General features: G+C 40.9%; 3 protein-coding genes across 3 annotated transcripts; all 3 read left to right on the forward strand.

Annotated features, from left to right (window-relative positions):
- Positions 1–9,546: 9,546 nt before the first annotated feature.
- Positions 9,547–15,646, forward strand: skor1b (SKI family transcriptional corepressor 1b; the record flags this gene model as incomplete). The annotated part of the gene is made up of 7 exons (XM_083915982.1): positions 9,547–11,280; positions 11,634–11,727; positions 11,850–11,954; positions 12,075–12,134; positions 12,551–12,625; positions 14,817–14,891; positions 15,549–15,646. Exons 1-7 carry the CDS (start codon positions 9,556–9,558, stop codon positions 15,644–15,646), a joined length of 2,232 nt encoding a protein of 743 aa, XP_083772108.1. The 5' UTR covers positions 9,547–9,555.
- A 1,528-nt stretch (positions 15,647–17,174) lies between these two features.
- pias1b (protein inhibitor of activated STAT, 1b) lies at positions 17,175–26,411 on the forward strand. The gene is made up of 14 exons (XM_083916919.1): positions 17,175–17,201; positions 19,192–19,624; positions 19,734–19,818; positions 20,026–20,073; positions 20,856–20,946; positions 21,049–21,183; positions 21,269–21,374; positions 22,242–22,315; positions 22,630–22,790; positions 23,127–23,260; positions 23,348–23,525; positions 23,620–23,759; positions 24,372–24,409; positions 24,509–26,411. The coding sequence occupies exons 1-14, from the start codon at positions 17,178–17,180 to the stop codon at positions 24,854–24,856; spliced, it is 1,995 nt and encodes a 664-aa protein (XP_083773045.1). The 5' UTR covers positions 17,175–17,177; the 3' UTR covers positions 24,857–26,411.
- A 2,868-nt stretch (positions 26,412–29,279) lies between these two features.
- Positions 29,280–35,373, forward strand: morf4l1 (mortality factor 4 like 1). Its single transcript, XM_083917128.1, has 12 exons — positions 29,280–29,400; positions 31,188–31,234; positions 31,340–31,407; positions 31,498–31,584; positions 31,883–31,960; positions 32,096–32,121; positions 32,280–32,371; positions 32,637–32,738; positions 32,824–32,912; positions 33,041–33,213; positions 34,808–34,892; positions 34,981–35,373. The coding sequence occupies exons 1-12, from the start codon at positions 29,361–29,363 to the stop codon at positions 35,063–35,065; spliced, it is 972 nt and encodes a 323-aa protein (XP_083773254.1). The 5' UTR covers positions 29,280–29,360; the 3' UTR covers positions 35,066–35,373.
- Positions 35,374–72,089: the final 36,716 nt, after the last annotated feature.

Genomic DNA, 72,089 nt, shown 5'->3' on the forward strand with positions numbered 1-72,089 from the left:
CAGGGAACATAGGTACGCTCCCCATTATTGCTAATAATTAACTGAGAGGAAGAATATCAATTTCACTATCACTCTGTCTATATAATAAATATGAAGCTACAGCTATTAGTTTGTTAGCTTAGCTTAAAGACTGGAAACAAGGGGGGAAAGCTAGCCTGTCTTAATTTTTTTATCCATAACCGCTGCCCTGCACCTCTAAACTTATTATCTTGGTTTATCTTGGTTTTTTGATCTGTACAAAGACTGAAGTGGGAAAAGGACAAGTTGCAGTCTTGATTTCAGACAGAGCCAAGCTGTTTTCATTCTCTATGCTTAGCTTAACTGGCTGCTGGCTGTAGCTTCAAATTCAGAAAACCAATGACAGTGGTATCAATCTTAGCATATTTCCCAAAATATCAGGTTATAACTTCCATCAAGTAGAAGCTGCCAGATAAAGGAAGTGGAGTAAAGTAGAAGTAGGCCTACTCAAGTAAGTATCTGTCAAGCACAGTAAATAAGAAAAGGTACTTTTCACCTCTGAAGAAAGCCAGCACCTGTAGTTTTTCTTCTGCCAGTATAAACAATCCAGCAGCACTCGTTTCCACAGCACATCCAACTATTAAAAACTGTCTCTGTAGCTATAACCGATCTTACTATATCACAGTATCATAGTGCTGTATTCCGCCTAAAATTATAAGCTTTTAATCATTACAAAATGTGAGAAATCTTAAAGCTATACCAGAACCTGAAGTGGCAGGTCTGTGCACCAAAAGTCCATGGAAAGCTATCTGAGCTATTCTGAGCTGAGGTTTCACAGCAAGGTCACTTTTAAAACAAAATGCCTCCTCAGCTATCTAGGTCACAGCACATTCTGTTACTTTCTCCGAAACTTCCTTCTTTCTTTTCTTCCTGCCACAGCTTATAATTAAACACACACAATTATCCCAAATTTAATGGGATTTCAGAACCAGGCTTTTATTTAAGAGGTAATGAATAATATTTTAATTGCATATGTAACTGTGAGATCGAAATGGGCTTCTCTCATCACATGTAATTACTACACCACATTTTTCTACTGTGAGAATGCGATCAATAGCTGATGAGTGTCTTTTTTTCTGTATTTTTAGGTCACCGTGTGACCGTTATTAATTGTGAAATCATCCAGCGGGGAAGAGAGGAGGCATAAGCGCCCTTAAAACATATGGACAGTGTCGTATTGTTTATTGATGTCTGTAATTAATGATATAATGCATGCCACTGAAGTAGTTTGACCTCTGAACCGATCATTATTCAGAGTGTTGCAGCATCAATCAAACTGTGCTTTTCTCAGATCTATTTCTGTACACCCCCTCAGGGACAGACGGGGCACCCACTGTATCCTCATTTGTATTCAGCTGACCAAGGCCTTAGTATGAATGATTTAGAAGTCTGTATCAGTCATAGACTAGATGAGTGCAGTAATATGAGATTTTATAAGCTGCTACTGAAGTTCATAAACACTGCAGCTTCTGCTTCGCTGCCTCAAACTCCCCCCCAAAAAATAAGTCGTTTTCTTTATAGGACTTTGGTGTATTTACTGATTCTTTTTCTCTCAATTCCTCCACAGAAAGGACATGTACTTACTCGTCTTTGGAAGATGTCGTTTTCGGGGTCCAGTAATGCCTGGCTCAGTGGTGTTATTCACCCTCTCCGCATCATAATGACCATATGAATGTCTGCCTTTTGGATGGAGTGCTGGCCAGATTGTTTGGGCTATCTGAAAGGAGCGACATGCATCGCTGCCCAGCCTGAGGTTTAGAGGTGCTGTTGATGTCCCACTCCACCAAGCATCCCAGGCTCTCCTCAGGACTGGCGTATTAGAATAAGTCATTTCATTGTTAATTTAAATGGCTTAATACATCACTCCAAGGTAACAGAGAGTATGAGAAAGAGAGGGAGAGAGATGCCAAGGGGTGTTTCTTTAATATCAAATGAAATTGAATCCTGCATTACCACACTTGTGCCGTTTCTCAAGCAGCTCCCAGGCTTTTAATGGGAAGCTGTAACAGGATTGGTTCAGTCTTTTGGTTCTTTAATTTCACCACAGCTCCCAGAGGTTAGGTCTTTGTCTCATTGCTGATCCCTGGCTGATCTATGGTGTTGTCTTTATCCCGCCTCCAGTCCGTTGTAGCTGTGTGTTGTGTTATTGGGTCAGGTGAATCTATCAAGGACGGAGAGTTGGGCAGTTCACACACCGGGGGGATAATTACAGGGTGATTGGTTTCCTCACGCTCTCTGCTCTCACTATCTTTGTCTCCTCTCTGTTAGCCTCGCCCTTACATAAATGCACACAGCATGCCTGGCACTGGAAGTCGACCAAAAAAGAAAATGCTCTGTCCCGGGATCCCGGCCCTCTTACCTGTTCGATCTCCGGGGCCCCGCTTTAAGCAGCTGTGTTTGCTTAATGGAAAACATTTGCACCATTGTTTACAGATGTTTGTGGATTTATTTACACCAGCGGATTGACTGGAACTCAGGAGACAGCACACTTAAATTCTCCACCACTACATCTACTGCTATTATTAACCTCATCTCCCATAGATCATTTATCAAAGCTACCTTTTAATCTCACACTTTTTCTGTCTCACTCAGTCATGAATCCTCTCATCTACGTGTCCTTTCTGGGTCATAATGACACACTCACACAAGCTGCTGTTCAAGTTCACATAGAGGGAACACCAGTTTAAATTAATTACCTATGTAGAAGCAGTTCCAGTTTTGATGCTTTAAAGGAATAGTTTAACATTTATGGGAAATACTCACATTTGCTTTCTTGCTGAAAGTTAGCTTAGAGGAGTGATACCACTCTCGTCTGTCCTTTTTAGATAGGAAGGTACAGCCAGGACACAGTTAGCTTAGCTTGGCATATGTGCAAACTATTTCATGGTCGAGCGCAATGTCTTGTTTTTAGGTCTAATGACAATAAAGGCATTTTAAGGGTTTTAAAAAGTCTTGAAGATGTCAGTCCAAGCAGCGCTCCTACCCAGTTTTTTTTTTATATTTCTTTTAAGTTTCAGACAGAGCCAGATGATTGTTAGCTTGTCTAGGCCTATTTGCACAATAATTCGTGAAGAAACACATCCTTGAATAATTAAATAACTCTACAGCAAAGGGGATACTTTTGCAAAGTCTGTTAATCAACCTGCCACATCTCTTTATTCATTTACCTCTATTTTTTGTTAAAACATCCTCTTATCACCATGTTCTCCCAGCAGAATACTTTCACAAACTCTATTCAGACATTCTGGCTAAAAAAAAAACATCAGGTAATGAAGAGGGAACACCTCACGTTCATTTTCAAATATCAATTCCAACTGAAATATCGTATATATTTTTGTAACATAAAAAGATACATGTACTCTCATACATGTCGGATACAAGTTGTTTGTGTGTGCTTTTGAAAGTTTTCAACCTTGAAAGGGCACATTTTTTTATTGAAAGAGAATTTTACTTGTTTGAATTTTACACGCAATCCCTGGTGCTGACAAGTATGTTGCACACCCTCTCACCTGCATGTGATCTTGATGGAAATCTCTGGTCCTCTATTCATACACACACACACACACGCACACACACACACACACACACACACACACACACACACACACACACACACACACACACACACACACACACACACACACACACACACACACACACACACACACACACACACACACACACACACACACACACACACACACACACACACACACACACACAGAAAGAAAGTCCAAGCTGTTTGCACTTCCTGACTTTGAAAGCTGTCAGCAGAGCAACAGGGCTGTTTCAGTACTCTGGACAGTTCCTCCACAGAGACCTGCAGAGTGTTCAAACCGGAGGCTCTCACCTTACCCCAAAGTCCACGGTGAGATTTGCCACTTGCAGACTATGGTGTGTGTGTGTGTGCGTGTGTGTGATGAGTCCACTGAGTCACCCAGCCCTTCCCCCCACACACGCATATCATCCACCCAGAGCCATTCTATCTGTATGGAAATTTGGGCTCCACAGCTGGAATCCCACAAAGCACTGTCATCTACTAATAGTTATTATCTCTTTGGCCTGCTCCCTCACACAAACCCTCAAATCAGGTAATGAAGAGGGAACACCTCACGTTCATTTTCAAATATCAATTCCAACTGAAATATCGTATATATTTTTGTAACATAAAAAGATACATGTACTCTCATACATGTCGGATACAAGTTGTTTGTGTGTGCTTTTGAAAGTTTTCAACCTTGAAAGGGCACATTTTTTTATTGAAAGAGAATTTTACTTGTTTGAATTTTACACGCAATCCCTGGTGCTGACAAGTATGTTGCACACCCTCTCACCTGCATGTGATCTTGATGGAAATCTCTGGTCCTCTATTCATACACACACACACACACGCACACACACACACACACACACACACACACACACACACACACACACACACACACACACACACACACACACACACACACACACACACACACACACACACACACACACACACACACACACACACACACACACACACACACACACACACACACACACACACAGAAAGAAAGTCCAAGCTGTTTGCACTTCCTGACTTTGAAAGCTGTCAGCAGAGCAACAGGGCTGTTTCAGTACTCTGGACAGTTCCTCCACAGAGACCTGCAGAGTGTTCAAACCGGAGGCTCTCACCTTACCCCAAAGTCCACGGTGAGATTTGCCACTTGCAGACTATGGTGTGTGTGTGTGTGCGTGTGTGTGATGAGTCCACTGAGTCACCCAGCCCTTCCCCCCACACACGCATATCATCCACCCAGAGCCATTCTATCTGTATGGAAATTTGGGCTCCACAGCTGGAATCCCACAAAGCACTGTCATCTACTAATAGTTATTATCTCTTTGGCCTGCTCCCTCACACAAACCCTGCAATACAAGCACATCGCATCTTTATGGTAATGCCCTACAATATAGCCCCAAGCTATGGTGCATAGACCTTTGTTATCATTACGATAATTCCCATTCTCACTTGACTCCTCATTACACCATTGAAACTGCTCGGGGTTGGATATAGACAAATTCCTGCATCTTTTTTATTATACTGTAACATAGAGTGTTAATACAAAAAACTTAAACTCTCTAAATAAACATAGTGAGGCAGTCAGTATGACAATTAAGCCTGAGAGTTTTTCATTGTAAATTAGCAGTATAGAGGCCTTTTTTCTGCTGTATTTGTCCTTATTTGTTGTAGATATGGTTAAATATGACAATATCATTATATCATGTTTTATTGTTTTTGTGGTTTTGTTTTGTTTTTTCCAAAACGCTGTTGTCCTAATTAATAATTCAAAGAAAACTGATGTTAAAACTTAACAAAATTGGTTGACTATGGACCTTGTGGTGAGGTTTTTTTTAACCACTTTATCCAGGGTCAAAAATGAACTCAAAATCTTGACAAAATTTGTCTTTATTTCACACATGTGAAGAGTTTTTTTTCCTGATCAAAAAGTGTGAAAAAAAAAGTTTGCTGCATTTAAAACAAATTAGATTATTTCAAATGTAATTTTGTGTACATTTGACGTTTTACGATATACTATATCGCCTATATTAATATAGTGTTAAACATTATAAAATATACCAGATATCAGATTAAAGTAAAATACTTTTACTTATGTTTAATACAGTGAGATTAAGAAAAAACATCTTCGCTCAGGTCATCAGGATGGGGAAATCTGACTTCTGCCTTAACTTCACCACATCCTTTGCGTTTTGCACACGGTATATTTACACTTGTAACATTTGACCTTTTTTATTTATTTTTATAATTTTTTTCTTGAAGTTTTATCCTTTTATGTATTTTTTTTCTAATATGTATATATTGTTTGTCTGCCACATTGCCTTTCACTCCACAAAACTTGAATCCTTCCAGTGTAAAATGTCGTCTTGAGCAGGTGATTTACATGTATGCCGTGATGAGTTTAGGGTCAGCTCTATGTGAGATGCAAAGTGCAGAGATAGACGGTCCTCGCCGTGGCTGCTCCTGTCCTTGCTTCTCCTCATGAATGCCCACACAAGGCCTCTGGATTGACACAAAAAAGTAATTGCGGAGTGATTGGCACAGCTTGTCCCGTGCAGCCTGCGTCCCACACTTGAAGGCTCTCCTCGGAGCGCCCTCATTGTCACACAGCCTTTTAGCACCTTTGTTCCTTCCTTCCCCTAGGACCTCACAGCTCACCAGTGGCAGATGAGTCCCTGTCTGTGACAAAAGGGTCCCTGCGCTCAGCCTCATTTGATGCAGTGATGAACTCCCCCCCCTCACTCACACACACATATATTGCACACCACCTCCTGTGAGAAGAAATGTTGCGTTTAGCGGTGGAGGATGTGGGGGTCAGGACCCAGGGGTGGGCTTTTAGGAGACAAATAAACATCAGAGCAGGAGAGGAGTGATGTCTTGTTTACACATTAGCAACCATTTAGCAAGTCTCACTGTTTACGTGCGTCTCTCCTTGGGCCTCTCAAACAGCTGATCTTTCTCTTTTATAGTCTTTGCAGCTCAGAATCCAGTCAGCATCAACACTGGCAATGGTGAATGATTGGAACAGTCTGAGTTGATCTGGATGAGGATTAGGATCTGTGCTGCTATAACCGACAATAAGTCCGTTAAAATAAATCATGTATCACATCAAGTTCCTTCTAAATGAATGTGACTCGTCCAGCAGGTTAGAAATATCCAGAACAATTAGCCAGCATCACTTATCCATGTGATTGTCATCAAACAATCTCTCCACTTTTTGCTGATACCCAATCAGGCAAACTCTCTCACACACACACACACACACACACACACACACACACACACACACACACACACACACACACACACACACACACACACACACACACACGCTCCCAAACTGCATCTTTCTAATACCATCTAATGAGGTGATGACCAACCACTTGTTATAATTGCTTCAGTCTCCTTTTAATTTTCAAGCTTATTAATCATATGTAGAGTTATTTAAGAATGCATAAATTAATCTTAGATTAAAAAGCCTATCACAGCCTCAAAACAATTAAAGAGTAAGGTAAGATTTCCCCTGGGCTGGCACTTTTATTTTAATAGAGTGTTCAGGTGATTATCATACTTTGATGCAGCACTGTGATTAATGCAGCCACTTTTAAACGAGCTGCTCTCTCTTGCACAGAAATGTAGCCTGATTATGACCTATACAGACTTTTTTGGGTTACTTTTCTCATTTCCTAGCTGATTTTACACCACTTCCTACAGCGAATGAGTCTGTGAATGCTGCATGTCGTTTGAAAAAATATTAATTTTATAAACATCTGTTGAATTGTAAGGGTTTATTTACAGTCTCTGTAGCTGAACAGGCATTTAGGTCATTTCATTCCGGTAGGAGTTGTTCACACTGTCATTAAGCTTTGAATAGATCTGATAGCAACAATGACTTTTAATTAAGATGTTTGTGTTGATGACAATCGATGTGTAACATGCCATACACGTTCAATAATCGATAAATAAGCAGATGGAGGAGACAACCCCTTGATTTGAATTATTTTGACGTGAGGCGACGCTTCACGTCGTCTGTTCACTTGGATGGACTTTGGCTCCCAACCAAAATGCATTTTCATACAAGATCTTTTATACATTGATCTCAGTTATGAAACTCGTTTTAATCCCAAAGGTCAGTCTTGTTTCCCTTATTCATTTTTGAATACGTGACAAAGAATGTTATAACTAAAACGATAATAACGTTCATTAGCATTTTGATTTGCATTTGTAACTGTTTTATGATCAAATGACTGTTTTTAATAGACCAGTTATCACTATTTCGGAATAACTCGCCAGATATTTACACTGTCTGTATTCAAATTAACAATGCATCTGAAATCAGTGATTGTGGACAAATTGTTATTATTTCTGTGCAGCTCTGTCCCACTGAAGGCAATAGGACCAACAGGAACGTGTCCTGTTTCCTTCATTAATATTACATCAGTGCTCGGCGCCGCGCGTGTGCCAGATGAAAAATTATTCGAAGCTTTATTGACTTTAAAAAGTTAAACGCCCGTCGCTTATGGGGCGTCGCGAGGCTGTCCGCATTGTCACTCTGTCTGATCTTTTTCTTTCAGCTCGGAGGGAAAAACAACACAAAGCGCAGATCACAGAGAGTGACCTTTCTGAGCAGCTGGTTATTGTCAAAACGCGTGTAGGCGAAGTGTATAGCATGTAAACGATGAATCCGTGGGAACCCAGCACATGTTGAAGGCCTGTTCGTCAGCGGGCCTGTAGCTGGCTCCATGATGCACACAACAATGTGTCAGTGGGTCCCTGCTGTGTGTGTGTGTGTGTGTGTGTGTGTGTGTGTGTGTGTGTGTGTGTGTGTGTGTGTGTGTGTGTGTGTGCGTGTTAGCGGAATGCCAAATCCCACTGCAGCCTCCTCCGTGCATAACCTAATGTCAATAACATGGCGTTTTTTACAACAGGATAGTGCAAAAGAATAAATTAAATGCATTATGTTGGACACAATAGGCGACAGATTAATGAAAGATTCATTTATTTAATTTAGTGTGTATTTAAACACCCATGCTGCATTAAACAACATGTTAAGTGCCTGTGTTTGTTTGATAATTCTAGACTTTATTCTGTGTTGCCCTGCAGGCTGCTATATGACCAAACCACCTTCATTGGTTATGAATTCATAGTTAATGCAGACTGTCTGTGTGAGTGGGTGTGCCTCGCCATAAGTTTTGCCGTCACTTGATTGCCGTGTGTGTGTCGTAGAGGGGGGGCTGTACTTCAGTCTTTCTGCCATGTGGACGCTGCTGGTGCTGCTGGCGCAACACAAACCTTCCGCACACACCGACAGCGGAGCAGAGAGAGGAGGACAGTGAGCAGGAGGGAGGAGGTGCTGCACGGAAAAACTGCGTCCCACTCCTAAAGCGAACATATTTACATCCTCCAACGCAGACTATTTTCTTCTCGTCGCTCCGACTTGCTTGATCACAGCTTTCTCATTCACGGCGGAGGGGAGCTGCGCGAACATTAAAAGGTGGGTTTGGGAAACTGATCTCGACAGTACAGTCTGTGTTTGTTTGTGTCATCAATTCAATCCATCGGTTACAACGTTTTACGCTCAGTCTGTTGAAATTATTACATGCAAATTCTCCGACTTTTAAACTGCTGTTAACAATAAAAAGGGGCAGAAGTTGCAGGCAAATGCAATTAATTTAAGTGGAGTTTTAAGTGCAAGGAATATATAATTTGCTCAACATGCCACAAGCATATTGCTCATTAAGGAGCTGCTTTTATTCTCAAGGACTGCTCTAAAATATATTAAACAATTGAGTTCATGTAACTTTATGAAAGTGAAGGCCTGTAATGTCCTCTTTGTTTCTGTTTCGGAATACCTGCTATGAAGTAATGAACTTAAAGTCTCCATTAATGGGTTATTATATAAGCTCTACTTGAGGCTGTTATGAGAATCTCACATCTTTATGTCAAACGTCATGTCTGCAGCTTCCAGGCCTCCAAGGATGGACTCCACACCTGCGGGACGAGACTCCAGCTCCTCGCCAAGCTCCAAACAAGAACTTTCTTACACGAGCATTAAGAACCTGAAGCCCAACCAGGTCGGAGAGACGGTGCTGTACGGAATACCGATTGTGTCTTTGGTGATAGATGGCCAGGAGAGACTTTGCCTTGCACAGATATCTAACACGCTGCTGAAGACTTACAGCTATAACGAGATACACAACCGGCGTGTGGCACTGGGGATCACCTGCGTCCAGTGCACTCCTGTTCAGCTGGAGATCCTGCGAAGAGCCGGTGCGATGCCAATCTCCTCCAGGCGCTGCGGGATGATCACTAAACGCGAGGCCGAGAGACTTTGTAAGTCATTCCTAGGAGCTCATGCGCCGCCTAAACTTCCAGAGAATTTTGCATTTGATGTTTCCCACGAATGTGCCTGGGGGAGTCGAGGCAACTTCATCCCGGCCAGATACAACAGCTCCAGGGCCAAGTGCATCAAGTGCTCCTATTGCAACATGTATTTTTCTCCAAATAAATTCATATTTCACTCGCATCGCACGCCAGAGTCCAAGTACACGCAGCCAGATGCAGCCAATTTCAATTCTTGGAGGCGGCATCTGAAATTATCAGATAAAAACGGCCAGACAGATATACAACACGCATGGGAAGACGTGAAGGCCATGTTCAATGGGGGCAGTCGCAAGAGGACGCTGCCAGGCAGCGGGTCAGATTCCGGTTCTTCCCTAAAACAACATGGTCACAGCCGTCCCCGAGACTCGCCCGAGATACCTGCAAAAATCCTCAGCTGCGAGGACAACCGGAGCGGCATGACGAGCACGCGCAGCTACCCGGTCATCCCCGTGCCCAGTAAAGGTTTCGGGATGCTGCAGAAGATCCCACCGCCGCTCTTCCCTCATCCGTACGGGTTCCCAGCTTTCGGCCTGTGCCAGAAGAAAGACGACAGTATGCTGGGAGAGCAAAGCAAAGCGGGCCTCCCGGGTGTCCTGTGGCCTGGTACCAAGGACAGCGCCTATCACTCCTTCCCCATGTTCTGGCCCGCGGCGGGCGCGCTGCCCATGCCCCCGTACCCCCAGACTCAGCACAAACCCCCACCAGAACTGCTGTGTCCTCCTAGACAGACTGACATGGACATTTCAGAGCACAGCGACCGGAGCACCAACACCTCAAAAGACAGCATGGTCGAAAACGACCGGTGCTCCAGCACTCAGTCCACGCGTAACGAAGACGACAAGTCAGGGGATGAGGCGAGGCCACTGGAGGGGATGACCCTCACGCCCCGGAAAATCAGCTACGTCTCCGCATTCAGACCCGTTATTAAAGACGCGGACTGCATCGCAAAGCTGTACGGCAACAGGGGCGCGTACAACGGGTGTCGCACCGGCTATTTATCGCCCGATTTCTTAAGCGAGAGCTCGAGCTATCGGTCAATGTCCCCGTGCGTGGACAGTGAGGAAGAGCCAGACGTGGATGTGGAGACAAATAAAACACCAGAGGAGGAGGAGGACTCCCGGCCTCTGTCCTCGGTGTGTCCTCGGACTCCCCCCGGCTTGGCTCACAGTGTTTCCCCACCCGACTCGGACTCCAAGAGCCTGCAGGAGAGCAGTGTGCTTGACTCCCAGAAAATGAGCCTACACGTGGCCCAGTCCTCTGACAGAGAACTGCACAACAAGCAGTTATCAGAGACCCACATAACTGCGTCTTTTACTGAAGTGAGTGACTTATAACTGAGAAACACTGGCGATAAATACGTGCTTTAGGTGTTTGTTTTTTTGCAAGTGGGTTTCTTTCTTTGGCTTGTGTGTATTTTTTTAAACAGATAAATCTATGTGTTCTTGTGGGGGAATGCGTATTTTATGTTAAAACCGTGTAACAGCAGCAACAAACAGCATGTCCACAATATTTGGGGAAAACACAATTCAATCCTTTAAATAAAAATGTATACACTTCAACTTAGAGTATATTTTTAATTATTAATATTATATATTATTTTAGTTATGACTGATTTTGCCAAACCTCTTGTGATTTTAAGAGTTCAAAGAAGTGGTGATTCTGTCTTCTTTAGGTGTACACACCGGAGAGGGCTGAGCTGCAACAAAGGAGCAGTCCATATCAGTTCAGACCTGCGAATTACAAGACTGGAGTACTTACAACCAATGGTTAGACATTTTTTCCTGCTTTTGTAAAAACATTTCGCTGTAGAAAAAAAATTAAAAAAGAAATAAAGGAAGACAGAAAAAGGAAAAAGGGGTAAAATCATACCAATTTATTTTCTCTTAAGATGAGAGTGCAAGTAAAGAAGAGCCGTCTTCCACAGTGGAGGAGATCGAAACGAAATCTTTTAATGAACAAAGCAGCGAGGAGAACCAGCGAGAGCCGGATGAGGGTAAGTTACACCGAGGTCAGCGAATAGGATTTTTTTTTCTCTGTTATAAGTTTAAAGAGAGACGGGTTTAGTTTTTTTTTTTTCAGCTGGGCGAATATAATTTATTTTCTGTGTATTCAGGCAAGGACGCGCCAGCCAGAGCTCTGCCAACACAAAGAGCCATAGAAAGTCTGGCAAAAGGTAAGACCATGTCTTACTTTTTGATTAAAACATTGACAGACAAAAAGCCTCTTCAAAGACAATGTTATTGTTATTGTCATTATCGTTATCTAGGTCTAAAAAAAGACTGTAACAATTACCACAATTAGCATTTTATTTTTACTGAAAATAAAGAAAAATTTCTTCTCTTATTATTTCTTAGTTTTGCCTTCAGGCTGATTTTTTTGGCATTTGTCCCAAAAAGAAATTAAAAGGGAAGTTTTTTTTTTGTTTGACTGCACGCCCAGGAAGACCTGCTCTGAATAGTCGGTGTAAATGATGAGGGTGTCCTCATCAGTGTCATTAAAAATAGAAAACTGTCCTAGAAGGCAGATGATACAAAAGCCTATACTGTGCATTTGCTCCTCCAACGTCCTCTATTTGTGTCTGCTTTTTAGAGGAACTACAGAAGCAGCTGTTAGAGCAAGTTGAGCTGAGGAAAAAGCTGGAACGTGAATTTCAAAACTTGAAAGGTAAGCTAAATTCTGCCACAGTGCCTTTCCAACTATTTTTGGCTTTCATCACCAAGCAGTGATTTGACAGACAGAGGCTCAAAAGTCTCTCTGGTGCAGCTAAGTGTTGCTTTCCTGACATGTTTGTTATTCAGGCCCAAACATGAACCCATGACCAAATCCACATCAACAGTGACATCCATGTGCTCTTCTCTGGGAGCACAAATCTCTTAAAGGGCGCCACTCTTCCAAAATTGCTAAGTGGTTCAGGGGCAGACTCCGGCTGGGAAGAGGTGCATCTCAAAACCCCTTTGACAATTATTTGAGAGGATTCCAAAAATATCCATGCATCTTCAGAAAGAAATGCTCTGTGGGGAGGAAAGAGCAGATATTTTGGGGAACAAACTAATTTACAGAAACACTGATACCCTGAGTACCACTTCTTTTAAAAAGATATGGACATATAGACATTTTCAAATATGTTAACGTGAAAAAAACAGTTATGGAGCTGCGGAGAATGTCGGTGTTACTAAAGTGACATCTGCATTTATAAACACAGCCGTGGCTACTGTAAAAACTCCACACTGGTGCTGTAAAGCTCTTCATTCTCGATATGAAACTGTATTCACATCCAGAGGAAGCAACTCTCTGTGCAGAGTGCTTCATGTGAATCTCAGGCGAACTGCAGGACAAAACAGCATTCACATTTTGGACTACTGCAGTATTTTTTTAACTGACAATAACTGCTAAACACCTTTTCTGCAAAATGCTTGAAAACATCTCACCCACTCAATTCTTTTCACACTTTGTTTTGGGAGAAAGCAGAATCTCATTCGAATGGAGAATAGATGAGCTGCACAGAACGGATCTATAAGAGCAGTGGGAGAAAAGTCAAATGCCAAAGATGTATAGTTTTAAATATTATTCAATTATTCAAACTTTCAGATCAGACCGGACAAACACAAAGGACTCTGTCATGTCCAAAGTAAAGAGTCTTTATCAGAATGGTTACATTACTAAACACATATAATCCACATCCGTCTTCATCAGATTTGTGTGTAAATAAACATCAAACAGTACACATCAGTATACAGGATATTTATCATTATCATATCTCAGATATGACCTGTTGTGTATTGTTGTGAATTGTTTGAAATTATATTGATTTTGTCCCACATTTGTGCAGCATCACACATGTCAAAGTTATAGGAAGTCTTAGATATTAATTCACAACTGAACTCAATGTAAATTGGAGTCTCCATGTATTCCCTTCATTTAGGTATTTTTTGATTTCAGTACCAGTGATGCTTCTTCCTTAAAGCTCAATTTAAAGCGTGTGGACTTTACTGGAATGCATGCATTCATTTTTTTAATGTATTTATTCATAGTAAATGCAGCTATTTGGAGTTTGATGAATACAAAGTAGAATATTATCAAGACAGCACAACGGGTCTGTCTGTAGCATTACACACTTGGTGCAAATACCTCCATTCTACATTTATTCCACAATTTTATTCCATCTGAACCTCTTAATTGCCAATAAAGTGGATTGTTATAGCATCAAGTCTAATCTAAGTCTGCAAACAAGACACAATTAAAATACAGAGGAAGCCATTGTTGATTACAACCACAACACAAACGTCTAAAAAGGTTCTGACTAAGGACATATTTAGATTTTCTAGGCAGTTTAGTTTAAATAAAAAAGAGATTAGATTACTTTTGCAAACCGTTTTCCATTTACACTTTATCATTTAACCTCATTGCTGCCTTCATCCACATATTCTGAACCCCAGCAATGATATTAAAAGTATGTTTTTTCAAAAATGCTCACACTGTAAAACATACATTTAAGTATACTGAGACCATAGTATGACAAAGTTAGTCGCTTATCTTGAGAACAGCGCCCTGTAGAGGCTGCTGAAGGTCCACTTTAATGTATTTAAATCTCCTAAAGCAACCATTTACGGGGAAGACTTCATCCAACTGACTGTCTACTTTTTATTCTACCGTTTATTTTTTTATGCTCACATGAATATTTATTATTAATACCAGGACAAACAAACTTATATAAGTATTTATTTAAGGGGTGAGACAGGCTAAATGAACGCCCTTTGTGGGGTTTAAGTTTTCATTGATTGTTGTTGTGTTTGTTTATCTAAATCGAGGCTTACCTACGACTTCACTGACTCAGATTTTTCCGTTTGTTCCTCAGATAATTTCCAGGATCAAATGAAAAGGGAACTTTCCTACAGAGAAGAGATGGTTCAGCAGCTTCACATCGTCAGAGGTGAGAGAAATAAAGCAGAGGGAGCGGATACAGGATTGAAAGATTTATTCTGGCATGTTTTACCGACGTGATTGATGAAAGCTTATCAAAATGTGTGTTTAAGCTACAGGATATCAAGAATTTGCGTGTGTTGTCTATCGGCTTTCGTTTGCTTCTGTTAAATGCACCGGAATCTCTTGCACTCGGGAACCACTTCCGATCTTTGTCATACTTTAGGTATACCTGGGACCAATTTACTTAATTCCTCACTTATGTATTTATGTATTAATTCTTTTATTTATTTATTACATATACGGACTTATAACCTAGTAAATTACAAATAAACATATCTATTCCTCAGTGTGCGTCTTGGTTATCCGGTCTCCAGGCGCAGCGAGTTTGACCAAGAAAGAGGAACTCGTTATGATATTCAGCAGGAGTTAAAACTGTTAAATCAGCCAGGATGATGTTTCTGCACCCGGAGGCTCACAATTACCAGACCCGATCCAAACATTAGTGGAGCATGGTCTTGAATCAGTTGATCACATTATTTTAACTGTTTAACTCAAACGATGCGAATACTTCTATTGTGTGTTGTACTTTAATATAATGTTCAATAAGTCCGATTTACCCTCGCATGCAAGTGCACTATTGATTGTCTTATCTCCTTCTTCATAGAAGCTCACGACGCTTTACACCATTTCTCGTGTAAGATGTTGACTCCTCGTCACTGCAGTGGATCCTGCTCCTTCAAACCTCCTCTGCTGCCACCCTGAACCAGATTACTATACATTTATATGAAAGAGAAACAAAAGACACGTCTACAGAGTCCGTCAAACCACGGAAAACCTCTGACGAATCAAGTTGAAGGAAGACTAACTTGTAATTAATTGTAATATATTAAAATGATGTATCTCCACCCTCAGTATTTATGTAACCATCTTACATACATTGTAATTTGTTTTTACTAAAATGATACCATTGATGATATTTATTATTTGTGGCAAAGTGCAATGACAATGTATGTATCTTGTAATAGTTATAGGTTGTTATTTCGTTGTTTTTTTTTGTTGTTTTTTTTTTTGGTCAATAATAGCAACACTGACGTGTTAATTCATTGCTCCTTATCCTCTCAATATTGTGAATTATAGCCTACTTTTCTGTGTTCTTTGCAGGCCGATAGCTTCCTTTGGATATTATGCACTTTAAACAAATGATGGGAATACATTAAAAAGCTTGTGCATTGAAATAGGCCTACAATAGAATTAATGATAATATAATCTGTAGCGGTCAAACCATGCCATTTGTTTCTGAAGACTTACAAAAACAGAAGTTTTAGGCGAAATTTGAACACCCGCGAAGTATAAGTGTAAGTAAAACATATTCTATTAAGAGTAGCCTTTTGTTCATGTAGCCAATTGTTTTTCATCGCTAATGAATACATGATTTTATTAAAATAAATATGTATTCATGCACAATTCCCTTCCTGTGAATTGGATTCATAGGATATATAACTCTTAATTTATATCTTAGCAGAAGCAAATCATTTGCTCTGCCTTTGAAGTTATGTGCAACTTTCCCCTTTGTGTGTTGGATTTCCCCCTGGGGATCAATAAAGTGTTTATGAATTTGAGACTATCGACTAGCGCCAGAAAAAAATTATATCCATAAGAAAACACCTGTGTTTGAGTTGCACCATACGGATACAACTAGCCTAACGATTAGCTTACCTGTAAATGTTTATTAGATAAGCTGATTGATGTTAAGCTGTCAGGAATAGTAGAGAATAGTCCAACACAAGTTCCCAGAGCCCGTTGGGTCTGACACTTGCTTAGGCCTATAGGCTTAGCCCTATATATTATTGAATATCCCTTGATAGAAAACAGAGAAAAGGGAAAATATCCTAATATTTATGCATTTTTTTTGCCATGTGTAGTTGGTAAATAACTTAAACGGTTAATTGATTAACAAAATGGTTGGCAAATGGCCATTAATGGTGTGTCAATCCCAAGTAATAGGCTAGTATAGCTGGAGATAAACTAGATTATAGGTTAAATGAAAAATAATACACACGATTTTGCTTTCACGAGGCGACCTAACCAGTCCGTTTTATCTTTTGTTCATTTTATACTCAACATAACAACAGTCCTCAAACTCATGAAATGGTATTTCAGTGATACAGGCACAATACTGTTCTGTGTTGCGGCAGCGCCCCCTGTCGTCTGCGGGGAAGAAGCGTCACAATTTTTTGAATTTGCGCTTCTCCCTTGAGGATGGCTGTTGCGCTTGCGCACCTAATGTAACAAGATGGCGGAGAGTGCGGAACTGAAGGTAAAGCGAGCCCCTTGCATTAGCTTTGACAAATTTACGTTTCACACAGTGAAATTTGAATTTCCAATCATTGCGCCATTATTACTCGACAGTAGAGAGCCGATGAATGTTGTTATCTAAGCATTTAATACCAAAACAGCAGAGCAGTGGAGACCGGACAAACTGTTAGCTGGCCGGCTAGCTCGTTAGCATTAGCTTTGTTATTGTTGCCGAGGTTCCGTTATGCTGCCTCTGCTCACCTGCAGATAAGGCCAGATATCGCTCTTTAGTCAAATATGAAAGCTGCATTCATGTCAACGTGTTATACCCAACGGCCTTGTAGCGTCATCCACCTGACAGTATCCGTACTTAAACAGGTGGACCGAAATGTCTGTTTAAAAGTGGGCTCTGTCTATTCCCTGGATGACAAACGCACTTTAGCTTCCATTGGCGTTATTTCTGATTGGATGTGGCGGTAATCCACGAAATATAACTGTCGCGTTAGCTATGATGTAACTTATGTTGGCGATTATTGTTGAAACGCACACCATAAAGTACATACATTATGTTTTGTTTCAGTACACCGGCTTCATAAAGGCGCTGTTAGCTGGTTTATGCTAAATGTCTCCTTCCACCCTCTTCTCTCACAATGTTAGTAACGTTAATTAATTACTCTTGACAGAAAACCCCCATTGTGAAACGTTTTGATCTGCTCCCTTCCTAAACGACCTTCTGCACGGTTGACACCATCTGTCTCATATGAACCGTGTTATTTCTATACAGTATAAAAGGCATTTATTTATTTATTTAACATTTATTCAACCAGGTTACACCCCATTAATGTTAAGGCCAAGAAAGGCAGCAGCAACAGTTAAAAATTAGAACAGAAATACATTACATTACAGCAATCATAACGAACAACAGATGTAGTCTAAATAAAGTAATATATCTAAAAATCAGTGTCAAGTCAACATTTCTGATTCTAGATATTTAAAAATGGATTTTAAATGATTCACGGACACCAGTTCCAGTTCTTTAACCAATATATAGCCATACAATTCATCTTTTTTTATTGAATATACGTAAATGTATCCCTGACAGGCCAGACATCAAGCGTCACCAGGGTTCTTGCAGTTACTGAAATATTTACCTTTTGCAATCCCACATTGAGTGGTAATTCGGCTCCACAATTAACAGGCGGTTGACCCTACTTGATAAAGGAGATTGCGGTTATATTTGCATATGTGTTATTCACAAGAGATTATAACTACATACGGCAGTTATAGGAACATGAATATGATATTATATAATACAATGAAATGTTGGAAACTACATTTGTGGAGTTAAATAGGTTTTGTTTTCATTGCCACTATGTCACAGAGTTGTTGGTCCAATTATACTGGATCTATAAGGTTTGTGTTATTGCTTTATGTGACTGCATTACATTGTAATATGTTATTTGTTGAGAGCAGCATCATTGGATTTACCACTCTGCCACTGTCTAAAGAAAAAGTTTATTGTATTGGATTCCATGATTTTGTACAGTCAGATATTTATGTTAACTTCTCCGCACCCTGTATTATCACTTTTAGGAAGTGATAATGCTTTATTGATTTGTTTTTATTAGATTCATTATAAGTTATCTGCAGTTTCTGCCTCTAACCAAAGGGCCATATCTGCCAAAGTAATCTCAATGTGACCGTGTTTGTTAAATACACTGTATGATTGAGCTATTAATTTGTGTCTTATAGTGAGATATTATGCGGATAAAGGCTAAAGAAACTGTATGAATCTTCCTGATCCTCCACAAGAATGAAAATATTTCGGGTGTGTGCAATTTGAAAGCTAGTGAATGGTTTTTAGTGATCTAAAGAAGTGAATCTAAAATGCTGTAATGTTTTAAAGGATAGTCTGATAAAAGAAAAGGTTGTTTATTTACATTACAATTAGAAAATATGTTTTCCAGGCTGTTCTAATTGACCATTTTCCCCCACTCTACATTTCTCACCAGCAAATGGTAATGAGCCTTCGAGTTTCGGAGCTCCAAGTGTTGTTGGGGTATGCAGGGCGGAATAAGCACGGACGCAAACATGAACTTTTGACCAAAGCTCTCCACCTACTCAAGGCTGGTTGCAGTCCTGCAGTGCAGATGAAGATCAAAGAGCTCTACAGACGGCGCTTCCCAACCAAAATGGTTTCGCCAGTGGATCTAGCTCTGCCTGGTGTTCATTCTGCCTCCAGTCTGCCCGCTGGCCTTGCCCAGCTGGGATTTGACAGCCACGGTTCCCCATCGCCTCTGCTGCCTGTTTCTTTACTAGGGCCTAAGCATGAGCTGAGTCTGCCTCACCTCCCCTCCGCCCTGCACCCTGTACACCCTGATGTCAAGCTCCAGAGATTGCCATTCTACGACGTTCTGGACAAGCTCATTAAGCCAACCAGTCTGGGTGAGTCCGCCACTTCCTGCTCAGCTTTGTGTGTAGTGACAACACAAGTTGATATTAGTGCCTAGTGATTTCTGATTGTCATGTTATGTTCCTGGTTTCCTTTTTATAGCCTCAGACAACAGTCAGCGATTCCAGGAAGCATGTTATGCCTTTGCATTAACACCACAGCAAGTTCAACAGATCAGCAGCTCCATGTAAGTGAGAAAGTGCTCTGGTAAGAGATGAGAGGGGAAAAAGAAGTAATACTGTGAAAGCATTGTAACTACCAAACCATTTTTCAATGTGCTGTTTTGGATGTAATGAAATAGAAAGCAGATTTGATCTGACTCAGCAAGAAATAGCGTAAAGATTGAGTAATTTGTTTTGACCAGCCTGATCTGACTTCAATTCCAATTCTTTAGGGACATATCTGGGACCAAATGTGACTTTGCTGTTCAAGTCCAGTTAAGGTATGTCTAACGTACAATTCTTCAGTGCACAAAAATGTTCTCTTTAACCAAGAAGTATATTTGCATTAGGTGAATAATGGTTGTGTGTTTTGAAGCAACTAGAAATAGTTGTCACTTGTATAGTTTTTGTCATTTCAGTCATTATTCTTAGCTGGTAAACTAAATTTCTAACTTTAAGAAAAGTTATTTTTATTTGCTTACATTCATAAGTGAATGACAAATTAATTACCACGGAAATAGGTTCTGAATTGTGTCGCGAAGAATGTAGTGGATGCTTGTCTCCTGGATAAACACACTCCAATTTCTTATTCACAATAAGGTTGAGCCACATTTAAAAATAGAAAAAACAATGGAAAAATATGTTGAATTTTTATTATACAAAGTGCAGTATTTTCACCAAAATGATTCACAGTTTGTTTGCCATTCAATTCCAGGAGTTTTTTTGATAGCTTGCAGGCTCGCATAAACCGTACATGAAACAATTCAACTGGCATACTTTGTTAGCATTGCTTTACTTGAGAAAGAATTTCAAATGACAGAAAAACCTAAGATTTTTTCTTAGTTGCATAACTAAATATTCACTGTATGGATGAATGCCATCCTTTAAGAAGTGCTCTCCTATATCATAGATGGAGATGGCTCTACTTCACACAACTGAAATGGTAAAATAAGCAAGCAAGCTAACCTTTTGTGGAAGTGGCAACTTTAAACAAATTGCTTTTGACATTTGTCTCTGAAATTTTGAGCTTACCGCTTCTGTAATTTATTGTCTTCATTTTCAGATTTTGTTTATCGGAGACAAGCTGTCCCCAGGAGGATCATTTCCCCGCTAATCTGTGTGTGAAGGTGAACGGCAAACCCTGTAATCTCCCGGTGAGTCCAGACAGTTTGTTGTCAGTATATCTTATCACATTTTCTGTGTATGGCACCAGCTACGGAGGATCAAGGTCACTGATGTTGAATGTTTTTCTGCAGGGTTATCTTCCTCCAACCAAAAATGGAGTTGAACCAAAAAGGCCCAGTCGCCCCATCAACATAACTTCTCTAGTCCGCCTGTCCACCACAGTCCCCAACACAATTGTGGTGTCGTGGACTTCAGAGATTGGGCGGGTAAGAAGACCCAGGCAAAGCTATAGGAATCGAGTGTCATTAAAGACGTAACTTGTTGGGCTCATTTTTCTCTTTGTTTTGTCAGAGTTTTTCCATGGCTGTTTATCTGGTAATACAGCAGTCGTCTGCAGTGTTGTTGCAAAGACTACGGGCCAAAGGAATTAGGAACCCTGACCACTCAAGAGCTCTGAGTAAGTTACCTATTGATTTTGTAGTAAAAACATGTTTTGCCACTACATCTGATCTGTAAGTAAAATACACGTACATTAACATCTTTCATAAACACTGGAGATCAAAATTAGAGAACAAGTTGTTGATTTATTCTAAAATACTGTTATCCTCAGTGGCTATACCTCTGCTGTACTAGCATGTTTTTTAAAAACCAAGGCACTTCAACAAAAACCTTTTATTTTGTGAAAAAAAAGCAGTGAGCAAAATTGGAGAACAGTAACCACTGTGTCAAAGAGAAGATTTAAACAATGTTTTCTCAGGGCTATGGGATTCAAAAGTCAATAGGAAGTGTAGAGGTCCTTGCTTTGAATGACTGTGCATCACTAGTTTCAAAATGGTTACTGTTCTCTAATTTTGTGCACTGTTTTTTTTTTCACAAAATAAAGTTTTTTGTTGAAGTGCCTTGGATATTTAAAAATACACATGCTAGTACAGAGGTGGTACAGCCACAGTGGATATTATATCAAATTCTGAAAATCTAAAAATAACAGTATTTCAGAATAATTCAAGAAATTACACTTAAATACTCTAATTTTCCTCTCCAGTGTTGCTCCTGTGCACTGTTGTGGCTTGTGTGATCACGTAGTCACAACAACTTGGAAGTCCAGGAGTTAAATTTAGGACCCAAAAAAGGAACTAAGTTCTGCAAAGTTCCTCAGTGCCTAAAAGCTTCATCCTCCTTTGTTGTTCCACTATAGTTTTTGCACACACATCGACCTTTCATTTTCCCTCCAGCATACAGGTTTATACAGAGGTAAACCAAATGTGATGTAAACAGTCATAATAATTGTATTGCGTCTTTGTGTCTTTCTTTTTCTTTCTCTCAGTCAAAGAGAAATTAACAGCTGATCCAGAGAGTGAGATCGCCACAACCAGTCTACGAGTCTCTCTCCTGTGTCCTGTAAATACCCCACTATACTATTTTTGTTTAAATTTCATTGTAGTTAATTGTATAGTATACCTGGTAGCCTTCAGAATATAAGTTGAACCAGTTAGTCCATTAGCCCATTGATAAATCAACAAGAAAGTCATTGAAGTCGCCAAGCATTGTATTTTATTAAGGCAAAGTTATTTTTGTATATAATGTATACTTCATAAGAGCACTGTTGCTTTGTCCTTCAATATTCTGCCATTGTAAAACTAAATGTTGCCATATTTAATGTAGAACTGAGGAGTGACATTTATTTTGTATTTATCTCTTTTTTTGATTTAAAGCTGGGGAAGATGAGGCTGACAATCCCTTGCAGAGCAATGACATGTTCGCACCTTCAGTGCTTCGATGCTACGCTTTACATCCAAATGAATGAGAAGAAGCCGACCTGGGTGTGTCCAGTCTGTGACAAGAAGGCACCGTATGAGCACCTCATTATTGACGGGTGAGCACACATGAGTGTGGTAGACTGCCTTCTTAACAGAATAATTGTACAATTTACCTGGTGATTTTTTTAGAAGCAAAACGAAGTTATGGCTGCTGTAATAACTGTTGAGAGAAAAATCCTTTTTCATGGTACTATAAAGAACTGCGAGGTGTTTTGGTGTCTGATAAATATTCAAACTCATGGATCTATTGCTTTAAATAGACCTCCCTGCATCATGTTTCGTCGTCTCATTTGTAGCTGAAGCCGCAGCTTTAAAACGTGTCAATAACACTGGATTTCCAAGATAGAAGTTTTAAGGGATGATGAAGTACTAAAGCTTTTCACATTTCACAGGCTGTTCATGGAAATCTTGAATAGCTGCTCTGACTGTGATGAAATCCAGTTCACAGAAGATGGAAACTGGTCCCCCATGAGGTCGAAAAAAGAGGTGCAGGAGGTGTCTGCTTCGTACAATGGTGTAGACAGCGGTATGTAGCGCTTACATTTAAAATTCTTCAAGAGAACTCATTCATTGAGATCTGTGAGCATTGAGTGAGTTTACTGTTCCTTCAAAGATTCATCTCGGACAGAAACGCATGAGCAGAAACGGGGATCATCTAATGACAACAGCAAAAAAGTTGATGTGATTGACCTGACACTGGATAGCTCTTCAGAGGATGAGCTTGATGACGAGCCACCTCCTAAAAGGGTCTGTCCCTCGCTGTCACCTGGCTCTCCGCCTCCAAACAAGGGGTGAGTCTCCAGACCATAAACAGGAAGTTAGATCACCATAAACAAATGTTGTTCCTTTTTGTCTCTAACTTGATGTTGTGTATTTTCCTCGCAGGGTACTGAACCTACACAACCAGGGCTCACCTGTGAGCAGAGCTCCCAGCATGCCCCCTGTGGAGACCAGCTACATTCCTCCCCCTCCACCTCTTATCCAGGACTATCGCCACTATTATCACACAACTAGTGACCTGCCAGGTACATCAGTCACTCACCTTAAGATTGGTTAAGATTTTAGAAATCTGTTATACTACAGTAATCACACACCCATAAGATATTGATCGCAGTATTCATTTGTCACATCAATACTGGTTGTGAAGCAATGTGTCTTTGTCTGAATTAGGTAAATCAATTGGGTATCTTTCAAAGTTATAGTCTTTGTAATAGAAAATAATCATCTCATAGTCATGTGGAGACTTTTATTGTGGTGATTCTCAAGCAAATTCTGGGGTCATGATGAGCATCTATTTTTTTCCCTAATGATTTATGATTTATTAAGTATTTATGGATGTTATTAATGACAGAACCAATGTTCAAAATGCAGCAATCCGGCGCTAAGGGTTTTAAAGAAGCTTACCTTAATTTCCTCCATGAGCTATTTGTCATCATCACTGCTGCAGCTCCAATTGCTGTGTTAGTAAGGAGACCAAACTACAAGGGGGAAAGGATCTTTTCACAGCCAGTATGGGCAGGAGGAATGTTTATAGTGACCATCATAAGCCATGCAAAATCCTATCTTTGTTTACCATTGTTTGGTAGTTTATATCCAGAATGAAGTAGAGGGACTGAGTCTTCTTCCCTTTCTTACAGATCTGAATTTCTTCTCGTTCCTCCAAGGGGACAATCAGGTATATTTACTCAAACACCTTAACTTTGGCAGGTTCATACTTCAGTAATTTTATGTTTGGTTGGTGTGTTAATGGACATTCTTTTTTTTGTCCTGTTAGCATTACAATATGGTGATGGCTGCCGCAGCAGCTGCATCAGCGTCAGCCTCAGAGGACCACGATTTGCTTCTCAACCGTTTCCTGCCCTACGGCTCCTCTCAGATGCTACGGGAGCCGCCAGGCACCCCAGGGAGCAGCACGCTGGCAGCCACCAACGGAGGCAGCAACAGTGGCAGCACCAGTAGTTTGGTGTCTTCGAGCAGTCTGCGGGACCGCGACAAAGACAGGGAGCGAGACAGAGACAGAGACAGCCACTCCATCTCAGGATTGTCGAGGTCATCAGTGGAAGCTGCAGCAGCGGCGGCGGCCATTTACGGCTCCATATCAGACGTTATCTCTCTTGACTAGATCCCCTCAGAACTGAAAGACAAGGGAGACCTCGAGAACCGGAGTTCTTTGTAAATAAGGAAGAAGAAGATGAAAGAATACAGTGCTATGTACAGAGAGGAAAATCTATTTTCAATTTTACTTACCATATGTATATAAACTTAGGACACTTCTTGTCCGGTGAGTTACTTCAGTTGATATTTTTCTGTGAATACTGAAGACTTTTTCACACCTCTTCATGTGGTCCTTTGATTACATTGTACCTTTTGTACCTGGTTTTTACAGTTTTTTTTCAATATTCCATGTCAATGGCATTATTTCAGTATAATGTTATGTGCACAGAACCCAATGAAGTGACACCTTATGTAACATGATATTTGGAATTTAAAGAAAATGGGCATTGTTATTGATGTACAAAAGGCAAGGTCACAGCAAAACAGGAACATGTGTAACACTTTCTTTATTTTCTAAATGGCATCATTTCTGTCAAAATGTTTTGGCAGCAGAAAGATCTGGCCATTTTTGCCATCACTGTTTATTTTTCTGTAAGACATTCATGCTGTGGTCCTATTATTTGTAAGGAATTATTTATGATGTAAGTTATGTTGGATGTATGCTGTTATTTTAAAGAAGCATTCCTTATGCCTCTAGGAACTCTTGCCACTAGAATTGCAAAAGCAAACGCTAGATCCTTCTGTTGTCATAACTGTACTCTTCACCTGTTTCAGTCAATCAAATACGAACAATATTGTATAGTTTAGACTGTACCTAAAACAGATATAATTCGGGAGTAAGTTACTCTGAATTGGGAGTAAGTCAGTATTTTAAGACCAGGCTTTTTCAGCGTGTGAATGAATGGCACTAGCCCAGCAAGCAGCCTTTTTATTGTGTATGTTTATTCTAAAGTACATGTTTTATTTTGAATACTTAAAATATACACAGAAAACTACAGCGAAGTGGCTGGTTGACATCTTTCAAAGTGAAACATGCTCCTGGTCCACTTGAGGTATTTCTTTGACATTTCATGATGTCTTTATGTTTTGGTTTTAGCACTTGCTTCTTTACATAAAGGCTGTGTGGAGCAGTGAAGCGTTGACAGTTGCAGGAAACACTTCAAGAGTAGTTTTCAGCTTTGCATGTCTCTGCGAATTACCTGAAAGCTCACCTGTTTGAGTGTTATGCTGTTTCTTAGGCCACAGGAGGCATAGCCTTTGTTGTTGTTAAGTGTATTTGCAACGAGAGAACTGTGATAGCTTAGTCTTTGAACATGCATTTTGGCCCGGAAGTTAAAACCATTGAAGTTATTATGGACGCATCCCCTCCCTTTATTTTTCTTGACTTGTGCTTACAATTAGGATTATTTATTATCATATATGTTTTCAGCATTTGTTTGATTTGTGGATATGCATTGCTGTCATTGTATGTAATATTTCTTTTGTAATTATATAATTAATGCTATTTAAAGATGTCATAGTTGCTTGACATGCATTGTAACATTTTCTGTTTGTTTTACTATCAGATGATGTCAATAACTCAGTAGAGGCTTTGATCATTTTGAACCGCTACAAGGTCTACTGTGCTGTTTGATATTTGTAAGAATTAAACAGGTATAAGAAAGTGTACCCTTGTAGTTGCTCCGAGGTCAGTCTTAATTATGCTGCCTGTGTTCTGATACATTATGCAGTGAGATGTATTCTTATTTAGTTAGTTATTATTCATTATGGACAAAATAGAAAACACTGTAGAATCATTAATCGTCAAATTAATCATCTTTTATTATTTCACTTTCAGTTTATTAATCATTTATATGCTAATTTAATTAAGCTGTTTATAGTACCATTTTGTGATTGTATTAATTTATTATAATTGAATGCTCTTTATAATTATTCCAGAGGCACACTCTCGTCTCCATAATGGATTGACTTAGATCATAACTGCAGCACGCATTTTGAGTTTCTACAGCAGAAAAATAACCAATAGCAGCAATAATGGCTCAGATCCATGTAGGTGTGTCATTGAGCCAAGATGAGCCCAGCACTGGCTCACAACTAAATAGAAAACAGCGACCAGAGCTCACCAACAATATATAATCATAACAGCCAAAAAGAAGCAATCACATTAGTATATAATAATATATATAGTATGTTCTCTACAATAATGAATATATATCTATACAGTGTGTATATATTTCATTTTACATATATATTTAAAAAGAAACATTAAAAATAAAAACATGAACTAAATTACACAAGCAAAGCAAGTATTCGACATCATACACATCATATACTATTCTACACATTTAAAGAAATAAAACGCATCGACTAAAGGTACGACTCAAAAGACGTTTTATAGACTGAGAAAAGAGGAATCCTGTTCTTAGAAAGCATGTAATGTCCCTGTCCTTATTCAAACCCGGAAACTTTAATGCACTATTCTGGGTACCAAGTAGACTTAATGTCGATGTGGAATATTCCTAGTAGTGAATGAGGGGTTTGAAACAACCTTTAAAACCATCAGAAACGACTAAAATGTGAATAAAAATCCTTCAGGGGTGCAGTTGGTCTGGGGGAATGACCTGTAGGCTATTTCATTTCTCTTATGGGTATCTTTTCATATTAAACGCTTCAAAACTTTATCCAGGAAACTATTTTTCTAAAACATTCTGATCAAAAAATCCAACCGGAAAAGATTGAATTTACTTGGACATCATCTCACTACATGCTACAAACGAGAAACATATTAAAAAAGATTATTAAGGTTATTTTCACTTCACATCACAGAATCAGCACTGCATTTTATCTTTGTTTATATTTTTATTGAAAAGATTCAATATAAATATTACTTTTATTACACGTTCCAGATTTATACACAGTAACAAAAATGCATTTCTAAATGTAGGAATAATAATAACATAAATGTATATGTAGGCCACAAAGACAGTAAAAAAAAAGGGAATCAATACCTAAATAATCTAATAGTTTTTGCCAATTTATTATTTTTTTATTTTTAGGTTTTCCATAATGGTCAAGTATGATTTAAAATCTGAATTTTTGAAAATATAAAATGTTTGTTAAGCCAAATCATTTTATGGATATAGTATTTTACTATTTTGCAATGACCAATGTTTCATCTGCTGGATATTTGGGATTGTCAATAATTAAAACCATAAAAACCATCTTTGTTAGTACTAAATTTTTTACAAAAAAAATTAAAAGGTACTTCTGTAAATCGAACCAAAAAGAAGTAACATGACATTTTATCTTTTTTTTTTATTAGTTTAATGCAATAATTTAAAATTCAGTACATTACATGTAGTACAGTTAAACACGGGAATCCATTCATATCACATGCATGTATGTGGATACTGTACATAAGATGGATGTAAGAGTTACATAAAAGGTAAAGCAACAAACAACGTAAGTGTTTCTTTGTAACGTTGCATTAAAATACCACAGATAATTGTATAAACAGGGATTGTGTCACCTTTTTTTCTTCTTCAGAAAAGGGGCTTAGTATACGTTAGATAACCTACCGTATATTTGAGTATAATATTTTTTTAAACTGGTGCTTTCTTCCTTGTCATTTTATCAAGGGATTTCCTGTATGTGTTATATTCTCTATTAAATATTAGGAAGTGAGGGAATGTTTTTAAATATCTGTTTTTATGAATAAAAAATGTCCCCAATATAATAACCACAGTCACCGTGTAATTTTCTTCAAAATTTCCCCCTGTGGCGCCAAGAGTAATTTCATCAGCTTGGCCCAGAAATTGTCAACCAGTTTTTCACCGCCACTCAGAAACTCTGTGTAACTAAACTAAAGGTTTCAATTGCCTTTTTACAAAACGCACCTACATCTAAGTCAATGTTAAATCTGTGGTGTAGAAAATCTCCAGATGGATACACATTATTCATTGTTTTAAAATGCACCTCTTTTGCTTTGGATGGTATTGGGAGTTTCAGATATATAATTCTAAGTGAGGTTAACTGACTCTGAGTTAGGGAGGTTTCATTTCTCTTGGGTCTCAGGGTCAAAGTGAAACCCTTCCTGCAAGCAATCTCTTATACATTTGTGTGTACTTTTAATCTCCAGTAGGTGTGTATTTTTTAAAGCCGGGGGATTTGTAAATTTCCATACTCCAGCTGGTTTTGAACAAGATTAATCAGGCATTTAGGGATAGCTTTTATTATTTTGCTAAATTGACGTTTAGGGTGAGTAAACTCATATTTAACACAGAATTCATTATAGGATAGAATCTTTCCTTCCTTGTCCATAAGATCCAATATGGACCAAATATTATTTTCTCTCCATACACTGAAATACAGTGATTTACGACTTAATGTTATAGATCTATTATTCCAATAGGTGAAGAGTGGGGTGTGATCTGGCTTGGCTGTGAGGTTCATCGTCCGTCGCGGCGTTAATGCGTCATCGCGTTGGTTATGACGTTTTTAGAGAGCGGCGCCGTTTCAGACTGGAATGGGAGCTAGCAATTTTCCCCATATTTTGATAGTTTAGTCCGTGAATGGCGCCGAAACAGGACCCGAAACCTAAATTTCAAGAAGGTAAAAAGTTGTCTGTGTTCGTTTCTGGTGGATTTTCTGGTGTCGGTAAACGCTGTAGCCGTCGGAAAGACCTCAGAGGTTAGCTTAGCTTTAGCCCCGCTGCTGCCGCCGAACCGCTAGCGCTGTTAGCCTTTATTGTTGCTGCACAAAACAGGTCTCACTCACCGTTACTCGCAGCGTTAGTATGTGTGTGTTTTATTTTATAGCGTCGACGTTAGCAGTAACCTACCGGCTACATACAGGGTTTGCGTTTAGCGATAATGATGCTCGCCTTCAATATATAATAGCTTCATTCATGCAGCGTTAGCAAGCTGCTGCCCATTGATTTCACCGCCCACCTGTCTGCTGTGGTTTCTCCTGTGTAGCAGTAACCCAGTAACGAGTTCATTATTTCAGTAATTCATCGTTATATATGTCGAATATTTATTGGATAATCGTTGAGTTTATTCATTGTAAAAGAGAAATGTTAATCATGTTACTAATTCAATTATTTTTTTAATTTATAGTATCAAAACATAACAAGTGTAGTAGGCTAGGGACCCCTTAACTGAAAGCGAGATTAAACAGGGACCCCCTGCTACAAATATTGTATTAAATTGAGTTGCATATTAGACTGGGCTACAGCTAGGGTAGCCTAAAACCTATACACAGTGTATGGTGCATACACAACTAAGATGTTACAACAATCAGTATTAACATATTCGTATATTTATACACCATATGTAAATGTGAAACATACATTTGGAAGTAACATTGAATCCTTCAGCTTAACAACTAATCTGTGCATGGCTACCTTTGTGGCTACCTTGCATATAAGCCAGTAATCATCAAGGTTGTCTAAATGTATTATTCATTTTATAACAAATTTATCTTTGCTATTTGTACGATGCATTCATGTTAATGTATATTTTCAGACATATTTTTGGGAAAAAAAACATTGGGAAACAATTTGGCATACCCCCTGCAGTAACTCTGAGGACCCCCTGTTGAAGATCTCTGGTCTAGACCACACTGATTTATTTCTGGTTGACAGAGACTCAGCAATTCCTCCTTGAGCAGCAGCAAGTTGCAATATCACTATTAATAATATCTTTATACAGTATTTATCCAGTAATCTTGCGCACCCACCTCTGTCGGACGGCCATCGGTCTTGCCTTACTAGAGCTGTGTGAACTTTGTTTCTGATCTGCAATGACGACAGTGCCAAGTTACTTATTCAGTATCTATGATCTTAGATATTATAATGTAAGTTAAGATATACTTGTGTAAAAAGTACGACTGTCTATTGGACTTAATGCAATGGGCTTAAAGTTCTCTAACCCAAGTCATCAAGTATTTATCTTTATTAGGAAAGAGATGATTAGTCGAATAGTTGATTATGGATAGGTACTCAATCGACAAAGGTATTAATTATCAGTATCTCAGTTATTTACCGAACATAAATATGAGGATCGGCTGTTTTTATCTGGTCTGGGTTTTAAAGGCTACATTTTTTTCGATTTTTGCAAACTATTCAACAGAGGAATTGATAATGGGCTCCATTAAATGACTCAAGTTCATTTAATGTGATCTGAGTCCCCATTGGAGACTAAAACTCTTAAACTTAGATGTAAAGATTGTTCTCGGTAATCAGAAAGAGAGCAGTGTTGGTTGCTAATGCGCATTAAAATTTAAGGTGTAATTATTGTTCTTGTGTGTGCGTGAGTAGTTTAGTCAGGTTTACAATATCATCGTGTTTTACTTGGACTGCTCTCATGCTGATTTTAATTCACCAACACTCTGTTCAGGTGAAAGAGTGCTGTGTTTTCATGGGCCATTGCTCTACGAAGCTAAGGTAGGCTGCCTTAGTTAGCCCGTTTCTCTGATCATGTGATCCTCCTCTGTGTCTCTGATAAATAAATAAACATTTTTTGACAATGAATTGTGTCTCTCTTTGCAGTGTGTTAAGATAAACATCAAGGACAAACAAATCAAATACTTTATTCATTACAGTGGTTGGAACAAGAAGTAAGTTTTGGTTCAAATAAATAAAGTCTATAACAGTACAGTAAAGATTTCCCATGTGCTTAATTTCTTTCTTGGTGTTTTATCTTCCAGCTGGGACGAATGGGTTCCTGAAAGCAGAGTGCTTAAGTATGTGGACAGTAATCTGCAGAAACAGAAAGAGCTTCAGAGGGCCAATCAGTAAGTCCATTCGCTTGCTTTTAATGGTAGTTTTTGACTAATTTTAGTGTTTACAAATGACACTATAATACGTTTTTTTATGATCAAGGTCTACGAAGGGAGCAAATGAAGACAATGTTTTATTTTAGTTGAAAAATAAATGGTGTTCTACATGGTATAAAATGCCTAATGTTAAAACACACTGGGACACACAGAACAGTGCATTATGTCTAAATAAATTGACAGCACTGCCACGGCTAGCTTTGATGTGAATTATGTATTCTTAAGTAATTGAACCGGTTTTGTTTTCTTAATTTAGAGACCATTATGTAGAAGGAAGAATGAGGGGTGCTGCGCCGAATAAGAAGATACCTGCTGCACCGCAGAAAAACGATGTGTGAGTTTCAGTCACACGTTATTCTACCTGTTACCTGCTGGGATGTCTCCTGCCAAACTGTTTTAGAGGTGTGATACCTGTTAATGATTTATTTTCATTATTTTAACACCTGTCCATTTTGTTTTGTCTTTGTAGGAAAACCAAAAAGAACAAACAAAAGAGTAAGTATATCACGGTTCTCCAAAATATTAATCAGCAGGTTTCCATCAGCTATCTAAATACAAGCATAATCCGAGTCATAGCAGGGTGTCACAATTACTCTGGCATGTATTCCTTCTTATGAAAGGAATAACAGCTAAGTATGTTTCCGATCTTGTAGCTCCTGGTGCAGGAGAAGGGACGAGTTCAGGAGGAGACCTAACCCACCCTCCAAGAAAGAAGAGGGCACGTGTTGATCCAACTGTTGAAAGTGTAAGTTCATAAATCTACCAAGTTGATTCCAGTAATGATTTTTCTGGTTGGTGGTGTCTTTGAAATTATTTGTATAATTTCAAATTATACTGAGTTGCACTGAAAGTAAGAGTGTAAGAGGTTGAATTCTCTGTAGTTGCAGTTTTCTTGTGGAAACACTCAGATTTATGAAATGTTTCAGAGGTTTGAATGGCATTAACTGTGTAAACATTGTGATAAAAAGCTTCATGTGGCTTCTTTCTTAAATCTCTTCCTGTCTGCACAGGAGGAGACGTTCATAAATCGAGTGGAGGTTAAAGTAAAAATCCCTGAGGAACTAAAACCATGGCTTGTAGATGACTGGGACCTGATTACGCGGCAAAAACAGGTTTGTGAACAATCATTATTATTATCACATGTATTTACATTACGGTTGTGTTATTTATCTGTTTCCTGTTGTTTTATGTCTACAGCTTTTCCACCTACCTGCCAAAAAGAATGTTGATGCAGTCCTTGAAGATTATGCAAACTACAAGAAATCAAGAGGAAACTCTGACAGCAAGTAAAAATACACATTGTTACCTGTAATTTTCTCTGCAAGGGTTTTTATTTTCACACTTATTAAGCTGTTGTAGATGTGCAGGCAGTGAAAAACATCAACAACATGACTTGTTTCCCTTCACTGCTCAGGGAGTTTGCTGTGAACGAGGTGGTTGCTGGTATCCGGGAATATTTCAGTGTCATGCTTGGGACACAACTTCTTTACAAATTTGAGAGGCCGCAGTACGCAGACATCCTGGCCAACCACCCAGATACGTCGATGTCTCAAATCTACGGTGCCCCTCACCTACTCAGACTCTTTGGTAAAAACACCTGCACAACATTACTCTGCTGTCGTATTAGTATCTTAGAGAAGAGCAATTGTGAGCAGGTCGGGTAATAAAATACACAAATAATATATAATAAACAGTATAAAGGATTATATTCCATAGGATATCAATCATATGATTCTGCCCGCTTGAGAATTGACATATCGCAGCGCTTTCACCGCCTGTCTGAACCCTGAAGGCTACTGTAGGCTCTCTAATTGGAAAGGTGAGCAGAAGGGTTTCCAATTGGTTGTAATCTGCAACCTTGCCACTAGATGTCACCAAATCCTGCACACTGCTCCTTTAAACATCTCTAGCAATCTGACTGGAAAAACATTTTCACATGTGAACCCCGGACAATGTCAGGAGTTTCTTTGTTTCATTCTCACTTACTGGAAATCCTCTGTTTGGTTTAGGGCAGGGGGACACAGGGGCCTAGACATTAGGCAGATTACATCACACCAATGGATGTGATTGATTTCCCTCCCTGACAAAAGTTCTCAAACGTTGTCTCTCCAGTTAGACATTTTTCGTTATCGTCTTTGTGTAAATCACCCTCCTTCACCATGGGAGGTTTGTTTTCTTCCGTATTGGCTACAGCAACAAGGAAATGTCAACACGCACCATTCACTCTCCATGACTAAACCGGTGGCTGTATTAACTTGGAGACTTAACATTCTCAGTATTAGCAGCTGGTAGGATAAACTCTGTTTGTTGTCCCGTCCGACTGAAGCAGACATTTGCCCTCTCACCTACAGCCCCACCGGGTAATGACTAGATAATTTCAGGTTTGCAGAAAGGGGCTGAGGTTATCCCAGTCATAAAGTAGAATTAGGGAAATGAGGTTTGAGAAAGTCTCTGTTCCAAGGATGGATTTTAGTTATTAGTGATGTCATTATTATTATATATTATTATGTAATGGAGTTTTAAATGAGGTTTTGGGGCAGGACCCAGAAGTTCTTGTTTCTCTTCACCTCTCTGTTATTATCAGCCTCAAAGAGAGGTCGGGCTATAGTACGAAGAAGAAATGCTACCCCAAAGTGTAGCTCCTAGTCTAGAAAAAGCTTTAAAATATGTTTACTTAACACTCAACTCTAGCTCCCATATTGTTAACATAAAACACCACATCTTGAAACAAACATTTCACTCATATTTTTTAGTTCCGAGTTCAGTTATTTCTAAAATTCTTTAAAGCAAAAGCTGGTATTTAGAAATTCACTCTGAAAAGCCTTGTACTTTTGTTGTAACCATTTCAATCAGAAAATCTGTGCATTGTTGTCCAGTTCAAGCCAGTTAGTATTATGTTGTGCTCTTGTACATCAAAATAATGAAATACTCTCGTTAGTCACATCAACTACACATATTTTAGATATGAGTGTTTCTCTCACATACAATTCTTTCCCCTGTTTTCATCTGTGTCTTCCGTTATGACTGTGTTCTCTGCTGTTTCAATCACTTGAATCCTGTTTGAGGATCAGTCAATCTGAAACATTAAATCCAATCCATTATAATTTTTAGTTACTATAAATCAAGATGAGGTTCGAGGCCATGTGGAGTGTAAAATTCTGTCCTTGTTTGGTTTTCAAAGTGAGAATTGGAGCTATGCTGGCGTACACTCCCTTGGATGAGAAGAGCCTTGCACTGCTGCTCAGTTATCTACAAGACTTCCTCAAGTGAGTATTCACAAACGGTTATTTATATGAAGGCTCGTACTGATTCATCTGCAGCAGAAATGAAGACAAAAATGTAACTCCATTCCAGGTATCTTGTAAAGAACTCTGCATCGCTCTTCAATGCAAGTGACTATGAAGTTGCCCCTCCAGAATACCACCGCAAGGCAGTTTAAGTTTTTTTTATTTTAAGGATTTGAGGCCTTTGTGCGTTGAAGTTCGGAGACAACATTCTTACCTGTCGAAAGGATGTGATTTCACAGAAAGCCTTCGGAGGACGGATTGTGCGAGATCTGTTGATTTATTGAGGAAGAATCAAAGCAAGATGTCACGCGAATCCCTGGACAAATTCATTTTCTTTCATGTGGAAAGCTGCTGAGTACGCTCTTCCTGTATTGGTATGTTTTTGAGTACCACTTTTTAGTTTCTATGATACTTGTTTTGTCAGGTGGTTTACCAAGATCTTTTGAGAAGAATTTCATCATGATTTCTTTTTTGTTTCCTGTCTTGGTTCAGATGCTGGCTAAGTTTGTCTTGTAGGCTGTCATCATTTTCTAATAAAAGTCTAATTCTCAAGTTGTTGGTGCATCTTTTTATTTGAAGTGTAATCAGGAAAAGTGAAGTGAACACACGTGTGTCAATATACCACTTTGTTGTCTTTTTCTACTGTTGTAGGGCTGGGCAATATTTAATATTTTATCATCTTTCAATGGAATGGATATTGAGATAAACAATCACAATTGCATAACCCGAGATTTCACATATGAGCCGATCTCATGACATAAGATAAGACTTGAGAGAAAGTCCTTCCATATCAGGTCAGGTAGGGGATATGGAAGAAGGTGATGGAAGAAAGAAGATAAATGTCATAATGATACAAAAAATGTATTGCGTATATTTTTCTATATCGTTTCTATCCCTATGTAAGAAAAAAAACTGGCTGAATTGCTTACAGGCAACAAGCCTGTGAATGTGCCTCTTTTGTTCAGGTCATCATTATCCCCAAAGCAATTTCAGTCAAAAGCAACTGGACTGGTTATTTGTCTAGGAAGACGTTTCACCTCTCATCCAAGAGGCTTCATCAGTTCATGTACGCATCTGGCTTGATTGCTTACCGCAATATTTACGTCATTTGATCCTTGCATATAATGTCCATTTTGCACTATTAATGAATTACCAGAAAACAGGCTCTATCATGATATATATTATTGACATGAGGTATCTATATCGGATTAAAGATTTTTTTAGTTAGATCCAAGCTATACTGAGGCGCTCTTTATTTCAAGTAAGGCGGGCATCTCCACTGTATGTTGTGAAAAACCCTGCACGCACTATTAGATCAGGTCGGATCAGACACCCAGGGGACGTCTTCCGTTCGAGAGATGGGCGGTTCAATCCCCGGCTCCTCCAGTCTGCATGTCGAAGTGTCCTAGGGCAAGACACTGAACCCTGAATTGCTCCCCGTGCCGCGCATTGGTGTGTGAATGATTAGGTAGTGTGAAAGCGCCTTGAGTAGTCAGAAGACTAGAAAGGCGCTATATAAGTACAAGTCCATTTACCATTTACCTAGGTAGGAATATTGGGGCTTTGAGCATCAAAGGTTGAATATGGAGCAAGAGCAGGTAACCGCCATCTAGTGTCTCAAGATCGTAGTCGCAACAACAAAAAATAATTCCAGCAGTCGGGTTGCCAGGTTTGTTGCAGAGTGTGTCAACCCATCCCCTCCGGCAAATCACATCATAGCCATTTCAGCGTGTGTTTCAATGCCGTTGAACTCCTTTATCTCAGTCCATGGAGTGAATGCTCGGCCTTTATTGACTGGTTTTTGCCCGTCTCCGGTCACTCAGCTGCAGGGACAAATAAGCAGCTGCAGGATTGCTCCAAACTCCATTTCACCCTGGCACTGGGTGAAATGGAGTTTGCTGGCATTTTGTTATACTGTGTACTTCACACTTCAAACCAGCCGCTATTGGCTGGTATAATCCCATTGTCAAACCTGTTTGAAAATTTCAAAATAATAATTCAGACTAAATATATTTCTTTATGGAAAAGCAATACTTTCATTCTGTACCCCTCAAAACGCCCCGTGGGTGTATTATTTTTAAAAATATATAGCTTTTAGTAAAGATTCTATATATTAAACCATTACCATATAGTTTCAAATCGCTGTTTTTACAGTTGTTTGGATGTTCATCCACCCATGGCTCTGCTGGGAGTAAGAGATACTGGTTGAGTCTCTTAAATTGTCTGCGCATTTCCTCATGTGTAGTTTGGATGGGGTGTTTGAGTAGCATCCAAAATTCAGTTTTCAGTTTTGAATAACAGAACAGATGAATTACTTAATATGAAATTGACATGTGGTCTTAATATAATCACCTGACAAAGGGTGATTGGGGGTTATTGGGCCTGTGCTGGTAGTTCTCCCTCAAAGCTTTTATTACTCCACTTTAAAAAATAATTTCAAGCAAAGTGTTGAATGTGATCGAGCTCTGAGGTTAGACAGCTTTCTCTTATATTGGCTGAGATCATTTTCCTGCTCTTATGGTGTGGATTCACCAAACCAGGATCTCCTGCTGTCAGTGGTGGAATAACATCTTGGTGATGGAAAGCATGTGGTGCAGTCAGAGTATTTTTGTTGAAGAAAGAAATGTAATAGGCTATTGAAACCAGGCCACAGGCCCTTCCTCCACACCTCTCGACTAAAATGTGTTCAGCAGAACCCCCCTCTCTCCTTTCCCACTGTTATGACTTGCTTGACATGAAAAAGAGAAGCATAATATTAGTTTCAGACTGATTTGTGGTTTTGTCTGTGTCAGCTGCTCGCAGTTGTTATGGCAAGAACAATCCAGTCTGTTTGAAGTAGAATTTCTTTAATCCAATTTCCCCCCGGCTTTAACCAGGACCATGTGTGCTCTCACCGGAGTGTGCTCTCAGATCACGGCGCCCTGATGGCTTTTAACAGCCCATCAGAAAGACTGACACACACAGGACTCCTCTGCAGATTCGTTCAGGGAGACACCTCAGTGCCTGCTCCTTTCTTGGCTCCATTAACTGTTGCGATTAACACTGTACACTTGACGTCGGAGGCAGGGTCACCAAGAGGTCTTCGCTCTAGTGTGAGGGTTTTCATGTGACCCTGGTGACACTGAGCCTTTGTGCTGTCATTACCCCATAGTCGAGAGAGACATATGCATGATACAGCCACGGATAATGATTCTGCTTCAAGTGATGGTTTCAGCAGGTCTCCCTCCACATTTGTCTGCCAACCAAAAGACACACTTGAGACAGGTCTGCAGAAACCACTTGAATGTCCTGAGTCCATTGCCCTTTGGGGATCATCACGTGTTAAAAGAATATGTATGGTTCTGTTTTATATGTTAGAGAAAATTAGCTTTTCCTTTCTATGTATACAATTAGTGGTGGAAACTACATTCACTCAAGCACTGTACAATTTTAGGTGCTTTATATGAGTTTCTCTATTGTATTCTAATTAATAGACCCTCTAGTCCACTAAATTTAGTGAAATATTGTAATTTTCACTTTGCTACTTATTTAAGAATGGAAAGTAGGACGCAACAGCTTGCCTAAAGCGGCCCAAAGGTAACAAAATCCACCTTCAGCACCAATGAACACATTACATCTTTTTTGGTTAATCAGTTCTAAAAACCAAAGTGTCAAAATGACAGATGACGTTTTATTTGTTATCTATGTTTCCAATTTACTTTCTGGAGTCTCCCCTGGATATCAGGCAACTGGTCTGGTCCAAGAAATAGTCTGGTACGTAACCATTGAATAACATGAGCATACGCATATTTCCCAAAAAATGACAAACCTTTCCGTTAAACCTGCAATATCTGATTTGTGTTGTTATTGTTTTAGTCACTTGAGGGCAGCCGAAACAAGTTGTGAACACTAACGTCACCTTTAAGTTTATATGACAAACTTCTTAAAAAACAGGTGCTTATTTTCCCAGCACAATTACGGACACTATAATTCATTTGGACTTGTGTTTCTGTCCACCTGATGAATGGAAGTCAAAGATTCACTCTCTTTTAGCTCTGATTTTGTTCTCCACCAACCCCTGATGGAAATAGCTGGCTCTTTAGCTGCTGAATGCTCCACTGTGTTCACCCGCTAGTTGTTAACTCTGTCAGCTAGAATACAATGGGTTTATCAGAGCTTTTCATCTGAAAATGGCTGCCTGCTGCTGTTAAAAACACTATGAGAACAGTGAGTGTGAACCAAAAATAGTCAAGTGGCGGGCTAAAGACAGCTGAATAATGAGCTCTGTAAAGCTGAGCGCAGCTGCAGATTCAGGTGGTAAATCTCTGTAGGTTCATGACTACGAGCGACCTCTTTCACATTGTGACATGTTTTCATATTGTCATTTGGTGCATTGATATGATGAAAATATTTAAAGCTGTTTGAAGTGAAAGATCTCAATACTCCTGCCGCCACTGAAAAATACATTTGATTTGGTGTAATATTGTGTGTGAGCCACGAGATGGCAGGATTGCACACAACAACACACAGCTGTGCAGCTCTAAATTACAAATATACAGTGGTGATGTTTCTGGGAGGTGCTGGGATCTGACACTGTTGGCTCCTTTGATTTTATTCCAGAGCTTTGTTCCTTCTGACAGTAACACAAAAGAGACAGTCGCTCCAATAAAAAGACTTTCATCCTATCCCTCTAAGTCTGTAGCGTCTTTCAAAACCCAAGACAAACTCCTGCAGGGACCGCAGCCCCATAACAAATGTTATCATCTTAACTGACTGATGAAAGCCATTTGTGCTCTATATGATTCCTCCAGAGCGTATCCATCTGCTTCAGACTCTCTGAGGTGAAAAACCGTTGGTGTTTAATGTGGTTGTGAATGTTTCCCCAGACTAGGAGTTAGTGGTAGACTAATTACATAGTGGACATGCAGCCTCAGGAGCACACTGTTGCCAGAGCCTTGTGTGACTGTATGTCATTAGTATTGGAAAAGTGCATTTGCCACAAAGGGCTGCGGTCACTCGGAGCCATTAAAACATGAAAGAACATACCCTGCTCTTCTGGAGAAGGAATTTGCAAGACATAAACAGCCTGTAAAATGGAAAACTACATCTGTGTCCATTTGTTTTCCTGAAAGGCGGCCAGATTTGGTAATTCTTACTGAATTTCTTTCCAATAACAGAGAGCAGTCCAAATAAAGGGGAAGGATTCTCTGATCCATCTGTTTTCAATGTGGCGTAGTAGTTGTTTTGTGCACAGGATCTCGACTCTGTGGGAGACTAAAAAATCATGTAGGCTTCACAACATGTTGGGGCCTTTGCTCAGTTTAAACTTTGCTGTGTTTGTCATGTGTGATGAGCCACAGGGCTGGGCGATGTGGCCAAAATCTCCTATCCCGATAACAGTCCTCTCATATCTTGATAACAAAACATATCACAATAAAGCATGTCGTCTGGTGATCGTCTATTTAATAATAATTTAATAACGTCTACTCCACATTTTAGGGGCAAATATTGTACTTTTTACTCCACTTCCCTAATATGTAGTTCATTCCTGATTTTGTTGTGTCCACAGTCTGGCCCCTAGTGCAGGTGAATGTGTTCATTTTATTCTAACTATTGAGATGATTGACTGAACTAATTCAGGCATCATATTTGTGTATTATATCTTGATATTTCTGCCAGTAATTAAAAAAAGTTAAAAAAAGTAAATAAATAAAGAATCTACAGCAGTTCTGTGAGGTGGTAGTTTGACAGAGATTGATGCTAATGTCAGTTTGTTAGCATGCTAATGATTAGCAGCACTAGGTTCAGCTGAGGCTGATGGGAATGGCATTAGTTCTGCACATATTTGGTCATAAACCAAAGTATGGAGCAAATCAAAGTTTTGACCTGATGGTGGGGCGATAAGTCAGGGGATCACCAAAGTCTGTCCTCCTCCAGAGAACATGAATGTCCAATCATTTTTTAGATATTCAAGTCAGAATCAAAGTGGAATAACCAACCAACTTTGTCACACTGCTTACCGGGCTACGTCACAAGGCCAGAGGAGAGTTTGTGCAGCAGGAAATGTTTTGTTTCCCTGCTTTCCTCTTCTGTTAATCATTTGGAGACCTCTCAAGTTTATCTTATGACCTCTTGAGTGGGCCCTGACCCCCAGGTTGGCAACCAGTGTCCTAGCCCCACTGAGTGCAAAAGTGTTGAGAGCTCACCTCAGATAGCTAGTACCCGAATGCAAGTGAGGCTGTCAGTGAAATAGTTAAATGTTAATTTAATCTACAGGGACCTTACTATTATTAGAAACCACCTTGCCAGAAAATTGAGTTTTCTTTTGATGTCGGAAAAGATGTAAAAGGCTGCGAACTGGCAGCTCTGAATATCTAATAAGATAACCCTCCGTCTCTCTCCCTCATTAGGCTGAATATTAAGCTAAAACACCTTTTCATGTCACCTTAGTAAACAGCTTAATGTGTACCTCTTTCATCTGCTATTCCCTCGTGTCTCCTCGCAGCTTTGATCCACGTCTGAGTGTCTGGTATGATTGCACCTCTGTGCCGTAGATTTGTCACTATGTTAATTTAGATTTTCTGAGACATTTATGAAACCCCCCTTCATGAAATAAATGCAGGGCAGAGGTCTCATTTAACTTTTGACACCTCTTGAGAGGTTTGAATCCTCTTCCCAGGATTTTGCAGCCAAAAATCTCATCTCCGCAGGCATCATGCATGCAGCACATTTTATCAGGAGGCTTTTTTAATTCATCATTTTACAACAAAACATGACATTGAAATATAATAGGGGTTAAATCATTTAATGTAAGGCTGTCCTTGATCAAATCAATTCTTACAGTAGATGCGAAAACTTACACTCGTACTATTTTGTCGACTAATTGATGAGTTGATTTAATAGACAGGTCTGTAAAAATGAGTTTCTAGACAAAAGCATGACTTTAAATCTTGTGTTTACTAGAGATGTGCTCAAAAGTTTCTTGGAAACAAGTCATTCAGCATGAAGACAAAACCTTTAAAATGACTTATTGTCTCGAGAAATCTTAGTCGACTAAGATTAAAACCACCAATTAATCGACTAATCAACTAAGAGGGGGCAGCCCTAAAAGAAGGAATTCTAAAGAAGAAAATAGTAAAACAAAAGATAATGAGACAGAACGGGCAAAGACCAAACACATCACTACACAATGTAATAACTAGCAGGACTGTTAATTGATAGGTTTTATATTGTTAGTCTGTGTTTTATTGATGCTGCTTTAGAGAGAGTAAGAAGGTGGCAATTGTCTTTTTCATGATGCTGAAGGTTTCTCCACGTTTCGATGATCTTTCATGAGGTTTAAGGAGTATTTCACATCCAATTTTTAGTTTTCTGATATTGTCTTTATAGATTTGTTAAGTGGGATTAAAAGGAAAAGACAAAAGGGGATTTTTTTTAACATAAATAGGACTCCAAGAAGTGCAATAGTGGGACAAAGGGGATTATTCAAGCAGAGAGTCTCTAGTAGTTTGATCTTGACCTTTGACCTGACAGTTTGGACAGTTTGGACAGTTTGGACAGTTTGGACAGTTTGGACAGTTTAAACAGACGGGCGTGTACGTAATTGTCTGTGGATGGGACAATATGAACAGCTGTTGCCTTTCGTAAAACCTATTTTACTGAAATATGACTGTCGATACTCAGCTGTCTTTTAGCCTTTAGTTGAGTATGGCTTATTTTGTTCGTTCTACCTTTAACGACAAAAAGTCTTGATACACATAAATCTGTTTCCATAATATATTTAACCAAGGCACACAGTTGTCTTGTTATAGCCTGCAGAGGGCAGACTCAGTTGAGAAATAAGTAGTTGAGCTGAGAGCAGAGAGGAGTAGAAACTACACGCAGTTACTAGTGTATTAGGTACACATAAAGCAATTCTGTCTAATACAACGGCAATAAATGTCCAGTTTAATGTTTCTTCCACTTATTATCCCAGGATGGATTAGAAGCACGTCTCAAAACAACATAATAAAAATGTCCAGTTTCAACAAAAACAGAACATTATAACTTCATGAAGTTGGATTTATTGCAGGACTGTTGTATTAGACTGCATTTGTGTTGGCTGCAGGTGTGTAATAAATTAGTGTACGATGCACTTGTAGTTAGAAGGGAACAAAATATGGCTTGTGGTACACTGTGGATTCAACATAAGACTTAAATGTCATTTAACAGAATAAAGTACACAGTGTAATAAACGGCCTTTTCTAAATGAATTTCTCAGCAGGACAGGCAGCAGCATCCTCTGCAGGAATGTAATGGTGATATCTCATTAGGAGGCTTGGGCCATGACAGTTACATCTCCAACTGTGCTGTTGGTCAGTTCTTGGTTGAGTGATTCCTCCTGACCTCGGCGTGCCACAGCGTTGCCCTCAGTGTTCAAACTATCCATGTTGCTTGTTGACAGCAGCTCCCTTCTGGGGCTGCCGGGGATTGGCCTGATGCTGACCTCCTGCCAGTCCACTGGAGGAGAGGAGGTGAGCGGTTTGGACTGGGAGGAGAGGGTGAAGACGAAAGGAGTAATGAGGATGGGAGTGTCTTGGCAGCTTTTTGCCTCGCCTTATACACATACATTCACACAGGCAGAGGTAATGTGAAGTATTTCTTCTCTTTCTTCCCACGCATGTGAGTCAAAGGGCGAAGTGTTAATTTATTAAATTACTACCTTCTTTTTACTTCCAGGTACTTTTTTATAACTTATAATTAGTTGTCAGGTGTATAATGACAAAAATATTTTGACGGTTGTTATTTAATTTGCAAGCTGATATAATGGAGCATGAGCTGGCTTCGAGTCCAACGGGGTGTGTTGACTACAGGAACAGGGAGCAGTGTATTATTATAATTTTAGTGGGAAATGATAGGTTCCCTCCATGCTCATAAATAGTCTCACTATCATCACCAAGCAACACATAGTGGAGCTAAATTATCCCAGATTTTGTGCTGCAGATCAAACAGAAATGGCAGAGAATCAATTAATGATTAATATGCCATCTGTTAGTGGTGGCGTTTTGAATATCAATACGACTCCCCTTGGATGTTTAGTCACCTGATACCATTGTGTTGGAACACAACAACAGAGCTTTTGGAAGTGCCGTAGTGTCAGTGAGCTCAAATGTTTTGATCCACCTCTGTGACGCTCATAATGTATTCACCGCTCCAGTGGAGAAACATGACTGCAGGGCACCAACAGATATCTGCTCTGTGTCTGGGGCTGCTGTTGGAGATCCCACCCAAGGCACCCATTCATGCTGCAGCATGGAGGATGTTATGGATATGGCCTTGACAGCGTGCTCTAACCCCGAGGCCTGGAGAGGGACAGGAAACAGTTGGCTCTTGATCGACTGAAGTGGTGCCTGGGACTTTCCCACACGCCCCAGGATCCTCCTCATTCAGCCTGGTCTGTGGTTGGAGCGTGTGTCTGCACCACTTCACACCAGGGAGAAGAAGGGGGTGTGGTGGGGGGGGGCGCTTACTGTAGAAGTTGGAGAAAACTTTTCAGAGGGGATTCATTGCCCCTTAACTGAAAGAACAGCATAAATTATTTGCGCTGGCAGATGTTCACAGACCCAAATATGCAGGAATCTGTAGAGCTGGCAGGCTTCCCTCAGTCAAACTTACTGGTTTTCACGATGCGTGCAGGAGCAGTTGTTATTCTGGCTGTTTTACAGAGAGCATTAATCTGAGCTGTCAGCACCACCAACCACTTTGGTGGAAATTATTTCACTCCTTAATAAGAGAACTTTGGTGCTGTATTACATATGGCGGTCAGGGCAACATTCTTGGTGGGTCTGTCATCATGTAGCTGTTCTCCAACAGTGGGCCTTCTGTGTTTGGCCTGTAGCACACTCTGCAAACCAGAGATGAAAAGAATACACTAACTAGACATTAAATGAAACCACTACCTCTCACATCCTCTCTGCTGGTGGAGTACCTCCTGCCAGGATGTGGAAGAAATCCAATATAATATCAACTTGCCTCTGAATTTCTGTAAGTTGTTAAACCGAAGCTGGAAATGTTATTTTGACAACAGGCCTGTTGTCTTTGCTTGTATGTAGATCTTTGCAACCAACCTGGTGTGCTACTGTGTGAGACTTAAGAGACAAAAGGACAGTGTGATCACGCCCTTACAGAAGAAAACAGTTCATGTTACAGCTGAACATCATCCAGTGGGGTGTGGACAAAATAACATGAAGACCTGATAATATAAGGCTGTCCATTCTAATAAAAACAGCCTCAGAAGACCACAAGGTAAACTTCTTACAAGCCGAGCCCAGATGTGAACTGGAGTCCATGTATTTTCTGCATTTTTTTAAAGTTTCTTTTTGCTGGTTAACTCTTACATATTCACTTGAATTAGATTTCTCTGATACAGTCTAAACAAATATTAAAGGTCCCATATCATGCTAATTTTCTGGCTCATGTTGTATTTGGGTTTCTACTAGAACATGTTTTAATGTTCAAAAAACACATTATTTTTCTCATACAACCTTCTGATTGAAAGGCTCCATTTTAGCGCCTGTCTCTCGAAGTCCTCACGGTTCGTTTAAAAGGCACAGTTTCCTACGGGCTGTTTGCGTTTCTCTGTGGAGCGAACATTTTGATACTTTCACAGTATTTAAATCGTACCTCAACCTGCTTTTTAATATGAATAAGACATGGAAATCTCGATTTTTTTACAATTTGTGACCTTTAAGCATTACATACCTCACAAATAATGATTTGTGCCTGGATGTTGTAATATGTTGCATTAAACTGCACATGTTTTTTATGACTTAAAGTGTTTATATATGAGTGTATTGGAAAATAAATTAAGAAAATACCTGTCTTTGTATCCACTGTGGTCAGTCATGCTGACTGTAGTGGTCATTACATGGGCTCTGGCATGTGATTAGTAGCAATTTTCTTTACTTTTATAGTCAATGTTTGTGAAGCATCATCTTACTATTTTTCCATGTCTTTTTATAGGTGTGTCATCACAATTGTGTCACACCTGCATGTGAAGCACATAACATTAGGCATTGTATAATCAAGCTATCATCAGTGCTCCAAGATGCAAATAACAATCACAAGGGTAAAGTGAGACAACCTGTAACTGTCACACTGTATCTAACTGCTGAGGGAGAAGTGACTTAGAGCCTTTTCTACAGGAAGGCTTTGGCAGACTGCCACTTACTGAGGTCCCCCTGAGGGCTCTTACTCATGAATCAGAGAAAATGGGAATTACACATATTAAAGAGGGTAAACGTCAGTAATCACAGCACTGGGAGGATGCTTGAGGACTCATCAGACCCGCTACTGCTTTTTTAGAGACACTTGTTTCAAGGAGCACCCTGTTTAGCAGCTGACAGCGACACCGCGACGGACAGACAAAATGACATGTTTCAGGAAGACATCCATCTATGAGATTCGGTGTGGGCACACCTGTATTTACTCTCTAACCATCTCTTATCCACACACTGATGGTGTGTACTGCAATAACACCGTTTGACCTCCTGATCCATGAGTCAACCAGCCGCCAGGTCGTGTTACAACCTGTCATGTCCGTTGTTGTCTTCTGTCCATTGATATTTTCAGTATGTTTGTCCTACATTGACTGCCATGTGGTCCCTGACAGAGGAAGGCTTGGTGTCGTGACACAGAAAAGTTTGTTTTTCTGTCTGGTCAACTGAGGTCACGCAGCAGTATGTTTGTTTGCCAGGTCAATTGAATCCACTAACAGACGAGGTGAGCAGAAGTGATGGAGGGAGAAGCACTGATTAGTGGCCCTTCCTCCCTGTGTGTTCCTCTTCTGCTGGAAATGGCCAGACCACCAGGCCCTTTACCCTGACTCCCAGATAAGATGTCTGGAGTCGCTCCACATGACTTAGTGCTGTTGGTACTTTGACAGAAAACAACCCTCAAGCGAAACTCAGGCAACCATAAATATTTAGGCACCAAAGAGCTTTATGGAGTTTGTTGTAAAAGGATTTATAGCAGCCTCGGAGGCGATGCATCAGTGTCAGAGGGCTTGGAGCAGCTAGTGTTTACAGCATTGCATGTGAATCCTCCCACAACTCTCGGCCAAGCCTGGAGAACTGAACCAAATAAGCACTTGGGCACTAGGAATGCAAACATCAAAACTTTTCCAAACAGGTTTCAGAAAACAGGTGTGAGCTTGGCGTCCTCTTGGTTCAAAAATTGTAATCGCCTGAAGAGATGATTTACAAACAAGACAAGTCAGTGGCCTTATATGGACTGATTTGGAAATGATGGTTCTGGGCCTCTTGATGTTTCGACACAATTATACGCTTTATTAAACTGAAACTAACAAATAGAAAGACAGTCAACAAGCTTGTAACAGATACATGTGGGGGTACGAATAGATCTGACTTAGATAGTTCAGAAGTGAGTAGTTTGGTATTCGTGAAAATACACTTATTCACTTTCTTGCTGAGTCTTAAGACCTTTACACACCGCAGGCGTGACAAATAAACAACACGAAAATGCAAAATGCTATCCTACAACTATCATACCGACAGATAAACAGTTACAAAGTCTAGTGCTTTTATTGTGAAAGGCAAGAATGGAAAAGGTGGTTTCCATTCAAGTTTGCCATCTTGTTTTTATATTTCTCATAAGAATACAACACAACGTGATTGGTTTGTACCTTTATTCATGACAAGAGAAACACTTAGAAAAAGTAATATAATAATAATAATAATAATAATAATAATAATAACAATAATAACAATAGTAATAATAATAATAATATCTTGAAAATATATAAAAAACCTTTAAAGACAAAAGTGCTTTGACAGACAGAGCAAAAGCCAAAGCACATAGAAATCCATACACTTGTGCATAAAAATCAACAAAGCAAGAGAAACACTAGGACGTTTTAACAAACAGTAAAAACAAGGACAGTAAAAAGACCAAAAAATTCAAATAAACGAAAATAAAACAAAAAGGATGACATCACATAAAAGAAAGTCTATAAAAATTTGTTTTAAGAAGTGGTTTAAAATAAGTCTTTGATTGGCCAAGCTTTAGTTTCTCTGGCAGGTCGTTCAAATGCTAATTAATCATAATAAAAAAAAAACTACATCCCCGGTGTGTAAAGGCCTTTAGGTGACAAGATTGATATCACTTTTATCAGTCTGTGAATTATGAAGCTACAGCCAGCGGTCAGTTAGCTTAGCTTAGCACAAAGACCAGAAACAGGGGTAGTTAATTAGCTTAGCTCTGTGCAAAGATTTTTTTTAAATCCACCTTGTGAGCTTTAGAGGTGCTGGTTGGTTGTTGTTTTTCCTTCAGAGAAAGCCAACCGCTTTAATGCTAAGCTAAGCTAACTTACTGCAGGCTGCATATTCAATGAACAGATAAGAGGTAATTCCCAAAATGTTGAACATTTGCTTTACTCCTGCAGAAAGAAGCTGCGAACTTGACATTAACATATGACCACACTTTAAAGTTGATCTGGTGAACTTGTGGTGAAAAGAACAGTTGTTTATTTACACATCCAGCACACATGGAGCAACATTATCATTCATTCAAAGTTGTGTTTAATCTGGACACATGACAAATTAAAGTATATTATTTGAGTCTCCAACAACTACTGAGGGAAATATGCTCTTTAGCTGCTAAATGCTCCACTGTGTTCAAAAGCTAGTCGTTAACTGCAGAGTGTAGCTGGTGCTTACAGGAACACACAATGGGTTTTAAAGCGTTTTGGCTGATGAGTGAGCCTAGGGCAGAGCAGTAAATTTGTGGGCTGTAAAACAAAAGCAAAAAGACGTAAGGAGAAATACAGAGTCGGGTGATAATTCACTATGGGTTCATCACTATGAGGGACTCCTTTCACATACAAGTGGAAATGTGATACATCGTTAATGTGGAAAAATACTCATTATAGCTGCTTTAAGCCCCGGAAAGCTGTTTAGTATTTAAATTTGACAAGTTGATCTCGTGCAAAATGAAGCAATTCATGGACATATGCTCCTGCAATACCATCTGAACAGGTGTAAACAAAAAATGTTTCTGCTTAGCTGATTAGTTATCATTTCCTCAGTGGCAATCTAATGTTGCACTGCAACATCTGCACTCTTGTATGCCTGCTAAACAAATCACTTGTAGCACCAGGCCGTCTGTGCAGCCTCCACCTCTACTCTCCCTTTGCCGTCGGTCTACTCATCAATGTTGCATGAGGTGTTATCTGCATCCCTCTCATCTCTGCCTTCCACCCCAGGTTCAATCTGCCCCGTCTCTTTCATCTCTATCCTCCAGGGCAGCCGGACATCTCGGTCCACCATCCGAGCCACCACTGCCTCTGTTGTCCTCTCAGCTCTCTGCTCGTCTTCCCCTGCTGCCCTACTTCTTCCCAGCAGGGTCGCAGGCCTGCTTTGTCCCAGATTGCTGGAGGATTAGGATTCCTCATCATCCTGTTAACTGTACATTTATCTGACAAGACAGAGGGGAGAGAGCGACCCCCGGCATCATTAAGCTTTAATGGACAGCCTAGAAATGAGGGAGAAGCCATAAAAGCAGGAGCCTAACCAGAGTCTCTCTTTAATGTCTCTGATCGCCCTGACAGGATTATTAATCAGGAACTAAAGGAATTTAAAACCTTTGCTCTTGGCTTCCTCACTTAGAGTCTTTAGCTTGCACCATTACATAGCAACCCAGGGTCAGGAGGTCTGCAGCTAATTGGTTCTACAGGGTTTTGAATAACAATGAGCTGAGCCCAATTACTGAACTACAGAGAGGCGGAGATGAGAGGAGAGGGAGGGGGACCCAGTGGAACAGCACATGGAGGATGGAGGGAGGAGGAGATGGGGGAGGCTGTTTCACGGCTGCTGTCTCTCTCCTCCTCAGAGTAGGGATATTAATGAGATCGGTAAATGAGTGCTGGCAGAGATGAGGATGTGCTGCTGTAGAAAAAAACATAGCCGCTCGGCCCCTGCAGGACGGCAGAAGCAGTTCCTCATTCGCTATTCCATTTGACTCCCGGATTCACACAAAATATGAGCGCCTCATTCTGTTTGTCCCAGATTTTTCCTTTTTCTTTGTTTCTCATGTTCATTTATTAGTGATGTATTTTTTTTCTTTCCTCCAACACAGGGGACTTCTCTCTGTGGTCCTTTGATAGCTTCACTTTATTCCAGTCTGTCTTGTAGAGCCTTTAATGCTGTCTTCGGGGGTTTGTATTCAGCGATGGCTAATATAGTTAGTCCCAGCAGTTTAGAGGCAGTTCAACTGTACATTTGTACTCACTCTGAACCTCTATGGCTAGTGATCGTTCCTTATTTCTGTGACCCCTGCTGCTCTGGTGGACATCAAGGCTTGTTTTTCATCCTCTTACTCATACATCATTACACACTGGTGCTGCATATACAGTGGGTAGATTAATGTAGGCTGCACAGTATCTGCACAGTGTCTCTTCACTCTAGTGTGTCATGTAGTGTCCCCCGTGCCCTGATATTGCTGATGAAACTGGTTTGGATGGAGGCATTATCAGATTTAGAGAGCTAATTTGTTCCAGCAGCAAAAGGGCTCAGTGCTCGTGGTCGTGCTCAGTAGCTTTTTTTTTTTTTTTGCTTTTTTTTTTGGTGCTCTTGAAACATAGCATCAATGTTGAGCTTTAGGACTTTGAAATTGATCTCTGCTTAAATAATCTCTTTCAAATTCATGAATTCACATGGAGCAATCGCCTCTTCTGAGCATTCATCGCTTTCAATAAACCCCAGAGAAGCTGTCATTATGCCTCAACCTCCTCATGCCGCTCTAAACTGCTGTTCAAGGGCTGCAAATTGGAAATGTGATTTAAATATTGCTTGAAATGGATAGCTCATATTCACCTAAGTCACCCCCCCTTCCCCCGCCACGAGGCTCTGTCGTGCGATGAAAGACGAGGATGTCAGCTGATGATCACTGTACTTCCTGCAGCATGAGTCAAAGACATTAATTGCTGCTAGCAGAAGGTTTAGCCCTGACCTTTCCACATCACAAGGCAAACAAAATTCTCCGTGGGCCCCACGACTCTGCACGCTTTTGTCACTTGTTCTTCATGGTTGGATTTCTCAGAGATGAGAAGGATTCTCTTTGCTTAGACTTTTAATCGGCTATAGAGCAGTGAAACACTCCAGCTGGAATGAGGAGGAGATAAATGCCTTAACTCTAGACTGCAAATGAACTACAAATCCTTGAGCTGGATTGCTGTTCATTCTTCAATTATGTAAGCCGCCATCTGTTTTTGTCAGTGGTGTCAGTGTGTATATACAAATATACTCCTGCCAGAACAGATTTATAATCTCTTTGAACTTTCAAATACAAGCATTAATAAGAGTATGAGTCCATTAAGCTGAGGGGGGGTTTAAGCAATACAAACATTAAGTAAGAAATGCATTCTCTGGCTTTGAATATTCACCGCCATTGATTCGATTGGCTTCATATAGATTTGTGAAAGGCTGTCTTGCAAATACACTTTTGAAATATCTCCTCAGCCATGTGCTTGGGTGTGGATTATGTGTTGAATCGAACCAATTTAAAAAATGGTTGCCATTCATTTCCAAACAATCCTCTGAGCCTGTAATGTATTCTGAACTCTTGAATCTGCATATTTGCATACTGTAAGAGAGTTGCAGCTGTGGTCTCAGAAGAGTTTATCATTATTTCACATTTATTTTGTCTCCCTAATTACCTAATTAATTCTGTTGTTTTGATTGTGGTGTTTACCGTTTGCTTTGTGGAGGCGTAATCCTGTTCTATTTGTCTGTTTGAAGAAGGAGCAGTCTCACTGAATTATTCATGCTGCGCTCCAGCGACAGCACAGCCGTTTAAATGATGAAGGCATTCGTGAAATCCTCGCTCTCTTTCTCTCTCACACACACACACACACACACACACACACACACACACACACACACACACACACACACTACCACACTTTCTCTCTCTCTCTGTCTTTCTCTTTCTCACTCTCGCCTCTCTTTCTCTGTGAGTGCCTGAGGCGGTGGAAGTGGGATGTAAGGAGGGGAGAGGATTTCACGAGGCTCACAAGCGCACCTCAAATGAGGCGATGGGAAAACATGTCCCTCTAATGTGTCTGACCGAGACTCTGAGAGCGCCGGACTCAAAGCCATGTCTAATCTGACACCATAGTGTGACCTTTCATCTCCACTTCTCACAGGAAACATTGCTCCACCCTGTGCATTGTACATGCCTGTATAAGTTTGTGTGTGTGTGTGTGTGTGTGTGTGTGTGTGTGTGTGTGTGTGTGTGTGTGTGTGTGTGTGTGTGTGTGTGTGTGTGTGTGTGTGTGTGTGTGTGTGTGTGTGTGTGTGTGTGTGTGTGTGTGTGTGTGAGTGAGTGAGTGTGTGTTTGTTCCTGGCCAGGCCGAGCTCCCATTGAGCAGGAATGTGGACACTTGAGTCGACACAGGCCCTCTAGAGAGCTGCTGATGTGTCAAAACGTTCACTGATTGGATATCGCTGTGTCATGTGGTGGCTGGGTGTCCACTTCACACCTTCAGCTGTGACTTTTTCCAGTGTTGAGGATACTTGATAGAGTGCAAGTCAGCGGAACTTGTATTGGATCTATTCTGGTTTGACTTTTTTTTAAGAAATGCTGCGTCTCCACCCTCAGTGGTGGTCTTAATGGTGTTTCCTCTCAAAGAACTCTTCCTCAGGGAGGCTGGGGAGGAGGAGGAGGAGGAGGAGGAGGAGGAGGAGGAGGAGGAGGAGGGTGGTGATATGCCTCTCTGGGGATTGTCTGTTTGTAGTGTTTACTGCCAAACCCTTAAGGACTTCAGGCACTTTCATCAGCACTAAGTAGTACATAGAACACACTTCCTCGCCTGTGTTCCTCTGCTTTTAATGTTTTACTTTCCTCTCACACTTCTGTGCATTTATAAAACAGACTATATATGACACCTCTAAGTCCCAGGTGTCACTTATCTGTGTCTGAAAGGACTGATTGCCATCTCCAAGTGGCAACGCAATCCCATTATACATGCATTTACATGAAGAGCATCCTGAACCAGCCTTCATTTGTTTGCAGTTTCTTTCATGGTTTCCCCTCAGGACGGCATTGTCCTTAAAACGCACAAATCACAACCAGTAGCTCTGGTTTTTCATGATGCCTTCTTTTGATGATTGCAGGCTTGATGGACGTTATCAGCCGCCTCGACTCCAGGCACAGACAAAGCCTCCAGCATACAGTATATATGGTTTTATTTAAAATCTTTTTTCTTTTGTTTTTCTCTCTGTGGGCCTGTGGATTCTGCATTCTATTTGATCTGCCCTAAACATACATCTTTAATCTTTGCTGCAGGCTGTGTGAGAGGGAGTGTGTCACTGTTTCTCCACTGAGGCTTCAGGCCTGGCTTTCGCGGCGCTGCAGCCCCTTTGGGGGGCCTGCAGAGGGCAGCATACTAAACACTGCACCACCTCCTAAAGCAGCTCCTTCACACCTGCACCAACACCACCACACAGTTATCTTTATTAACCTACATCTTCATTAACTCACTAGAGGAAGTCAGGGGGGAAAAAAAGCAAAAACACAACAGGCTGAGAATGAAACCATCATGGGCCCTCAGGGTGTTCTACTGTTTGTACTGACACAGAGGACGAGTTATGCTAATTGAGAGTTCTTTGCATAATTAGGGAGAAAAAACTTTATCATTATTATTAGTGGAGAATAGCCAGACAGAGGGTAATTTCAAGTTTCCCACCAGGGGGCTGCCAGAGAATAGAAGAGAAAAGGACACACTCTCAATGTTATTCCTGCTGTCTTTTGATGCAGAGAGCATAATTCATCTAAGATACTTAGCCTGAGTACACTTTAATGATGATGACTTTTCCCAATGTGATTTTTCAAAGTGTTTTAATGTATTGTCTTCATAGCGGATGTATTTGCCGTTGTAAATTCAAGGACTGCATATTAAGTTATCCACCTAAATGAGTTCTTTTTCCTTTCATGTTTAATGAGCCTTCTCTTTTTGCCACTTTGTGCAGGCGTCTTCACGCTGCTTCTTGTTCTTTGTGGTTGTGGCTCTTGTGCGGCTGTGTGACGAGATGAGAGGGGAGCGTTGGTGTTTTGCGTGTAGTGAGATCATGTGTGATACCACTGAGAGATGGCTAAGAGGTGATGTGGCTGGCTGGCTGACTGGCTGGCTTTGCTCAGCCTCACAGAGCTGTGAGTAAGTGGGCCGCGGTTATAACGGACACACAGGGCAGTCGCAGCAGAGTGCTGAATCCATTAGTCCCTCAGCAGGGTTTCAGCAGGTCATTAGGGTTCAGTAAGATCCTGCGATATCCTGTTATACACTTTTCCTCTTCACCTCAATCTGGTACAGCTATAGTGGATGCAGGAAGTTGTCTTTCCCTCACAGCACAGAGACTCACATGCTTGCTTTAAGACTGTGAACGATAGTTTATGCCGCAGTAAGTATTCCTTTCAAAGGCTTTACAAGGCACTGGGGATTAAGAGACTGTACCACACTCATCTCATTTGTGTCAGGGCTGGGGAAAAAGGAACACTCTAAACACATGCTGCACCAATAAGCCGTATGGGGTAGAGTGGAGACGAGGGCTCTCTGATGTGAGAGAGAAACATTGCACCTGCCCCAGTTGTTCTCCACCAACATGGCCGTCTGTGCATTTACGAATGCAGGGAACATTCCCTCGCTTCAAAGGTTCTCTGCTTTTTTTTCATCTCTGTGCTCCAGCCCACGGCCAGAACCACAGATTAATATTTCAAAACATGTTTCTTGCTTGCACTCTCTCTCTCTCTCTCTCTCTCTCTCTCTCTCTCTCTCTCTCTCTCTCTCTCTCTCTCTCTCCCCTCCCCTTCCTCCTTTGCCCCCATGATCCCCCCCCAACATCATCTCTCTCACACACAGCCCATTCCCTGTTCACCACTTATTCTCCTCCATACTCCCCCCGTCCACCCCCCAAACCTGCCTGCCTGCCTGCTTGCTCGCCGAAATGTGTGATATTTTTCCCTATCTCATGTTTTGCTGCTCCACTGCTCCCTTCAATCCAATCACCAGCGCGGTATGTTTTATGGATTAATAAGAAATGATCCTGGAAGGTCCAGTCAGGCAGTTGAGGTGCCAAAAGCAGAAGGATGAAGCAATGAAACAGAGGGGGAGAAAGGGAGGGGGGGGGGCAGGGTGCCGTCTGCAGTCGGATTTTAATGAGTACCAAGGGGAATATCCTATTTTTTTTTTCTTGGGGTATCCTTCTGGTGCATCGCTCTAAATCACTGTCACACAAACAAGGTATTTCCCATCATGCCTCTGGTTTGGCTTGGTAACTGTGTCATCCTGTGGCACAGGCGCCTTACCGGCACACCTGCTCTGCTATCCTAATTGAACAGATGATCTGCCAATTTGTCATGTTTATCTTCAGAGGCGTTCTGGCGTCAATGCCCTGCTCTGCTCAGCCCCCTCAGAACACAGTGCAGATGTTAGCAGAGCAGGGTTTTTTTATGACAGATCTTGTAGTCATTACTGAATAATTCATCGCTGCATTCATGTCTTTAGATAGCATCTCCAGCATCTTGCTTTGCTTTTTTGGCTCCTCTCTTTTCTTCCTTCTGCACAAGGGAAAACTTTATTATTCTCTCCACTGACAGCAAAGTATACGGATAAAAGATAATTGCCTGGCTTGACTCAGCCATTGATATGAAAATAGGATTGAAATTATTCACTGTGGTTTAAAGGTTAGTTGAAGGTTATTATTCAGGGAAAGGCTCGGAGGAGAAGACTATGTACAGCCTGGTGGCAGGCCTGACAAGACATCTCTAAAAGGCTAATATGCTGCGCGTGCTGCAAAGGCCATTCAATGAAAAAAACGCAAGGGTCTCCTGAGATCTTAACACCGGAGAAGTCAATTATTTAGCAGAAAATTACAGCTCACTCTGTGCATAAACATGATATGCTCCAAATAAGATTGTGAGCCTGATTTTCAACACACTCCAGTATATTTTATTCAGATTATTGTTTGTCCTTTCATTCAGCATTCTATGCATGGTGGAATGTAATATGAACACTATAATGAAGAGGGAGAGCGCTTTCTCAACCAGTGTAATGTATTCGATCCGTTGCATGCTTATAGGCTTGTTATGGTTCAGATGGACTTTGAACACAGGCTTAATAAATCACCTCCACAAGCAGTCGTCTGATGTTTCTGCCTAAGAGCTGCTCTGATGCCTGTGGTTGGCCCGTCACTACTTACGCCAGTCTCTATTACCATGGCAACTGGGGGGATGTATGCAGGTAGCGTGCTGTAAGCTGGAAGAAGTCATGGTGTGCTGTTTGATAGCAGCCATACAGCAGCAGACGGCTCTCTCTATGTGTCTGTCTGTCTGTCTGTCTGTCTGTCTGTCTGTCTGTCTGCCGGCGGTTGGTCCTGTGCACCAATATGTTGAGGCAGCAGAGGAAATATTCACTCAGATTCAGAATTTAAGTGTGTCTTTACAAAGATTTACAGGCTTATTTTGTTTTCCTGTGTTGCCATATATACTCATGGCAAACCCAATGTGATAGGAATCATATTTCTTTCTTTGTTCACCCTAAAGGTTTCCGTCTTTATTTTGTGTAATATCTTTGTGAACAGATCTCTTGTTATAAATGTTGTAAGGTAATTATTGACAGCATATTAGCAATGATGTATGATATGTATATATCCAGTATATAAACATTACAATCAGTTTTCAGATATGTGAACCCTCATTTGGAGATCCTGAGTCTCTGTTGGCGATACTTTCATGTGAATACATCAAAGAGAAGTGAGATGAGAGGCAAAAATGATCACACTCCCCCTGGGAGAATGTTATAGTTCACACCTCCTCCTCACCCGCTTCCTCACTCTCTCACTCACTCGATCCTTTTTTTCTGTCCATCCAGGTTCTGTGTCTTCATCCAAAAATACAGGAGTGATCATTCACCCATTTGATAGTAAAATAGACAATTATTCAAATTTCCATCAGCAATAAGCCTGTCGCCTTTTCCTTTTCTCAGAATTTCACAACTTCTCATTCAGCTGCACTGATCATTTGTTAATAACAATGCATGAGTGCACATTCATAAAGCATTATCTCTCTTTGAAAATAGGAGATTGAGAATTTCCGAAAATGTGGTGTCTCATTCCTCAGTTGATTTTTATTTATCAGTGATCTGCCGCCTCTCTGGTGCTCCTTTTGGAAAAACTGATCAAACCAAGCCGTTCTGGTTGCAGACAACTGTAAGGATTGGTAGTTGGACTGTGTGCTGAAGCATTCAGTGGTGATGAGGTTTCACTGGCTCATACAGGAGCAGAGTCAGACCTTCAGTGCTTATGATAGACAGCGTGCTGTCAATATCAGTCTACTCTTCAGTTTCAGGCCTGTAGTAAAGAACACTGACACTGTATCTCTCTCCATCCTTCCTTCAGTCCTCTCCTGCAGTGTGCGAGGAAATTGGATCCTTTCCTTATAGCTAAACACTTGAGGATGAAGTTTTTCTGAAGACCAAACTGCTAGTGTGATTACCGACAGATCGATACTTTGTGGTGTCCCCAGCCAGCTCACCCTGTTGGCACAGGATGATGCGATTCCTCTGGCTTTGACATTGACAGGCCCCAGAGAGGCGACAGCTTCACTTACTGGAAAAAGGCTCTCCATTAGCTCGGCTGGGTGGCTCTGCCCTGTCATTGTTATGCTAGCGAGGCTGTGACATTTGTGTAACGTGGATGGCAAATGCCTTTCTAATCACCTGCTTGCAGCACAATTTGAATTTTCATCAACTTTGATGGACAGCTCCTGGAGAATTATCATCAAGAAAATTAAATCTTCCCTGACCCTAAATGCCACGGCTGCTGCCACTCCCTGACGGGGTCCCACAGTGCGGGTGACAAAAGCTGTAGACGGTCGCACGGCGTCTCCCTCCGGGCTGCTGCCCTTTAGCTGTTGTGCTGCAGCTCAGAGGTTAAACCTCATGACTTTTCTCATAGTTGTGAAGAGGCCTGGTGATAGGGCATGTCCTTTCAGAGAACAGTAGCACTTTAGGGCATTTTTTTATGGTTTAGCTAGCATCTCTTAAACCCAAGCACTTGTATTGACCCATCTCTCTCTATCTCTCTCTCTCTATCTCTCTCTCACTCTCTCTTTCTCTCTCTCTCTCTCTCTCTCTCTCTCTCCTAGCCTGCCTGTTGTTATTGATTCCAGAAGATTGGGCCCTGTAAGTGCTCCTTTGAGTCTAGTGTTATATTAAGCAATTGTTCCAACAGTAGATGACAGGGCTGGGAAGGTTTTGGCTGCCTCTTATAGGCCTGGTATTACCCATGTGTTAATTGATCGGGCAGCAGAAGGAGGGAGGAGTTGGCTGCACTCAGAATTCAAGGCTAAGCAGCTGATAGATAAACACTAACTCTGATCATTTAGTTACAAATGTGTTAATTAATATGATACAATAATTGCGACTAAGTATAGTCCTTTCTTACTATTAGTAATCCTCATCAATATAACAAGCATGACTGTGAAACTGAAAGTTTACTAGTCCTGGTCTTAAAGAGTATTTCTTTTTTCAATGCAGACCCTTTTCCCCTGTGTATTTCTGTGTAAGTGACTCATGGCAACAACTTTAGCTAATAGCATTAACCTGCCTCTGTCTGTAGCTCTTCCCTCTTCATAGGAAAATGTGCCTTTCTTCACTTTGACTGACAGTATTCACCGCCAATGATCTGTAAGGTGCAGTGTATCTGGAGTGATAGGATCCATTTGAAGCACAACTAGTCACAACTTCATCCTGTCCTAAACTGGAACATTAGTCTATGAAAGTGTAGCTTTGTGTTTTGTTAGCATAATTCAGAAATGGGCAAACAAGGACCATCGTTTTTATTAAAAACCACAAATCTACACTTAAGAACAAACTCTACCTGCTGGCACATCTCCCTCTGAAGTTGAAGTCATATCACGTGATTTCAGAATGAGATTTCAGGAATATTATCCTTCCATAATGTAGCCAGACACCTCTAATAACAATAGGCCAATGACCAAAACCAACATTGTTAGTGGACGTATATTGATGGTACAGAAATGCCCCATTCAATTACATTGTAGCTCTGTTCGAGGCAGCCAGGCTGCAGCACTCACGCTCAATACTGGACCAATTTTTAAAAAAAAGTTGTTGCCATTAGTCACTTACACAGAAATACATTGGGAAATAGGGTCAGGTTGAAAAATACAGGAATTCCCCTTTAAGACGCATCCATTCATACTGTGTTTAGTGCATTAGTGAAGCCTTCTTTATATGCTAGGCCCTGCAGAGTGTATTTGCCAAAGTGATGAGTTGCACAGTCAGTAGCCAGACATTGTCAGCAGTACGGGGCAGTATTGCATAGAGGGCTGTTTTATGGAAGCCACCCGAAGTAAATGCTCCATTCATCCTGTCCATCTACACTGGCCTCCATCTTATCCTCTGTCACACGCATGATTAAAACCGGCTTGAAGCATTTATCACAAGACCAGAACATTGTAGGGGAGGGGGTTCAAGCAAAAGGAAACAGAGCCCACCTCGCTCTTTGTTTATCTAACTTCCAAACATCTCTCACTTCTCTGAATTGTCAGTAAAATGTCAACAGTGAAATCCCCCTCTCAGTTCTCCTGTCAGAGCTGCACAATGCTTCAGCTCCACGTCTGTGGAAGTAATGACATTATTTTGACAGCTATAATGCATTACGCCTCTAATTCCATTAGCAGTTAATGGTCATCAGTTGTTTTCACTGAATTCAGTGTGTGTGTGTGTGTGTGTGTGTGTGTGTGTGTGTGTGTGTGTGTGTGTGTGTGTGTGTGTGTGTGTGTGTGTGTGTGTGTGTGTGTGTGTGTGTGTGTGTGTGTGTGTGTGTGTGTGTGTGTTTATTTTTGTCAAGTGAATCCCATTAGATTCCAGTTCCAATAAGAGCATGTTTTGCTGTGGTTGCATTTCAGCAGGAGAGGTAATTTGCTAATGGCATGGCCCTTATTAGAAAGCAATTATTATTAATTACCAGTGGGTGATACAAGAGCTGATTTAGTCCTTAAAGCCCACAGTTTTCTGCCAGTGTGACCAGCATGAGTGTGTTTGTGACCAGCATGTGTGTGTTTGTGTGTGTGTGCGTGCGTGCGTTTGTGCGTGCATGCGTGTGTGCGTGCGTGCGTGTGTCTTTGTGTCTGTCTGTGTGTGTGTTTGTGTGTGTGTGTGTGTTTGTCCATGCTGTATTTGTCAGAGATGATTGCCAACCCCACACCATCGCCCTCACCTCCCACTGGCCTGCTGCCAAGCAGCAACATTGTCATTATCAGTGTGCCAGAGGGCTGGGTAAATGTCATTATTGTAGCTTGTGGATTCCTCCAGGGAATCAGCAGCTACCCGATTAATTTCTCTAACAGCCCGGGAAATATTTGTTGCATCACCAGCCCGGTTCACGGCAAACATCTATCGCTGCTATGCAATTAACGACATAGATCATTTACATAGTCACAGAGCTAATTTTCATAATGTTCCCTTTATTATCAGAGGAAGAAATTAACCCAGGAATTTATTTACACACCCACTGCAAATGGTAACAGTGTGCTAATTGGCTGTTAGATGATTAATAAGCTTATAGCACATGCTAATGAATGGTGCACTCACTGTTTCAGAGGTGCTCCAGCACTGTGCTTGTGTTTTGGCAGCTTAATTAGACGGATAATTATGTACTTGTTGCTTTCGCTTTCAAGCAAATACCATCAAACATTAAAAAAGATTAAACTGGCTTGCATTGCTATGAGCTTCTGTTTGGATATAAATGGCTACATTACATTAAGGCTGATTTGCTCCCAATTGTGTCTCTAAAGTAACACTGTGTTATAGTTTAGGCCTCCATTCAGAACACTGGTGCATTAATCAAATAAAACAGTAAATAATTAAGAAATAAGTGAATATAACCAATAAATAAAACAGGTGTTCTTCTCATTTATTATGTGTAAAAGCTAAATCAGTAAAAACACACATTTTAGCCTACAGCGCCTCTGCAATTTGCTAATAACACTTGAAGGACCAGCAGAAGACATCTACAACAGTAATCCCTAAAACTTTTTTATTATTTCACCTTGTTGTGATAATTTATTATTCACTGTGCTGTTGCACTTAAACGACTGTGTCCATTCTTAAATTATGCCTCATCTCTTTAGAGGGAACCATGAAGGGAAGACGACCTGGTGATAACAAGGCTGAGATCGTCTCAGGAGACTGCTTTCATTGACTACATAATGTTGTGTAACCGTGTTCATCGTGTTGTTGCTCACTGGTTGCAGGGGGAGGGCGGTAAAAAGAAAGCGTTTTTTGTGTCTAAAGTTCTGTTGATGTTTTTTAAACATAAAGCAGCACTTTGTAGATAATTACTTCACTTTGAAACTTTCCTTACATAAGACACAATTTGGAGCAGCTCAGGCTTTAGAGAGAATTCACTTGGTGGTGTTGTTTCTCCATCTGCTCTGTATAGAATACAAGTCAGTGGCTGTCTATGGTGGTGAATCCTCTGGGAAAGCTGGCTATGAATATTTGATGTAAATCCTCCTTTTTTATCACTGACACGGCTCAGAGCAGCAATCCTCATTGATCTGGTGTTATAATCACAGATTAAAAGAACTCTCCCCAAACAATTCCCTGATTAAAGCCCTGTTTATACGCTCCACTCATGTCCAAGTGAGATTCACACACAGGCATTGTAGAAAGCCCCCGTAGGATGAGCAGAGCTGCAAACACAGAGTCTTTAATGTGGCTCCCACTGGCTATTGTGAACTCCAAGTCTCTGGATCTGTTTCAACTCATTAGCTCAAAAACCCAACCTGAATCTAACATGTCATGCTTATGAAGTGAATCCCCGGAGAGATGAGGAAATACAGCAAAAAATAAAAAGTGAAAGGCACATTTTGCAGGATATTCAACAGGTTTGTTTAGTGTGGATCATTTTCACACATATGTAAATGTTTCAATGATGAATCTATAAATAAACTTCTCTTTCTCTTGAGTCCACATGCATACAGTGCAGGAAGACAAGCTCTAATCTTAAATGAATTTACAGACTGCAGAAAGGGGTTAATTTGTGATATATTTTCCTGCATCTAATTTCAATTCAATTATAGTGTACGTGTTTTCTGCTTTCTCTGATATATCACCCTTACTCAGAGGTTCAGGGATGGAATCCCAATCTTGAATGCTGATTGGAGAAACTAAAATACTGGCTCCTTCATTCTGCAGAGACAGATAAATACCTAAATTGCAAGCCAATGTTATTTCAATGGGCTCTTGGCCTCCTTTCAAACCTCCATTTGTGAGCTTTAAATGATTGGTGAATTTCATCTTAATTACAACAAAGACGAGCCAAGCCCAGAGTTCATTCTCATCCTGTTCGGTTTGCCAATTATGTGATGTGGCTGGCAACGCGGTGGCTTCCACCTCTCATTTCTCAAACCCATATTGTCCCCGAAGCAGAGAAGATTGGTGCGTGCCCGCCGTCCCACTGCTGTGCTCAAAATGAAGCAGATGAGATTACTCTGTGTGCATGAAGACGGTTTCACCTAATATCAACTCTGAGCCTGCCCCATGCATACTAATCATATGGATATGTTCTTTCATACGAACTAGCTCTCACCTTCATTAGTGTCTAAAAGGAAATATGTTTTTTTTCCCCCACATGATTGATATTCCAGAGAAGTTTACCAAGATACTTCTGGGTCTGATAACTGTGACAAAGTTAGACTCACTAGCTTCTCCTTCACTGGTCTGTCTGAAGTGAAGAATAAGCTTGATATAGAGCACTTTAATACATGAGAAATCAGAACAAAGAAGGGTATTTTTGATTGCATTCTGTTGCTGTAAGAGGGACTGTTAACTTGTGTTTTCCCATATCAGATTAAATTTGCTTTCTTCATGCATGTGCTAAAGATAATCTGTTCCAGTGCTCAGAGTTATGATTATCCTGGCGGCAAGGACAGAAAGATAGAGAGGCTATAGCAGCCCCAAGTAATTAAATTAGCCCTGAATGGCTAATTGGATCAATTTGGAAGGCAGACACTGTCAAGGATAAGAGTAATCATCTATGCAGTAGGAATCTTTTATTGCCCAGACATGTCTTGTAAAAAGACAAGGTGTGATCCCGAAGGTTAATGTAATTACTGTCCAATTCTCTCACACACTGTGCACAATAATGCTAATTAATCTAAGATCTTTGGACTATAATGAAGCGCGACAAGCCAGGTAATGCTGATTATAACATTTGGGACATGACTGAATATGTTCTGTTATTTCTTCATCTCAGGCTAGGTGGTGATGACTACAATTATAGCCCACTCATTTCTCACACTTTTACAAGACTATTGGCTTCAAAGTCTTCGATCTACTGCAAAGTGAGTATATTTTGTTCTCATCTGCATGGCGTTTTAGTATGATAGTCATGCATTTTACCCCAATATTACAGTGATTTACATTTAATCCGAGGCGAGCTCTCCGGGCTCAGCGAGGTGTAAAGTAATGTAATGAGAGAGAGACTTGGCTTATGAACAGAGCATTCATATTCATTAGCAGGAGGCATTAACATATGATGCCCGTGACAGATCTGTGATGCATGTTTTATGAATGCAGTTAATGGCACGCTGACAGCACGGCGGGCCATAAAGGACCAGAGCAATCCACCAATTGAAAGGCCCAGAGTAGTGGGACGATTATTGATTCTCCCCTGTGTCCTATTGATCTCTGACGTTTTCATCTGGCACGGAGCTGCTAATCTGCTGTGTATCAGAGAGACACCCACAATGCAGCTCATTGACTCTGCTATCAATAGCCACAAAGCTGGATATCATTAAATCCTCATCACTTTGTTTCCCTCGGCCAGCCGCCACAGACGACTGAGCACTCTGCGTGACCCCTGAATAACCACTGTCCACTGGCTTGTTTATGGCCCTGGCTTCTGGTGTGTGACATTTACTGCTTCTTTTTTAATAGGCCAGTGTAACTGCTCTGCTCTACACAGAGCTGATATTGACCACTGACTCAAATTGTGCTACCGGACACGGTTTTATCCCATCAAGTGAGCACATAGGTCAGCAAGCTTGGTCAGCAAACGTTGACCGAATTACAAGCTTATTGAAAACGTTAGAACATTACAAGTCGGCACGTTTTTACAGATTTGGGTAAATTTAAAGGGCCGCTCAAATGCTTTTACATGTCTAGAACAGTTTGCAGGCTATTGATAGTGAAAAGGTTGAATAATTATCTTATGTGGATCTGGAGGGGGTGCTCTATTATGAGTTAACCTGATGATCATGGCCTAACATTATCACCCTTCCACTTGTGAAATGCGGGCAGAATTAGTCAGTGGATTGTAACACAGTAACTCTTACTAGCCACTTTCAGACTACTCAGTATTTGTATCTGTTACAATGGTCACTGTGTCAGATTAGACAGTTATAGAGTCATACAATCTTGCCATGTTTTGGCTGAGAGACATGCCCAGTCAACGCTCGCCATCTTACAATGCAGACGTGGTGTCATTAGGAAGGAGAGGCTACAAATCTACTGGAACAAGAATTTTTAAAAGTTTACGTTCAGAGCCAACACCTTGCGATGCGAGGTCGGGTTATAATTGGTATAATTATATCTTTTTAGGTCTTAAGGGGTTGCATGTTTTCATACAAAAGGAGCTTAACGCTCAACCTTATCAAAGCTGAGTATTTGATGACTGCAGTGTTATACATTTTGTGTAGTCTTGATTTAGGTGTTTACAGTGGTCATTTATATTTAAAGTGTTGTAATTATGGTTCTCCAAGGGAATTAGCACTATAGTCAACTGTGATCAATTAAAACGTAATTTCCAAACAACAAAATTGAGGCTTGTGAAAATGTTGAGTAACTTTGAAAAAACCACTAGCCACAGAAAAAGTTAATTTCATCAGGGTTATCTCTGCATGTGCTTTGCCTGCGTCAAATGTTCAAAAGACATGGTTGTTTACCAGGCAGGGAGGGTCAGTGAAAGATGTCATCAAGTCACACTCTGGGAAATGTAGGATCTTGAGTTTTTGGATCTTGAACCGAAAAGTGAGGCTATCTCTTCCTCTGCAATTTTGATATTGACCATTATTTTTTAATCTTTCTTTTACAAGCCCCCCAACTTCATGGGAGTGACAAACATTTGTTGGAGCCCTTTAACATGAAAAAAATTGTGACAATGATAAGCATGAATGTGTCAGAGGTCAGCGTATGATGATATGCTCATCATTGTTTCCAAACTGCAGTTACCAGGGTGATGGTGGTATCTGAAAGGACAGAGGAGAGACTCATCAGCAGGGCGACACCAATGAGAAACATATTTCAGTGCTGACAGTGCAGGAGGAGCCACCCTCCGCCAGAGAGTGGAGCACTAGGGGGCAAGGCCGAGTGATGTGGGGATCGATGGTGCTTAAGGTGTGGGGGTGACAAGGACAGGTGCAGGGGAGTGCCGTACCGCGGTCCATTAGAGACGGAGACTCCCTGCTGAGAGCAGACAGCATGATAAACAGCTTCAGCTCTGATAATAGTGCGGCTGATCAATAGCCTGTCCGCCCACTGTCCCTTAGGGACGCACCGGAGCAGCAGCCACGACAGCTGACCCCCAGGTCGCACGTGTGTGTGTGTGTGTGTGTGTGTGTGTGTGTGTGTGTGTGTGTGTGTGTGTGTGTGTGTGTGTGTGTGTGTGTGTGTGTGTGTGTGTGTGTGTGTGTGTGTGAGGGCGGGGGAGGGAGGTTTGGTAGAAAACAATCACTGAATCAGATGGAGCATCACTTTACCCTTTTGACCTTTCTGCCTAACCCTATCTTCACAAGGTAATAGAATCAACCAAGTATATCCAATTAGTATCTCCATGTCCTTCACTTAAGCTCTAATGGTTTATTCATAGTAGTACATATGAGACATTTTTACATCCTTCCCTGTCATTCTCACTGAGAGCACTTTCTTCCACCTGCCTCTGTCCTGCACTCCTCTTCCATGTGGACAGTTCATAACAATGAGACCAGAGTGTACGAATGGCTGATTGTTACTCAAGCTGATAATTGAATCTGCGACTATTCTATTCTTATCACTGATGAACTGTGTCATGGTTTTGGCAACAGTGCCAAATAGTATCTAGTCACAGCCTCTCAGACGTGACGTTTTGTCTTTTGCAATAGCAAATTAAATATTTTTGAAGATGCCCTATGTGTTCTGGGAAATTATGATGAGGACTTTTTTCTCCATAGACAAAAAGAGAGATACTTGTACTTTACTCAGCTTCCATTTTGAGCAGTGGGTACACTAACCTGACTCATCAGATGGTTTCATTAGAAACTGTCTGCTAAAGGGCGGGCGCTTTCAAAACATAACTGGCAGGTGATTGGATGAACCCTCTGTCTATCAAACCCACTGAAATCAATCAGGGGAAGAGAGAAAACATCTTTTCCATCTAGAAAAGCCTTCATTGCCGTTCTCTTCCCTTCTTTCAGTGAAGAAAGACTCTCCATGTCTTATCAAACTGATGCTATTGCAGCATCTAAGCTAACCTCTTCAGGCGCGCCATTTTTTTGAACAAGCGGTCGCCTCTGGCGTTGTCGTCACCCCCCGCTACCCCCTCCCGCCTGAGCTGCCAGTAGCTCCTCACAGGAGGAAAACGCATGATACTTGAAATCTGACAAAATGGATTTTCATGTGACATGTGAACGCAATTATGTTGCTGTGAAAAGTAATGGGTACACTGGGTGGCTGACAACCTTGACCTGTTGTTGAAATACAGCCACTTTTATCCCTGAAACATTGATCTGAGCCAAGATTTTTTTTTTCAGAAATCAAAGGAGCTATGTGGCTTAGTGGCCTTGTAGTGGAATATGACAATTTCTCTGTTTGTTCCACAGAAACACAATTGCATTTTTATATTCATTATTCATTTTGTTTGTCTGGGAACATCCTTTTTTTCTAGTTTGTCGGGACTGCCTAATTCATTTATTGTCACAATGAAAAGCAGCATAAACATGTTTTGTTGTGCAAGAACCTGGCAAGTGTATAAACTGAAAAAAATGCACGTTTTCGGATAAAAGCAAGTATTTGAAAGTAGAAAGAGGGAGCAATAGTGCATCAGTAAGTGGTTGCAACACTGCATCAGTAGGTGGATGTAGAAAAACAACATGAGCTGAGGCACACACGGGTGCACGCACACACACACACACACACACATACACACACACACACACACACACACACACTGTAGTGTTGTCACTCACTGAGTCAAGACCACATGTGTGCTCTGAAGTCCTTTCCTCTCAACGTGCCTGCGTTATCTCACAGCTACAGTTGTGGCTTCAATGGCGGTGAGACATCCTGACTTGGAAAGTGAGACTCCATATCTTGAGCAACCCCACAAGCCATAAACCACATGCAGCAGCTTCTGCAGCCCAGCTTGCTGTGACTTCAAACACTAACAAGCTGGAATAACATTTTGCTTGGGGTGGCTTCCCTTGACGGCTCCCAGCTGCTGGCAAGCTGATGGAAGGAAGACAAGATTTATTACAGGCCTTGTCGCATTTAGATAAAACCTAACCACATCGTATAGAAACTGTGGGATCACAGAATGTGTCATTACTGCTTTTTTTCTCTGTAGATCAGCACAAGATCCGGGGTGGAATCAATCCCTTGGAAAATCAATTGCCATGTCTGAGCTTGCGTCCTGCTGTCAGTGGTTCTTGAAAGCTGTGTGTAGAATTAAATTGACATTTGGAGGTCGATGGTGGAATGCTTTCAAACCTTCTTTAATTTAAATTATACTATAAAGCCAGAATGAAATGCTATACCATCAGCATTTTTTTTTGAAAAGGTGGAAGAAAAAAAATACATTAGAGTTGAATCTTCACACTGTGAGATGAACTTCCATCCTACATAGTTTCCATTCTAATGGAGCTTATTAGGAGCTGTTTAACACTGTGTCGGAAGTCATGATATTTCATAACAGGAAATGTGAACCAACATTTTTGACAAAGTGCAGATATTTGGGAGTCTGGATTTGAAAGATGTATACTGTACACACTGGCTCGAGGACGCAGGTGAACTGTCTCTGCTGAGTCACCCTCTTAGGAATGAATGTTAAATACACAACAAGGTAACTAACCTTAACTCAACAGGTCTGAACAGATAGGGTTGTCACGGTTCAGAGTGTTACTTCATACCTGTAAGACGAGGAAGTGAAGACACAAGTAAGCAACGTCGTTTCACCACAGAAAAACAAGAAGTGGGTTGAAAGTATGAGGAGCTTTTCAGTTACAAGAGGAGCTTGTGAGCTGTCATCACTGCTGTTGAAAGGTCAAGTAGTGTTTAGCGTGTGTGTGTGTGTGTGTGTGTGTGTGTGTGTGTGTGTGTGTGTGTGTGTGTGTGTGTGTGTGTGTGTATGTGTGTGTGTGTGTGTGTGTGTGTGTGTGTGTGTGTGTGTGTGTGTGTGTGTGTGTGTGTGTGTGTGTGTGTGTGTGTGTGTGTGTGTTTGTGTGTGTGCATAAAGTAGGACATCAGCTCTGATGACTCCAGAGCAAATCTATCACAGATGCAGCAACAGAAACGCGTCTCAGGGCTGGGAGAGGATATGACACTCTAACCCTGCCTCCATATTGCCATATTGTTTTCTACACATAATCTGTTTTACCTTCTCTCACCCTGACTTCAGTGTGTAATTCAATACAGCAGTGGTTCAAATTACATTTAAGGCCTCAGTTGCACATGTCTAGTTTGAACAGCATGCTGGCTTGTTTCGATAATAATGAAAATATAATTGGGGTGGTTTGTTTAAAACATAACAACAGGAGTTGATTGTTGCATGATACATGCTTTTTATCCTTCTGAGACATGGAGATGAGAAGCCGCTATAGGACCACCCACCTCGACTTGACTGTGAGGCGGGCAGACTGCGGCCGCAAAGCAATGAGCCCTCTCTAACCAGATAAATCTCTGCTTTCATGAACCACATGAGACGGGATCTCATCTGTAAAACATTTCAGACGACGTTTGGACTTAGTGCAACTTACAATTTAAACATCAGAGTGCTGTGAAGAGCTGGAAATTAGGGATTTGGGTTTGTGTGATGGAAAGTTATGTGGTTACACAAAACAGGATGAGTGAAGGACAGTTATTCATCTAAACTGGATGGATTAAACAGGACACCTGTCCGTCTGTCTGTCTGTCTGTCTGTGTCACTGTACAACTAACTTAACAGCTCTGGAAGACATATTCTAATATGATAATGAGTATAATCTTAGACTTTATCATCAATAAATCATCACCGTATGTCTCTCAGACAGGCGAAATGAAGTTAAGAAAGAGAAGTTGATGTTGGAGGGGTCATTTCCTTTTTGCATTATTTTGATTTATAACTGTAAGTCAGGCTGCATTGCACTAAAAATAACAAAGAGCAGACATAGCGCTAGCGGTTCTGTGATTGTATTGATTTTGATAGCTGGCCCGAGTATTTGTGTGGCTTGGGGCGTATTTTATCGAGAGCAGTAAAATAACAAAGGAGATGGGCTGGAAGTTCTCTATGTATACCAATCAGAATTTATAAATTGCTCCATTACCTTTATTTCCCTTGGTTACTCTGGGAACATTAGCAATTATTCTCTCGTGGGCTTGGCTCATAAAACTAATAATCTGGTGATTTAGTGCCTTGTGGCACGGTGCACCCAGTCTAGCCCACTCTAATCCATTCATCTTGCCACCTATTAGTTTTATTTTGGAAGGACAAATTGCTTTCCGAGAGAAAATGGGTCAATAGGTGTCCTCTATTAGAAATTGCTAACAATGTAACTGTTTTTTTTCTGTGCATATATGTTTGGTAGAGTGGCGCAGGCTGATTATCATTCGATTTGCATACTGGGAGGTTGCTTCAATTATCTTTCTTGGGCTGCATGACAAATTGCAAATAGCCAAGGTTATATATGCAATACTTAATTTATTGTTTATTTGCTTCCGTGCAAGCGTGTGTGTACTGGTCTGTATGAGTGTGTGTATGCATGCTTGTATGTGTATGTGAACGTGTGCTGCAAAATGAAGTCAACATTGTTCTATTTCTTTTGTTTCATCTTTCAGTGTGTGATCATGGAGATGGATGTCAGGGCCTGTGCTCTGAGGGGACTTCTGCTGCATGGTGGCTCCATCCCACTGCTCCATTAGTGGCTCCCCAGGGAGAGAAAGACCTGGAATCTGTAGAGACAGACCCAGATTAGCTCATAAATCACTGCCCTGGGGATCGAGGCAAAACAGTGACATCATCACTCTGAGACCCTCAGTCCTGTGATCCGGCTGACGGTGCAGTCCAGCAACAGTCGCTCTCAGCTGATATGAGTTGGCAGCAGACTGTGTTACAACACATTCCTCCCAAAACTGCCACGGCTCGTTAACATCTGTATCACTACTAAGTTTGTCATTTCAGTGACTTAATCTGTTTATTTTGTCTACGAGGCTGCAGTGTATTTTTATTTTTCATGTAGAAAAAAAGTAGCCATACATTCAAGTATTAAGCATTAAGAAACATTAGATATGCCTGATTGTGATTGATGGCACCGCACAAGCATACATTCTCATGCTGTCACAGTACAAATCCTGCAGTGTTTCTGCTGCTGCTCGGTGGCTGCTGCTGGCCGTGAAGTAGCTGTTTGTGAGGCCCAGTGTGTAGTCGGGTCTGTAATAAGTCCTGTGGATCCCTCCCTCCCTCCCACATAAACACACTCAGAGGTCTGTGGTCGCACAGCTGGCCCCGTCTGGCCAACCACTCCAACCTCACCACTTCCCCTCTCTGGGTGGGATGACAGACGCAGGGAGCAGGGAGAGAAGAAGGAATGGGGATGGCCTCCCGTTGGTAGCTCCCCAGATGTGGCCTGTCTGTCTGTCTGTCTGTCTGTCTGTCTGGAATGTGCTATACATACAGTAGATGGATAAAGAGACATTAAGGCAAACACAGAGGGTGTGTTTATGTATCCTAAAATGAACCCCACAGTCCCTAGGCACCTTTGTGGCCCCTCGACCACAGAGGACGTGTCCTACGTCAGCTGGTCGGTTCTCCTCCCGTCAGGACACACACCTCCACACAGCTGTAATACAGACGTTTATCCAAAGAGAGGCATGCTGTCCACTAATATCACTATCACTGCGCCCAGTGTGCAGCTGACAGTGAAAACAAATGCTATCGGGTGAACGTTTTGGACTAAATAGAAGTTGACAGTTTTAATTCCGGTTCCTTTGGGGACTCACTTTAACTGGCTGAGAGAAGTCGTCTCCCACAGTACACTCCGGCCCTGCTTTGTTAGTCCATGTAGGGTGGAGGGGATGCATTTTTCGCATGAGGGGAGTCATCGCGGTCCCCCGGCGGCCGGCCTCTGTCCCCAACAGGCTCTGCTGATGTAATCTGCCAGACTAAAACTTACATTTACACTGGATCTACCGATGAGATAAGAGGCCCCAAGGCTGGCTTATCTGCTGCTACCAGAGGAGAGGAGCCGAGCCAACTTTCCTTCTCCTTCTCCCCTCTGTGTCCTACAGCCCTGTTGCTCTGTCAGACTGCAGCAGATTTGTGTAATGACATCAGAGGGAGACTGAGGCCTGGCGACAGTGGCCCAAAGGCGCCCGAATCGTAAACCTAATTGGTGGCTGTCGCAAGTTAACTACATAGCAAATTTCCACATTCTCCCTGCGCTGCTTTAGTATTTGAGCGGCTGTGAGCAGGGAATAGTGATTTTAAATGGCTTGTGTCATTTGTAAGCAGCTTCTGCGTATGGATAGGTTTTATGCTGTGCAGAGGTATACTGTATATACAGATTATTGAAGTATACATACAAGTATGTTGCTATACCTTGATTTCTTCATCGGTACAATCTATAGCCTTTGCTTAGCTTGTTGCATGCTTAGCCTTGCCTTGGGAACATGAGGAAAGGTAACTAGGACACAATGAGGGAGATGATGTGCACATTTATGAAGGATATTTGGCTTCTTTGCCTGCGGAGCCATTATAATGATGTGTAGGCTGCTTTGGTTACACAGCCGTAGTCACTGCACGCAACCACAGTACCTCTACCGGAGGCACCCACTACGCCACCACATTCAAAAATACTGTGTTTGGCCCAGCCAATCGGCTGGCTCCACGGCCC

The sequence above is a fragment of the Echiichthys vipera genome (assembly GCF_963691815.1).
Source record: "Echiichthys vipera genome assembly, chromosome: 7".
Classification (NCBI taxonomy): domain Eukaryota; kingdom Metazoa; phylum Chordata; class Actinopteri; order Perciformes; family Trachinidae; genus Echiichthys; species Echiichthys vipera.

Excerpts from the sequence above, each read along its gene's own strand:
- pias1b (XM_083916919.1), top strand. The coding sequence starts at position 17,178 with ATGGCGGAGAGTGCGGAACTGAAG. Across the intron at positions 19,819-20,025 it reads CAACAGATCAGCAGCTCCAT|GGACATATCTGGGACCAAAT; the intron begins GTAAGTGAGAAA and ends CCAATTCTTTAG. Across the intron at positions 21,184-21,268 it reads GGACTTCAGAGATTGGGCGG|AGTTTTTCCATGGCTGTTTA; the intron begins GTAAGAAGACCC and ends TTGTTTTGTCAG.
- morf4l1 (XM_083917128.1), top strand. The coding sequence starts at position 29,361 with ATGGCGCCGAAACAGGACCCGAAACCTAAATTTCAAGAAG. Across the intron at positions 31,235-31,339 it reads CATTGCTCTACGAAGCTAAG|TGTGTTAAGATAAACATCAA; the intron begins GTAGGCTGCCTT and ends CTCTCTTTGCAG. Across the intron at positions 34,893-34,980 it reads TATCTACAAGACTTCCTCAA|GTATCTTGTAAAGAACTCTG; the intron begins GTGAGTATTCAC and ends ACTCCATTCCAG.